We start from the raw sequence: 72,089 nt of genomic DNA, 5'->3' as shown, positions 1-72,089 counted from the left end.
GCCAGTTAAGGATCACTTATGCAGGAACATACAATTATCTTGGAGGCTAGCTATCAGCTAATGAAAGGTCAACCATGCAAATAGAAAACATCAGGAAAAAATCCAGCACTCTTTCATTCATCCTGTGCAAGTTAAACTCATATTTATACAGCCCATCAGCAGAGGTGATTACAAAAGTCACTAAAGCTAGGTTGATACCAACAATCTCCTATGGCCATCTCACCTTTTCTTCAAAATCTCCAAAAGTATTAGACAATCAATTGCACGTTTACTCTGTTGTTGCCCTGAAGTTTTATCAGCAAGTCACACTTTACTTAAACCATTCTTTTTACAAAATGGGGTATCCACATGCAGAGAAACATTACACCTGAGTTGTAATACTAGTGATATCACAGAACTAGCTTTGTTTGGTAAATACATGAATATAATTTTTGATAAAATGAAATCTCTTAAATGGCGTGAGCGCTGAACCTATGAAATAGGCCCTGAATTTTTATCAGCACATCGCACTTTACTTATATTGTTCTTTTTACAAAATGGGGTCCCCACTTGCAGGGAAGCATTACACCTGTGTTTTAATACTAGTGATATCACAGAACTAGCTTGGTTTGTGCCTGAAATATGCCTGTTTTATGATGAAAGTCATAGTCATAGGATTTTATTAAGTGCACATATCACCCATGGGTCTCAGAGCGCTGGCCAAAAACCCTAAAGCCAGGAGGAGAGACGCCGCTGGCCTGAAGGAGAGAGATCAGAAACGCCAGGTTTTTAGATTTCGCTGAAACTGTCTGTGGTCGGTTTCCATTTGTAGCTGCAGTGGAAGCGAATTCCAGAGAGGGGACAAGGTAAGAGAAAAATCTTCCGCCATTCCTGGCGGTGCGAATCTTGAAGGGTGTAAGGAGGTGTTTGGTTGAGGACCTAAGGATTCTGGTGGGTTGGTACCAGATAAGTTTTTTGGCAACATAGCATGGCCCGGTCCCATGAATGGTTTTATGGACAAGACAGTTGATCGTAAAATGGATATGTTTCCTGATGGGAAGCCAGTGGAGAGCACTCAGACTTGGTACTGATGGAGACCGTGAAGGTAGATTTAATACAAGTCTGGCGGCAGTGTTCTGTAGCACTTGCAGTTTGGTAAGAAACTCTTTATTAATGGAAACCATCAGGGTGTTTCCATAGTCGAGCAGACTGGTAATTAGGCTTTGGACCAGCGGCATCCTAGATGCAACTGTGATCCATTGGAAGATCTCATGAAGACTTCGCATTAGACCATAGCAAATGCCCGTCACATGATTAGCATGGTCTTTTATTGACAAGTTGTTGTTGATCTTCACTCCAAGTGTACGGACCACCGGTTTGGGAGAGGGACAGGGGCCAAGGTTGGAAGGCCACCAGTCACTGGACCATAGGGCTTGGGCTTTCCGAAAGAGGATGATCTCCGTCTTGCTGGCATTGAGCTGCAGATGATTGGTTAGCATCCAGACATTAATGTCGGTCATGCACTTTATGAATCAGAGTTTGGTGTCAGTTAGTTCTGGGCCGAGAGTGATCAGTAGTTGCGTGTCGTCTGCGTATGACATGGTATCGAACCCACGAGATCTGATCACTTTTGCTAGGGGTGCCACATATATAAATGGAAGAGTGTAGGACTTAGGATGGAACCCTGGGGGACGCCCTTCTTTATCAGTTGGCTACAAGAGAGGAGGGTGCTAATGTGAACCGTCAATGAACGGTCAGTTAAGTAACTCCTAAGCCAGTTTAAGGCAGTTCCCCTGACTCCCAACTCCCACAGATGATTCACCAGAGTCCTTTGGGAGATGGTGTCAAAAGCAGCCGATAGATCGAGTAGGACCAGCATGGCTGACTGTCTGGTGTCCAAGGTGAGTCTAATGTTACCAACAACCTCTATCAGCGAAGTTTCCATGCTGCCCAGAACCCCAATTAGGAGGAGTCCAACAAATTGTTACTCTCTAGAAAGATTAAGAGTTGCTTATTGATTAGGGACTCGAGGACCTTCCCAAAAAAACGGCAGAAGAGAGATGGGGCGATAGTTGTTGGGTTCCTTAGGGTCTGAGGTAGGTTTTTTAAAAATAGGCTTGACCGTAGATGCTTTCTATTTTGTGGGAACCGTTGAGTGACTTAAGGATAAATTAAAAAGATCAGTGAGGCTTTTCAGAAGAGCTGGTCCGATAATGGAGAGAATGTGAGGTGAGACTGGGTTGGTTGGTGAGCCTGATTTGACCTTAGAGAGCGCCGTGCAAACCTCCTCTTGTGTGAATATGGTCAATTCATTTAGAGAAATTAAAGTGGGTATGTGATCGCAATCAGACAGGTGGTAATGATGTTCGCATATCTGTTTAGGAAAGAGTCTGTGGATAGTGTTAGTTTTTTCCTCAAAGAAGGTGGCCAGTGTGTCCACCCAATCCTGTGAAGCAGGATATTCAGACTGGCAAGAGGCAGAACTGGTAAATTCCTTTAATATTTTATGGAGTTCTTTGTGTGTGTTGGCGGCCTTATTTATTCTGTCACTAATGTGTTTTTTTCTGGCTGTTTTAATATTGTCAAGGTAGTGTCTGTGTACAGATTTATATGCCTGCTTGTCCTCAGTGCTTTTTGAATTCCTCCATTTTCATTCGGCTTTTCTACTTGCCCGTTTGTCAGATTTTGAGGCTTCAGTGAACCAAGGTGACATTTTGTGCTTGTGTTTGACTTTGGTCAGGGGGGCGATAATGTCGAGGGCCTGGGTGATTGCCTTCTCAAAGGTTTCACCTGCAAGATTGATGTTGTCGGTGTTGATAGAGGGAGGGGGGGCTAAAGTGGGAAGAAAAGGTAGCTAGGCTAACTTTCTTCCAGGGTCTGCTCCATTTCTGTTCTCCGCAGGCATTACTATGAGTGGAGACATACTGTAACAAGAATTTTAGTAAGTGATGGTCTGACCAAAGGACTGGGATGGGGGATCCACTTTGAGATGAGGAGTGTTGGTAAACAGGATTTCAAGGGTATGACCTGCTGAATGGGTGGGCCCGGTTTCCAGTTGACAAAGACCCAGGATATTGAGACTGGAAATTAGTAGACAGTTGTTTGTGTCATTTAGAAGTTCAGCATGAAACTTGAAGTATACATCATGTGGAATGTGTGCCATATGTATCCTATTGACAGTATGTTTTCTATTTTAACACAATTGCAACTATGTATTATTTTATCTATTTTATTTGTGCTGCATTTACTGAAATGATTTTCATTAATTGAATTATTAAACGTATTCATTCATTCATTTGTTTGTTCATTCACTGCCAGTGGGAATACGCTGCCTAACCTGCATTACTTCTCTTTTAAATTAAATATGTGCTTTATAACAATCACTGCCAAAAAAACAATGCTTTGCAAACACTGGAAAACACAGTTTTTGTCTATTTTTGTTTGGTTAGCAGCTGAATAAACATCAATAAGTACTGATATCATAAGCTTTGGAAAAAACAGAAAAAAAACACCACTGTAATTCCTAAAAAACTAAACACCGATAACAGGACAGCTTATCCATGTGGCAGAAGCTCACTGACATGGAGAGATGCACTGTGGGAATATCAAGAGGCAGTATGAGAAGAAGCATGTGTAGAGGAAATGCGCTATGAGGCAACTTTCGGCGGCTATGCCTGATGGCAGACCTGAGTCACATTTCGGACTCATCCTATACATCAGTGCATGGTTGATATTATCCACCATCCCCATACTGCACGGCCTGCCAAATGCTTCAGTTCTGAAATGATGAGACTGTGAAAGAATTAAAACGAGTCTCTTTGAAGTTACCTCAAAGGCAGTGAAAGGTGGCACTGCTGTAGAGTTAAGATTTTCTTTTCAACCTGATGGTGAGGGCAAAAATGGAGAGCCCGATAGAGACCAGTCTCAGCAAATGCTTTTTAGTACTGCCTGTCCTGAGCCCCGGCACGACCCGGCCCACTTAAACCCCTGGTGGTGGGACCCTGGAGGAGATTCTTGAGATTCAGGGTGTGTATATGCAGGATCACCCGTGGGAAGGAGTGAAACATAGGTAAGATGTGTTCCCACTAAAACGTGTTCTTGTGCACCTGCTCAGTGCCGTGCACAGGGAGCCTGAAAGCCAGCACACAGAGAAAAGAAAAAACACAGCAGTTAGCACCCTCCGCTGGGGACTGTCATTCACCTCCCCAGGAGAATGCTGAAGCCTGCTATACATTCTCATTACCACCACTCCTGAGTAAATGTGCTGCTACAGTTCTTCTTTTTGTGACACCTTTTTGCTGCGCTAGCTCATGGATTGTTTTGTACTCACCACATGTTCGCAGTGTTTCAAAAGTATCCTGCCCAAAACCCTCTCTGAATAAACAAAAACACTGGCATTACCTCGTTTGCCTTCAAAAGGTTAAGTGGGACTTTATCTTCAGAACTAATATTTTGGAATGGTTTATAAAGTATGTCCTCAGCAGAAAATGTATTGAATATCCTGCTTGCTAAACCTTTCAGATACCAAATTGTTCTTCAGACTGAACAATTTAAAATATCTTGTGTGGAAAGTTTCTACACTTACAAACACATGCAGCAACCATTTTTGTGAGCGCAAACGGTGCGATTCGCAAAAATCAGCCCTTTGCGCCCGCGAAAAGGGCTTCTGCGATCCTCTCGCAATTTAAAAAATTGCAAATTATTGAGATTTCTTAAATTGCGATTGAATTTAAGGAATCGCAAATTGCGATTTTGCTAATGGGGGTGCAAATTACCGTCAATTTGTACTTGATGGTAATTTGCAAAAACTTTGAAAAATGCACTAAAGTGCATTTTGCAAAGTTGTAGGCTACACACACACATGCCCTTGGGGCATGTGTGTGTGCAACATGTGTGAATAGATCATTTTCAGGGGTGCAACAGGGTGTCCTTTTGCACCCTTGAAATTGCATGCGCAATTTGCGAGTACCTATTGGTATTTGCAAATTGCGCATGCAATCTCCCATTCATTCCTATGGGTCTGTAGGCCCATAGGAATGAATGAGAAGGCATTCCTTAATTACGACTCGCAATTTGTGAGTCGCAATTAAGGAATGTTTGGGAATCGCTAATTTTATAACGATTCCTACATGCATAAGCTTTTGCAATTCCTTAATTGCGATTTCTGAATAATCGCAAATAAGGAATCGCAAAAGCCTACATTGATGCATGTACCTGTTAAAGTGTAAAAAGTCTGAAATGATGTCCTGCAAAAATCCAAATTAAAGCATATCTTTTGATATGTTGATTACTTTTCCTTGTACTTGTTTCTGGGTGAGGAACGTATGGGAAAGACATTTTCTTTGACTGGTCGGTAAAGATCTGAAACTGTACAGCATTAATTATATTAATAGACAGGCTCCTCTATTTAGGTTTCCAGTTTGGTATGAAAATAACCCTATTAATCTGTAACTTGAAATGTATTAATTGAATAAGCTCTACTTCTTAAAAATATATGGGTTTATTCACAATCCCTTTGCACTACCGGTGTGTCACCTTTTCTGACGCTCCAGCGGCGCAGAGTGCAGACCAATATCTACGAGGCCATACAAAGACTTTTCATGGCCTCATAGATATAGTGTAAGGCAATGCAGCGCAAATTGCAGTGTTGCCTTACACTGCGTCAGGGAAAAGTACCCTGGGCGTTGTGGTGGGTGTTCCCATGCAAAACCTATGGGTTTTGACATATTCCCAGATTTACAAGGATCTGTAAACCTGGTAATGCGTCAAAACTGTACGACTCCCCAAGGGAGGTGTAACGAGGATAAATATGTTTATTTCTCCTTGTTTTTTCCTCTTTTCAGAATGCAGCACACATAAAAAGAGGAAAACGCCTACATGAATTGTTTTGTACAGGAAGGTGTCTCTTCCTGCACAAAAACAATCCTGGCAACATCGCAAACACCCTTGCACCATGGTGCAGGGGTGCCTGTGTTGGTGCTAGGCACCATATTGTGCACTGGCTGAAAGGACAGGAATGCACAGTATCTTGTAAATATGGTGCATTCCTGACATTTTGATCTGGCGTAGGGCTGCGTAGCAAAAACACTTGCTGTGCTGCCCTACGCCAAATCATTGTAAATGAGGCCCATTGTTTTTGTTTTATTATTAAATAATAGAGACATGCATCAAGTTAAGCTGTCATTTTGCACTTATGTATGTTAACAAGGAATGCCTGAGTTATGTGTGTTGATGGAAATGTCATAAAACCACAGATAAAACATACTTCCTGATCACTTCTTATAACACTCCCGTTTATTCAAGGTGTTTTAGAGCATTAAAAGGATGGATAAGGAGCTAAGGGGAGTTGTTGCATTCAATGGATATCTATTTTAAGGATGCATCAACAGCATTGGTTGAATGAAAATGTGTGCTTATTTAAAGATTTATTAGCATTCACCACCATGCGTAAGAAATGAAAACAATAGAACCATGAGGATGGTTTGAAAAGAGTGTGTAGAACATTGGGTTACAGGTTGAGGGGGGATGAAACCCTACTGTAGCAGCAACCACAATTCTTGTAAGGGTGGAACACAAGCAAACCCCATATAAACCTGTGCTTAATCCCCTTGTAGCTGGGCATAAAAGTAGTCAGGCTTAACTTAGAGGCAATGTGTAAAGTATTTAGGCAGCACTTCAAACAGTAATAAAGTAAAAACACCACACAAGAAAAATTGAGTACAATGTAATACATTATTTGCGACCAAAATGTCAAAAATCCAATCTTTAGAACCGTAAATATGCAATTTTAAAGAATTAATTGAAAACAGTGCTTAGAAGTACAAAGCGCCAACTAGGTTATCTGGTTGTGCCGGACTGGGACAAAGTTACAATTTTAGGCCAACGATGATGGAGCGTGGGCCAGATACAGGATAAGCTTGCCGAAGAAAGAACCTTAAATCCTGTGTGGAGGTTGTGTCGTGCAGTGGCAGTTTAGATGAGCTGCCGGCTGCCATGCACGGTCTTTAGTCGAGGATGCATTACAATGGTGTTTCCGAGAAGCTGCGAGGCTGAGATGCAAGGTCCTGCCTCAAGGAGGTGTCACATAGTGGTGGTTTAGAAAATATGCAGGGTCCTGCATTAAGGATCCGTCATGCAGTGGCGATTCCAATGTGGAGCTACGAGGCGATGCATCTCCGATGAGTTATAGGGCTGCGATGCGTAGCCCAGCATCAAGGAGGTGTCACTTAGCAGCAGTACCGAAGAGCTGCAAGGTCCTGCATTAGGAATGTGTCATGCAGCGGCGGTTTCGATGTGGAGCTGGTAGGCAATGAGTTACACTGTGTTGGTTCGGCTAGGAAAACAGTTGAGCTGGCAGAGCACCTTCAGGCGCGCTTCCAAGGGTCCAGGACTGGGATGGAACCACTTGGAGGTAGGACTCACAGCAGACAGAGTCCAGGTGTAGGGTTGAAGGAAGTTAGAGCCTTTTCTGTCCCTGTAGCTCTGATCAAGAGGCCAGCCAACTTGCGCTTGGAGTCACTCTGGTGGTCCTGGGTTCAAGATGCAGGTCCGGTCCTCAAGCAGAGGGGCAGCAGGGCATCAGGGCAATAGTGTTGCAGTCCTTCGTGTAGAGCAGCACAGTAGTCCTTCTGAGTCTTCCACAGGTCCAGAGGTGTACCTCAAAGGCAGAACCGCAGTTCTACGTAAATAAAAAAAAAAGAAAATAGAAACATAAATAATTTTCTCTACCTATTACCACTTTAATTAAGTGGTAATACATAGGGAAAATGATCAAACCTAATACTTACCTATATCTAAGGCCCTAACACAGAACACAGGGAAAGTGATCTTAAACATTTGTAAATGCAGTCAGTAGCTAATCACATAATGCCTTCTCATAGCTTTGTACCACGGTAGTTTCACAAAATACAGTGAAATACCTCAAAATCTTGCAAAACTACAGCAATAACATATATCACTACATTTATATGCTATATGAAACAAAAAAAATATTTACCTTGCTTACCTGCAACACCAAAACAGATAACCTGCGCACTATAATCTACAATCCTGCCAAATTTCATGGAAATCCGACTGGGCATTTGGCTGCTTTAGCGCTGGTGGCGCCCAGTGCGACATTGTTTGTTGACTCCCCCCAATAACAACCTATGTTACGGATTCTGTCACTACCATCCTTTAACAGTGCCCCTGAAGTCTCCATAAACACTCTCTCTGAGATGCTTTTAATTCGTTTTATAGCGCCGTCGCCACTCACAATAGTGTAGGGTGTCAGAGCACTTTACATCACACACAATACACAGAGGCAATCAATCATTGGTGTGTAGATTAGTGTATAGGAAATGTTACATAAGACAGAGGACTACAAGGTACAGGTGTCACATCATCCATTCTGGTAGACAGTATAGTTTAATACTGCCTGGACTGGAGAAGCTCAAACTCTGAGTTTAACACTTAACAGCATGTTTGGGGGTTCTTTTGAAATAATCAGAATTGATTTCTATCCAAATTAACCCTTTTTCCAATATTAGGATAATGAAAGACAGAATAAAATTATTACGCTCTAATCTATGCCTTGCAGTTTGTATGCAGCTCTTTGGAGACAGTTAACAGCTCACTGTTCTATGTTAGGATTATAATTTATAAACTGCAAGTCACAAAAGGATCTCTCCATAAAAACAGTAACCCACTGACCTATTTGTATAATATGTGTTTTGTGATCTGAATGGTACATGTTGTTTGCAGCAGGCATATTAACCCTCTGCGCTACCTTATCACAAGTCAAAACCTCCACAAGACAAACCTCAGATCTCTCCCTAAGAAGAACATTAATCACTGGAGTTATTTTGACATTTATATTGTTGCATGTAATTTTCTGGAGGCCAGGAATGCGGCAGCAGGTGCTTTAAAAATGCACAATACTTCCAATTAGGATGCCGCACCCAAAGTCAGCGCCCAGTGCAGTCGCACCAGTCGCACCACCCTAGAGCCGGCCCTGGCTACATGCGAGTACAAATCGAAAAATGCATTGGTACCTAAATGCGTTTTGGAACCCCCCCACTTTTATCTTTGCTCCCCCTTGACCAGTCACTGCAAACCTTTTGATCCTCTGCCAATGTAGAAAAAGCAATAGGTCTGGAAAGTTTTGTGGAGATTCGTCAAAGGGGCGTACAATTATTAATGGTGAAAATCAGAGGAAGTCCTTCCTCTGGTAACCCTAACTATAACTACAGAGTGCTACTGTCATCAGTGATGTCATCAATTATTTTATTTTTGAGATGGTTTCAGTGATGTCATAAATGAAGTAAAAAAAACATGGCATGAGTAATGTCATATGTGAGGTCATAAGTATTGCATGGCGGGGGAACAAGTTATAGCCGGCACTGCTAACTATAACTCCTGAATTTCTGTTTTTTTTTTTTTTTTTTTGTCCTCATGTGCCGCTTTCCACCCAATCTATCTGTGTAACGCCCAAGGGTGTAAGTTATCTTATATTCAAGGAGGTCTGCTTAACAAAGAGCTGGAGAAACGACGATACAAGATCCTCGCACCAACTTCGTATCGCAGCATTCTCCAAAAGATAAAAAGCAACTTAATCATAGGACTGGAAATCTCCACCAACACAATATTTCAATATTAAAGACAAACTTCCCCCAACCCATCACCCATAATGATCAAAAAATAGCAGCCAGAATCTGTGCTTCTTTTTTAGAGGAACTACCATGTCCAATTTACCAATGTCTCTCATAGCTCTGATCCACATGAGATCTGTGGGGGAGTCAGGAGAAACCCAAAGTTTACAGATTTCCCTTCGGGCCAACAGTATGGAATAAAACACCAATTTTGTTCTATCGTCCAAGCCCTTACCTTGTAGATCCAGTCTACCTGTGATGATGTTCTCAGGGCTTACCTCAATCTTTTGCTTGAGCATAACTGTCAAACATTTACTTACAGCGTCCCAAAAGATCTTGATCGCCGGACATGTTACAAACATGTGAATATCATCTTCATTTGGGCTATTACACTTGGGGCATCTTACATTACCACCTTCTTTGAATTTTGCCAGCCGCTTTGGCGTCCAATATGCCCTGTGGAGAGTGAACAAGTGGTTTCTTCTTAAATTCGCAGGTTTAACCAATTTATATAATATCGACATAGTTACTTGCCATTGGTCTTCTGTCGCGATCCTTGGCAAGCTCTCTCCCCATAGTTCCTCCGGCAGAAGAAAAGGACCATCTTCCAGATCAATTATAGCCCAGTACCATGTTGCCACTTCTTTTTTAAAAGGGGCTACCAATGCCAATTTTGCCTCAAAGTCATTGTATCGACCTATAAGATGATTTTTCCCAGTTGCCCAGCTTTGAATTTGAAAGTATTTGAATTTAGAAAAGTTGGGACCCCAACTTAAGTCGCATTCAAACCATGGCAACAAACAGCCGTCGACAAATAACTCCCCCCATTTCTGAGGGCCCTCTAATTTTAGAGTCGTTGCCAGAGCATCATTGGTCCAACTTGGAGCTCCCGGAGTTTCCCAAATTGGTGCGTTCGCACTAAAATATGGAATTTTTGTAGCCCTTCTAACGCGATACCAAACCGTCGCAAGGTCTCTCAGGACTTTTAATCTTACTTTCTTGAAAAATTTTGGGTCTGAAAACTTATACATAAAACCCGATGGCTTGACTCCCTCAATACCTAACAAGGTTAATAGTAGTTCCCCAATCGCTGAATTTCCTGGCATTCTCAAAAGCATTCTATAGTTTTTGAGCAAAAAGGCCCAGGAATATATTTGAAAGTCCGGAGCTGCCAATCCCCCTTTAACATGTTTCCTCCTTATCTTTTTCCAAGATAGCCTAGACCCCCTGGAAGACCAAATAAATGATCCGATCTCACTTTGCAGCTTCATTAAGCCCTTTTTTTCAAACATCAAAGGGATGGAGTCGAATAAAAATGTTATCTTAGGAAGCACTATCATCTTAATCAGATTTACTCTCCCAAAAATAGTGAGAGGGAGATGCCTCCAACCCTTCATTAAACTCAAAATATCCTTCAGGTTTTTGGCCAGGTTAGTTGTCGCAATTTGTGAGATATCCTGTGTAATCTGTACCCCCAGATATCTAATCTGTTTTTTTGGTATTCTACAGTCTGTCTCAATGTTCCACGACATAAATTCCGTCTTGTCAGCATTCAAACGATACCCCGAGACTAAACCAAACTGATTTGTAATTATTTCTAACTTAGGTAGAGTTTGATTTAGATCTGAAGTTAAAATGACAATATCATCGGCATAGAGCCCAATCTTTTTAACCCAACTTTGAAAACTAAAAGGGGGGATGTCCTCAGTCTCCCTAATTCTACATGCCAGCGGTTCAATGTATAAATCAAACAAGAGTGGGGACAGAGGGCACCCTTGCCTTGTCCCTCTCATTACCTTAATACTTTTAGTTAGAGCTCCGTTAACTAGTACCCTTGAAGTAGGGAATTGATAAAGGGACAGTAAAGAAGAACTAAACTTTTTCCCCAATTTAAGGTGTATAATTACTGCTTTAAGAAATAACAAGTTAACGCGGTCAAACGCCTTCGCGGCGTCCAAGGCGACAACCGCTAGAGGAAGTTTTCGGTCAATAGCAATATCAATACTTGTTATGAGGGAGAAGGTTAGATCTTTAAGAAACCTGCCCTTAATGAACCCCTTTTGATCCTCATGTACTATTCCTGGGATCACCTTCGCCAACCTATCTGCTAAAATCTTAGCATATAATTTATAGTCTGAATTCAATAATGAGATTGGTCTATATGAATCCAAATACCTTGGTGACTTCCCAGGTTTAGGAATTACAATGATGTTGGCCTGATTCCAGGAGGCTGGGAGCTCTACATTACCCAAAAGGACCTCATTGAATACCTTTAATAATAACTGTATCAAACTACCAGCCAACATCTTGTACACCTCGACCGGAAGGCCATCTGGGCCCGGTGCTTTGCCCTTCTTAGCTGATCCAATAACCAAATCTAATTCCCCTTGTGTAATCTCTTGATCTAACATATTTTGTAAGTCATCAGTCACAGGTCGCAGACAAATTAACCATTCCTCTATCTTCTTCCTATCTGGAACCATATCCTCCCTATAGACCTCCATATAATAATTAAAGAAGGCATCCACTATGTCCTTAGTTTCTGTAACCATAACACCTGATGGTTCCAATTTCACTTCCTTAATTATGTTCCTTGTCCTATCTGTCCTAGCTTTCCAGGCAAGTAATTTACCTGACCCCTCCCCATACTGAAAGTTGGCTAATCTAGAAGCAAGCCATTTCTCTTTTACCCGATTGTTGACAACTAAATTTAACTTTTCTTTCAAAATCGCCAATTTCTGAGTATTCTCCTCTTGTTGTGAACTATCCCTGTAACTATTAATTATCTCTGCCTCTATTTGCCTGATTTCTTGTTCTAAACTTTCAACCTCAAAAAAATATTCCCTTCTTTTACTAGCGCCTATAGCGCCTAGTCTCCCTCGCAAAAAAGCCTTAGTTGTTTCCCAAACAATGTCTAGTCTAGCTGTACCTAAATTTTGCTCGATAAAAATTTCAAGCTCATGTTGAAGAGACTGCATTGCCTCATCATCGTATAAAACTGTACGGTCCAATCTCCATACTGATTCTGATTCACAAACTCCAGTGGCAAGCTCTAGAATAACCGCCGAATGATCGGAAAGGTGTATACCAACATGCATACTTTCTTTTACTTTACCCTGTAATCTCGCATCAATTAGAAAATAATCAATTCTCGACCTGTGGCGGTATTTTTTATTTAGAAAAGTAAATCCCAACTTCTGACCTGCCCTAAGTCGCCAAATGTCACACAAACCAAATTGTTCCATCAATCCTTTTAAGTTGGAGGCCATTTTGCTATTTACATGAGCTCTGCTGCTTGCCGAGCGATCTAATCTGGGGTTTAATACCGTATTAAAGTCTCCGGCAAAAACTATATAGCCCGTAAGAGACAGCATCTCCTTAGCTAACTCTTCTAATGGAGTCACATCATCTTGGTTTGGGCCATAATACCCAATTACGTTGTATAGTAGACCGGCAATCTTGATATTCACTATCAACCACCTACCCTTAGTGTCTGCTTTTTTCCCTTCAATCTGGCAAACTAATCCCTTCCTAACCAACACTAAAATGCCCCTTGTTACAAAAGTCTGTGGTGTATAAAACATACACTCTAGCCATCGAAGAGCACCAATAAACTTTATACTTTCTGCCTCTGTTAAATGAGATTCTTGAAGAATAATAATATTTGCCGGAGAGTCTTGTAGATATCTCAAAATCCTGTCTCTTCTAGGTTTAACCCTTAAGCCATTTACATTCCATGACATCCATGTAATGTGGTCTCTACCCATAGTTAACCTCACCTCTGATTGCTACCACCAACACCCATATGCTAAAACTAAAGCAACTTAAGCAACTCATGAGAACTATTTTAATGCTTAATACCCTCCCACACCCTGCTCCCCCCCCAACCCTCCCAACCCCATTCCCTCTACACCCTGAACCCTCACCTGGGAAAACCCACCCTCTAACATTGGGCCCAACCTAGGCCTAACGAGTGCCAAGACGGTGGGCGTGCTGGATTTGTTATCTAATTAAACACGGTCAAAAATCTGTATCTGCATTCTTTTATAAACCTCCTGAGTGGTCACTGGCTTGACAAATTTCCAAAAAATTATCAGCATCTTCCACATCTCTAAATATGTGCATCTTATTATTCCACATAACTTTCAGAAACGCCGGAAATTTTAACTGAACTGTAGCTCCTAATTTCCTGAAAGATTCAATCCTCTTCCCCAACTCCCATTGTCTGTTTGCTGTTGCTGCTGACAAATCTGATCTTATCTCAATTCTTGCCCCGTCAATATTCAGATGACCCTTCTTCAAAGCAATCGCTAAGATTTTTTCTTTTAGCCCATAGGTCAGGAAATTAATTAATATTTTCCTGGGTTTCGAGCGATTGGGGTTTAATCTAAAAGGATCACGATGCACCCTCTGTATATCCTGCAATATCTCTTCCTCAGTCTCGCTCAACTGTAGCTCCGTTTTCAATAAATGAACAATAAACCCCTTTAAATCAGCCCCCTCCTTCCCCTCAGGAAGCCTCAAGATTTTTAAATTATTCCTTCGCTGCAAATTTTCCAATCTTTCCAGCCGCTCCTCATAGACTTTCTCTCTAACTTTAACGTGCATAATCTCCTTACTATTCTCCTCCAATTTATCGTGCATAACCTTAACCTCAGTCTCAAGAGTAGCTGTGCGAAGATTCAATTCATCAAACTTAGCTTCCAGTAGACCGACCGCCTCTCTAATCCCATCTTGCTTAACTTTAGACTCCTCAAAGCCCTTATGCATGTCTAAATCGAGCTTTTTTAATAGGGCTATAACCACTGTATCTGTACGGGCCTCCTCTGACATAATGACACTTGAAGGGTTATCCTGTGAAACGGGGGGGACAACTGTGATGTCTGAATCCCCCAACCTAGGAATATCTATTGGCTCACGGGGCTCCTCATCTGTTCCCACATCCAAATTACCTGCCTCCATCTCCAAAGAATTATATCTATTAGGAGAGAGGAAGTCAGACCAATCGTCTAAACTACCCTTAGACCCCGCTGAGTTTGAGTTAAATTTTATTTCTTCTAAACCTGGCGGGTCTGCTAAGCTCTGTCCTCTCGTAAGTATTAGAGTTCTGGGGACTGGTTTGAAATATGCATTCAAGGAAGGGTTAAAAGTTGTCTTCTTGCCTAGTGCCACCGCTTTATGAGTTTGCCGGGGGTGCTTTTTTATATTGCTAGAAACTTTACCAATTGACTGTGGTTGTAAATCACCGCCTTCCCCTCCCTTTAACTGAATTACGCTTCTAAGCGCATAACGCTTGCTAATTTTTTGTTTCTGTAATGGCTTTAATTTTGATTTACAAGCAGTGACGTTTCCCCCACCTTTTTGCTCGTTGTTGCCTGATAGAGTGTCAGCTGGAGACTTCGTGGGGGAGGGGGGGTTTGCAGCTTGTTCGCTAGCTTGTTCGCCAGCTGCTCCCCTTCCCAGCGCTCCACCCGCGCTAAACTGGAGCCTCGAAACTGCCCGTCTCCCCCTACCTCACTCGAAAACAGCTCGGTTCCAACGTCCGGACCCAGCTCCTCGACTCGCTCCGCTCACCACTGTGGAGCAGTCCTGCAACACCGCCTCCGGGAGCCCCGCCTCCGTGGCAGCCGGGATCTCAGGGGCGTGTTGCTCGTCCGTGGCGTCCGTAGCGTTCGCACTCGCCATACACTACGGGTTAGTTTCCCCTGTAACTCCAAAAATGTACTACAAAAGTCACCATCACCCTGCATTGTTTGCTTTTTCACATAAGTCCTCCTTAAAGGGGAAAACATGGCGGCCAGCTAGGAGACTGGTCGGGAGTGCTGTAGGTGGCGTGCTGGACGAGGAGTGAATTGAGTAGTCTGAGCGGCGCTGGCGGTGCTAGCTGGAATATTTTGAGTTTCGGATGAGACCCTTTAACTATCGTAACTAGTGTCCTTTAATCTGAATTTCTGTTTTTTTTGTCCAAAACATTAATGTTGTCACTGAGAAATTCACCTAACTATAATGTTAATTTATGCTTTGTTTTTTTTTCAATAAATATATATTAATTTTTACATAAGCCAAGTCACTATGTAGTTATAGTAGTTAGGTCAGATTTTTTTTGTTTCTTTAAAGATGTTGGCTCCACTTTTACAAATTTGCACACTGAAAACAACTTTTTTTTTTAAATGTCATCCACCTTGGCTCCTTCATGGAAAGTTTTGTGTCGATCCAACAAGCAGGGGCCAAGAAAAGCGTGATTTCCGATGTTAATTCCTATAGGAAACTTTAGTTTCTGATACAAAAAAGAATATGAACAGAATTACATCAAATTTGGCAAAAAGTTAGATCTTTAATCAACTCAGAAATTGCGCTTTTTGTGATTTGGTGTTAATTTGTTCAGCAGTTTTCTAGAAATTAGTGTTTAAAAAGAGGTTCAGGTTGGGCATGAAGGTGAGGTTAACCTTCAGAAAAAAGTGACATATATATCACACGGAGCTGGTTGCCACTGTGTAGTTACAGTACGTAGATCAGAATTTCCATTTGAAGAACATTTTTTTTTTATCAATGTCGGTGCCATTTGATAAATCAGCACACTGCACAAAACTTTAAAAAAAATTCTTACACCATGGCTCGTTCATAGAAAGTTGTGCACCGATCGATCAAGCAAGGGGAAAGAAAAGTATTATTTCTGATGTTAATTCCTAAAGGAAACTTTGGTTTCTGATACAGAAGAAGTAGCTCAATGGAATTACACCAAATTTGCCAAAAAGGTACAACTTTACTCAGAAAGTGTGCTTTTGGGATATGATATAAATTGTTCTGCAGTTGTCTAGAAATTAGCGTTTAAAGAGAGGTATAGGTTGGGCATGAATGGGGTTAATTTTCAGAAAAAGTTTGAGATATCTGAACAGTTGGTCCCTCAGAAGTACCACAGTGCTTCTATGGTACAGAAGATTTAAAAAAAATAGATGCTTCTGATTTGTTCAGGGAGCTTTTCTTTCCTTTGGCCAATCTGATTTGCTGCAACATCAGAGAAAATTGTTTTGGGTGTCATTACAGGTTGTGAGGAGTCAGTCTAGAGTCCTGAAAAAGATTTCAAAAGAGTCCATAAGTGGGCACACCCTGATCCCCAGGCCCATGTGATGGAGGATCCTTAGGGACCACATCCCAGTATTCAACATAAAAAATCCAATTTTGTTGCAGGTACCGCAAACTTCTCGAGCGATCCAGCGCATATTTATTTATTTGAACAGTTTTAAAAAGCGCAAACAAGGGGTATCAGAGAGCTGTACAGAATTGGTGAAAGCAAGTGTACAAACACAATGGGAAAGTAGGTGAAGTTACAACAAAGGGGGAAATAGATCAGATTAAGAGTTGGGGGTATCAGCAGTGCCCTAGAGCACAAAGAGCATAACAGCATACAATAAAACGCACCAGTGAAGTGCAACAAGAATCAGAGTATTAACAAAACAAGAGCAAGATCACAAGTTGATGCTGTTAAGGTGCCCTTGAGCACTAGAGCAAAATATCATAAAAGCATACAATTAAACGCATCCGTGTAGTACAACAAGAATCAGAGTATTAATAAAAACAAGAGCATGTTCACATGTTGATGCTGTTAAAGTTCGTTCAAGATTAGCCATTTTACAAGTTTCTTAAAGGATGCAGTGGAAGGGTTAGATCTGATCTCAGAGAGCAGGGAGTTCCAGATTCTCGGAGCAAGACAAGTGAAAGCAGGATTGTAAGTTCTTTTCTTTTTGAATCTTGGAGGTAGGAGTAGGGTGGACGTACTTCTAAGGTTCCGGCTAGAGCCCGAAAGTTCAAGCTTATTTGCCAGGTAAATTGAGGTGTTGTAGTGTATGGCTTTATGAGTCAGGCAAGCTATCTTGAGTCGGATTCTGGAATCGATAGATAGCCAATTTAGTTGCAAAAGGTCGGGGGAGATGTTGTCATACTTTCTAGAGCCCGTGATAGGTCTAACCGATGCGTTCAGGGTAGCTCTGAGTGGGGCCAAGCTAGCTTTGGGAAGTCCAGCAAGAGTCACCAGACCATATTCCAATCTAGAGATAACCAAGGATTGAAGCTCTGGCCTGAGGTCTTCTGGGTGGAGGAAAGGTTTGTTTTTCTTAAGGGTGTCAAGTTGGAATTTGGCTCCCCTAATAGTAGCACTGATGTGCGCTTGCATGTTTAAGTGTTTATCCAAGGTGATACCTAAAGATTTGCCAGAGTCTACAACATGAAGGGTGCAGTTCAGAGCAGTGAGTTGCTTAAGCCAGTCAAGGGTAGGAGCCAAGTGATTGGGTGGGGAGATCAAAAGAAATTCCGTTTTGAGAGTATTTAACAGCAGATGGTTCTGAGCTAACCATTGTTGGGTTTGTGCAAGTACAGCATTTAATGTTTTTATGTCCTCTTGAGAGGAGATCTTCAGATACAGTTGCGTGTCATTCACATACATGTGGTACTGAATGTTTGCAAGGTTCAGAATGACAAAAAGTGGTTCCATAAAAAGGTTGAAGCGAGTGGGTGAGAGCACGGATCCTTGGGGGACTCCTATCCTGACAGGGGTACTGGATGCAAGGGAATGTTTAACTTTGATGCTTTGCGTGTGGTTATACAGGAACGAGGCAAACCAATTTAAGACTGGGCCCGAGTGACCCACCTGTGTTGAAGAAGATCTATCAGGTTTTCATGGTATCAAAGGCTGAAGACAAGTCCAAATGATCAGGAGACAAGGGACATTTTGGTCAAGGGCTCTCAAGGCGTCATCAACAATGTGCATTAGTGCCGTTTTAGTACAGTGCCTTGATCTGAAACCTGACTGATGGGGGTGCAAGGTCCTGCATTAGGAATGTGTCATGCAGCGGCGGTTTCGATGTGGAGCTGGTAGGCAATGAGTTACACTGTGTTGGTTCGGCTAGGAAAACAGTTGAGCTGGCAGAGCACCTTCAGGCGCGCTTCCAAGGGTCAAGGACTGGGATGGAACCACTTGGAGGTAGGACTCACAGCAGACAGAGTCCAGGTGTAGGGTTGAAGGAAGTTAGAGCCTTTTCTGTCCCTGTAGCTCTGATCAAGAGGCCAGCCAACTTGCGCTTGGAGTCACTCTGGTGGTCCTGGGTTCAAGATGCAGGTCCGGTCCTCAAGCAGAGGGGCAGCAGGGCATCAGGGCAATAGTGTTGCAGTCCTTCGTGTAGAGCAGCACAGTAGTCCTTCTGAGTCTTCCACAGGTCCAGAGGTGTACTTCAAAGGCAGAACCGCAGTTCTACGTAAATAAAAAAAAAAGAAAATAGAAACATAAATAATTTTCTCTACCTATTACCACTTTAATTAAGTGGTAATACATAGGGAAAATGATCAAACCTAATACTTACCTATATCTAAGGCCCTAACACAGAACACAGGGAAAGTGATCTTAAACATTTCTAAATGCAGTCAGTAGCTAATCACATAATGCCTTCTCATAGCTTTGTACCACGGTAGTTTCACAAAATACAGTGAAATACCTCAAAATCTTGCAAAACTACAGCAATAACATATATCACTACATTTATATGCTATATGAAACAAAAAAAATATTTACCTTGCTTACCTGCAACACCAAAACAGATAACCTGCGCACTATAATCTACAATCCTGCCAAATTTCATGGAAATCCGACTGGGCATTTGGCTGCTTTAGCGCTGGTGGCGCCCAGTGCGACATTGTTTGTTGACTCCCCCCAATAACAACCTATGTTACGGATTCTGTCACTACCACCCTTTAACAGTGCCCCTGAAGTCTCCATAAACACTCTCTCTGAGATGCGTTTAATTCGTTTTATAGCGCCGTCGCCACTCACAATAGTGTAGGGTGTCAGAGCACTTTACATCACACACAATACACAGAGGCAATCAATCATTGGTGTGTAGATTAGTGTATAGGAAATGTTACATAAGACAGAGGACTACAAGGTACAGGTGTCACATCATCCATTCTGGTAGACAGTATAGTTTAATACTGCCTGGACTGGAGAAGCTCAAACTCTGAGTTTAACACTTAACAGCATGTTTGGGGGTTCTTTTGAAATAATCAGAATTGATTTCTATCCAAATTAACCCTTTTTCCAATATTAGGATAATGAAAGACAGAATAAAATTATTACGCTCTAATCTATGCCTTGCAGTTTGTATGCAACTCTTTGGAGACAGTTAACAGCTCACTGTTCTATGTTAGGATTATAATTTATAAACTGCAAGTCACAAAAGGATCTCTCCATAAAAACAGTAACCCACTGACCTATTTGTATAATATGTGTTTTGTGATCTGAATGGTACATGTTGTTTGCAGCAGGCATATTAACCCTCTGCGCTACCTTATCACAAGTCAAAACCTCCACAAGACAAACCTCAGATCTCTCCCTAAGAAGAACATTAATCACTGGAGTTATTTTGACATTTATATTGTTGCATGTAATTTTCTGGAGGCCAGGAATGCGGCAGCAGGTGCTTTAAAATGCACAATACTTCCAATTAGGATGCCGCACCCAAAGTCAGCGCCCAGTGCAGTCGCACCAGTCGCACCACCCTAGAGCCGGCCCTGGCTACATGCGAGTACAAATCGAAAAATGCATTGGTACCTAAATGCGTTTTGGAACCCCCCCACTTTTATCTTTGCTCCCCCTTGACCAGTCACTGCAAACCTTTTGATCCTCTGCCAATGTAGAAAAAGCAATAGGTCTGGAAAGTTTTGTGGAGATTCGTCAAAGGGGCGTACAATTATTAATGGTGAAAATCAGAGGAAGTCCTTCCTCTGGTAACCCTAACTATAACTACAGAGTGCTACTGTCATCAGTGATGTCATCAATTATTTTATTTTTGAGATGGTTTCAGTGATGTCATAAATGAAGTAAAAAAAACATGGCATGAGTAATGTCATATGTGAGGTCATAAGTATTGCATGGCGGGGGAACAAGTTATAGCCGGCACTGCTAACTATAACTCCTGAATTTCTGTTTTTTTTGTCCAAAACATTAATGTTGTCACTGAGAAATTCACCTAACTATAATGTTACTTTATGCTTTGTTTTTTTTTCAATAAATATATATTAATTTTTACATAAGCCAAGTCACTATGTAGTTATAGTAGTGAGGTCAGATTTTTTTTGTTTCTTTAAAGATGTTGGCTCCACTTTTACAAATTTGCACACTGAAAACAACTTTTTTTTTTAAATGTCATCCACCTTGGCTCCTTCATGGAAAGTTTTGTGTCGATCCAACAAGCAGGGGCCAAGAAAAGCGTGATTTCCGATGTTAATTCCTATAGGAAACTTTAGTTTCTGATACAAAAAAGAATATGAACAGAATTACATCAAATTTGGCAAAAAGTTAGATCTTTAATCAACTCAGAAATTGCGCTTTTTGTGATTTGGTGTTAATTTGTTCAGCAGTTTTCTAGAAATTAGTGTTTAAAAAGAGGTTCAGGTTGGGCATGAAGGTGAGGTTAACCTTCAGAAAAAGTGACATATATATCACACGGAGCTGGTTGCCACTGTGTAGTTACAGTACGTAGATCAGAATTTCCATTTGAAGAACATTTTTTTTTTTATCAATGTCGGTGCCATTTGATAAATCAGCACACTGCACAAAACTTTAAAAAAAATTCTTACACCATGGCTCGTTCATATTAAGTTGTGCACCGATCGATCAAGCAAGGGGAAAGAAAAGTATTATTTCTGATGTTAATTCCTAAAGGAAACTTTGGTTTCTGATACAGAAGAAGTAGCTCAATGGAATTACACCAAATTTGCCAAAAAGGTACAACTTTACTCAGAAAGTGTGCTTTTGGGATATGATATAAATTGTTCTGCAGTTGTCTAGAAATTAGCGTTTAAAGAGAGGTATAGGTTGGGCATGAATGGGGTTAATTTTCAGAAAAAGTTTGAGATATCTGAACAGTTGGTCCCTCAGAAGTACCACAGTGCTTCTATGGTACAGAAGATTTAAAAAAAATAGATGCTTCTGATTTGTTCAGGGAGCTTTTCTTTCCTTTGGCCAATCTGATTTGCTGCAACATCAGAGAAAATTGTTTTGGGTGTCATTACAGGTTGTGAGGAGTCAGTCTAGAGTCCTGAAAAAGATTTCAAAAGAGTCCATAAGTGGGCACACCCTGATCCCCAGGCCCATGTGATGGAGGATCCTTAGGGACCACATCCCAGTAATCAACATAAAAAATCCAATTTTGTTGCAGGTACCGCAAACTTCTCGAGCGATCCAGCGCATATTTATTTATTTGAACAGTTTGAAAAAGCGCAAACAAGGGGTATCAGAGAGCTGTACAGAATTGGTGAAAGCAAGTGTACAAACACAATGGGAAAGTAGGTGAAGTTACAACAAAGGGGGAAATAGATCAGATTAAGAGTTGGGGGTATCAGCAGTGCCCTAGAGCACAAAGAGCATAACAGCATACAATAAAACGCACCAGTGAAGTGCAACAAGAATCAGAGTATTAACAAAACAAGAGCAAGATCACAAGTTGATGCTGTTAAGGTGCCCTTGAGCACTAGAGCAAAATATCATAAAAGCATACAATTAAACGCATCCGTGTAGTACAACAAGAATCAGAGTATTAATAAAAACAAGAGCATGTTCACAGGTTGATGCTGTTAAAGTTCGTTCAAGATTAGCCATTTTACAAGTTTCTTAAAGGATGCAGTGGAAGGGTTAGATCTGATCTCAGAGAGCAGGGAGTTCCAGATTCTCGGAGCAAGACAAGTGAAAGCAGGATTGTAAGTTCTTTTCTTTTTGAATCTTGGAGGTAGGAGTAGGGTGGACGTACTTCTAAGGTTCCGGCTAGAGCCCGAAAGTTCAAGCTTATTTGCCAGGTAAATTGAGGTGTTGTAGTGTATGGCTTTATGAGTCAGGCAAGCTATCTTGAGTCGGATTCTGGCATCGATAGATAGCCAATTTAGTTGCAAAAGGTCGGGGGAGATGTTGTCATACTTTCTAGAGCCCGTGATAGGTCTAACCGATGCGTTCAGGGTAGCTCTGAGTGGGGCCAAGCTAGCTTTGGGAAGTCCAGCAAGAGTCACCAGACCATATTCCAATCTAGAGATAACCAAGGATTGAACCTCTGGCCTGAGGTCTTCTGGGTGGAGGAAAGGTTTGTTTTTCTTAAGGGTGTCAAGTTGGAAGTTGGCTCCCCTAATAGTAGCACTGATGTGCGCTTGCATGTTTAAGTGTTTATCCAAGGTGATACCTAAAGATTTGCCAGAGTCTACAACATGAGGGGTGCAGTTCAGAGCAGTGAGTTGCTTAAGCCAGTCAAGGGTAGGAGCCAAGTGATTGGGTGGGGAGATCAAAAGAAATTCCGTTTTGAGAGTATTTAACAGCAGATGGTTCTGAGCTAACCATTGTTGGGTTTGTGCAAGTACAGCATTTAATGTTTTTATGTCCTCTTGAGAGGAGATCTTCAGATACAGTTGCGTGTCATTCACATACATGTGGTACTGAATGTTTGCAAGGTTCAGAATGACAAAAAGTGGTTCCATAAAAAGGTTGAAGCGAGTGGGTGAGAGCACGGATCCTTGGGGGACTCCTATCCTGACAGGGGTACTGGATGCAAGGGAATGTTTAACTTTGATGCTTTGCGTGTGGTTATACAGGAACGAGGCAAACCAATTTAAGACTGGGCCCGAGTGACCCACCTGTGTTGAAGAAGATCTATCAGGTTTTCATGGTATCAAAGGCTGAAGACAAGTCCAAATGATCAGGAGACAAGGGACATTTTGGTCAAGGGCTCTCAAAGCGTCATCAACAATGTGCATTAGTGAGAGGAGCCAAGATGGCGACCGGGACGGCAGCGTAGACTCCCGGCTCCGTGAACCTCCGCATCCCGCACGGATATCCTGCACGAGATCCTCAACCTGTGCTACGCGGTTGTGTTTCTGAAGGAGAGTGGCACCCGACTGTGTGACTCCGAGGTTTCTGGCTGCTGTATCGCCGGAGAAACGAGCATTTGAACTTTGCGGCCTGTGCGGCCCTGGAGCCGGGACCTCGAGTGGACGCCGTGGCCGGGTGGCAGTTCAACAACAGCGGCCTGTTGTGACTGGGCGGAGGCGGTCCACCGGAGCGGTGCCAAACTCGGCCTACATTTCGTCGTGGTCGTTTCTACTGTCAAGTGTAGCGGTCCGAGTGCATGCCCGTGGGTGCAATTCTCAGATCCTCCGGTGGCTGCCCCTGCCTTTGATGGTGAGCTGCCCGGCTGCCGCCCGTATCCTGCCCTGATCCTTGCGGGCCGCCCCCGGCTTTTTATGGGAGCGGGTCCGTAGTGGGGACGACTGTTGCCCGTGACCACGCAACGGATAACTTTTCGCCTGCCCCCGGAACCCGGTCACCAGCGACGTGGCCATCGGGACGCTTGTCCCAGGGTCCCGGCCCCGGTGGGGGTCGGGCATACTTGGCGGCCATCTTGTTGCGATGAAGCCTACCATCCTGTCCGCTGGGTCGCAGCGGGATTGTGAGAGTGCGACTTTTGGGAGTGTGGCGGCGCGATCGCAGAGAGCTGTGCTGGGGTACGGCGACCTCCTCGAGGCCCTTGGTGCTCTTCACTCCTCCTTGATTCATGGTGTCGGGGTCTTGGGGAGTAAGCTCGACGGTGTGGCGTCGGCGTTGGGGCAAAGGTGGCCCACCTGTCCGCACGTACATAGGGCCTACCCACACTGCGCACAGGGGGACACTTTGGCGGCCACCCCTGAGGTTAGTGCACGGCTGGACACTCAGGCCAGTATGCTACAGTGTGTTCGTCCAGCTGAGGGCCTGATCTGTCCCGGAGGCGTCGGACCTGAGTGGGGTGTGGTAGCCTCGTCCCGTACGTGCCCTCCTGCGACCCAGGGACAACTCCAGCAACTATTGTCTGCTTTGGCTGCTTCTGCCTTCCTGGACCTTGAGTGCAGTGCATATCCTGGGGCAGCACTGGGAAGCCTGTTTCTCCACGCTGCGGACTGTGTTGATGCTCAGAGACTTCCACCCCACCTGTGTGCGTCGCTTCTCGGACGTTTTTGGACAATTCTCTACCTTGGAACGTTGGATATGGTGCTGGGTCGAGGGGTAGGCATGGGCAGAATTCCAAAGAGTGGTTAGGGATAAGGCTGATCCTTCAGGGGTGGTCATCTAGTGGACGGGCGGGCTCAGGGGTTGCGTGCTCTCCTGGCATAGCTAACAGCATAATAGGTGCATAGTGCTCCCCATCTTGCTTTGAGAAGATCGCTTTTGTGCTGTTTATTGTTCACTTTGGGGGAAACTTACCGTGCGGGAGGGAGAAGCCGGGGGTATGTTTTGAAGGCCCTCCTCCAGTTTATTAATACTTTCTCCACCCCCCCGTCTGGTGGGGTTCTTTTCCTACTTCTTTTTCCCTCTTCTCCTATATTTCGGGTCTGGTTCCAGGGCGACAGGCACACTGCTGGGGGGGGGCCGTACTCATCTGCAGAGGTGCAGGGTGGGGGGTTGGGGGAGGGGATTCTTTCGTCTTTTATCTCTTTTTCCATGGCCTCCTTTTTCTTCTCTGATTCTTTTTGTTTTTTCTTTTTCTGGGATCAGTGTGATACACCTCCTTTGCTATGACTCGTTGCCGCTCCATGTGTACCACAATTTCCGGGGTGCTCTCCGGGAGTTCTGGCGGGGGACTGCAGGCGCAACTGCTTATGATATTCTTCCTCATCCTGATGTTCTTGTGTTTGCGCCATTGACCTAATAGATTGCTGTAAATCGTTTACTTCTATTACTCTGCGTACCTGTAATTGCTGTTTGAAAATTGTCTGGCACCTGATCCTTCTGCCTTGTTTCATTATAAAACGAAAACCTTTTTCTCCTGGTGCCCTACCTACGCTGTTCACAGTATTAGCATCACGATTCTGCTCCCCGATGTGCCGCCTGTGTTTATACTTGCCTTTTTTTTTTGCTCTGATTGCTTAGCGGCCGGCCCCGGGGGGTTGTAGGCCCATACTTGTTCTCTATTGAACTGTCAATAAAGGTTTTCAAAAAAAAAAAAAAAAAAACAATGTGCATTAGTGCCGTTTTAGTACAGTGCCTTGATCTGAAACCTGACTGATGGGGGTGCAAGGTCCTGCATTAGGAATGTGTCATGCAGCCGCGGTTTCGATGTGGAGCTGGTAGGCAATGAGTTACACTGTGTTGGTTCGGCTAGGAAAACAGTTGAGCTGGCAGAGCACCTTCAGGCGCGCTTCCAAGGGTCCAGGACTGGGATGGAACCACTTGGAGGTAGGACTCACAGCAGACAGAGTCCAGGTGTAGGGTTGAAGGAAGTTAGAGCCTTTTCTGTCCCTGTAGCTCTGATCAAGAGGCCAGCTAACTTGCGCTTGGAGTCACTCTGGTGGTCCTGGGTTCAAGATGCAGGTCCGGTCCTCAAGCAGAGGGGCAGCAGGGCATCAGGGCAATAGTGTTGCAGTCCTTCGTGTAGAGCAGCACAGTAGTCCTTCTGAGTCTTCCACAGGTCCAGAGGTGTACTTCAAAGGCAGAACCGCAGTTCTACGTAAATAAAAAAAAAAGAAAATAGAAACATAAATAATTTTCTCTACCTATTACCACTTTAATTAAGTGGTAATACATAGGGAAAATTATCAAACCTAATACTTACCTATATCTAAGGCCCTAACACAGAACACAGGGAAAGTGATCTTAAACATTTGTAAATGCAGTCAGTAGCTAATCACATAATGCCTTCTCATAGCTTTGTACCACGGTAGTTTCACAAAATACAGTGAAATACCTCAAAATCTTGCAAAACTACAGCAATAACATATATCACTACATTTATATGCTATATGAAACAAAAAAAATATTTACCTTGCTTACCTGCAACACCAAAACAGATAACCTGCGCACTATAATCTACAATCCTGCCAAATTTCATGGAAATCCGACTGGGCATTTGGCTGCTTTAGCGCTGGTGGCGCCCAGTGCGACATTGTTTGTTGACTCCCCCCAATAACAACCTATGTTACGGATTCTGTCACTACCACCCTTTAACAGTGCCCCTGAAGTCTCCATAAACACTCTCTCTGAGATGTGTTTAATTCGTTTTATAGCGCCGTCGCCACTCACAATAGTGTAGGGTGTCAGAGCACTTTACATCACACACAATACACAGAGGCAATCAATCATTGGTGTGTAGATTAGTGTATAGGAAATGTTACATAAGACAGAGGACTACAAGGTACAGGTGTCACATCATCCATTCTGGTAGACAGTATAGTTTAATACTGCCTGGACTGGAGAAGCTCAAACTCTGAGTTTAACACTTAACAGCATGTTTGGGGATTCTTTTGAAATAATCAGAATTGATTTCTATCCAAAGTAACCCTTTTTCCAATATTAGGATAATGAAAGACAGAATAAAATTATTACGCTCTAATCTATGCCTTGCAGTTTGTATGCAGCTCTTTGGAGACAGTTAACAGCTCACTGTTCTATGTTAGGATTATAATTTATAAACTGCAAGTCACAAAAGGATCTCTCCATAAAAACAGTAACCCACTGACCTATTTGTATAATATGTGTTTTGTGATCTGAATGGTACATGTTGTTTGCAGCAGGCATATTAACCCTCTGCGCTACCTTATCACAAGTCAAAACCTCCACAAGACAAACCTCAGATCTCTCCCTAAGAAGAACATTAATCACTGGAGTTATTTTGACATTTATATTGTTGCATGTAATTTTCTGGAGGCCAGGAATGCGGCAGCAGGTGCTTTAAAAATGCACAATACTTCCAATTAGGATGCCGCACCCAAAGTCAGCGCCCAGTGCAGTCGCACCAGTCGCACCACCCTAGAGCCGGCCCTGGCTACATGCGAGTACAAATCGAAAAATGCATTGGTACCTAAATGCGTTTTGGAACCCCCCCACTTTTATCTTTGCTCCCCCTTGACCAGTCACTGCAAACCTTTTGATCCTCTGCCAATGTAGAAAAAGCAATAGGTCTGGAAAGATTTGTGGAGATTCGTCAAAGGGGTGTACAATTATTAATGGTGAAAATCAGAGGAAGTCCTTCCTCTGGTAACCCTAACTATAACTACAGAGTGCTACTGTCATCAGTGATGTCATCAATTATTTTATTTTTGAGATGGTTTCAGTGATGTCATAAATGGAGTAAAAAAAACATGGCATGAGTAATGTCATATGTGAGGTCATAAGTATTGCATGGCGGGGGAACAAGTTATAGCCGGCACTGCTAACTATAACTCCTGAATTTCTGTTTTTTTTGTCCAAAACATTAATGTTGTCACTGAGAAATTCACCTAACTATAATGTTACTTTATGCTTTGTTTTTTTTCCAATAAATATATATTAATTTTTACATAAGCCAAGTCACTATGTAGTTATAGTAGTTAGGTCAGATTTTTTTTGTTTCTTTAAAGATGTTGGCTCCACTTTTACAAATTTGCACACTGAAAACAACTTTTTTTTTTAAATGTCATCCACCTTGGCTCCTTCATGGAAAGTTTTGTGTCGATCCAACAAGCAGGGGCCAAGAAAAGCGTGATTTCCGATGTTAATTCCTATAGGAAACTTTAGTTTCTGATACAAAAAAGGATATGAACAGAATTACATCAAATTTGGCAAAAAGTTAGATCTTTAATCAACTCAGAAATTGCGCTTTTTGTGATTTGGTGTTAATTTGTTCAGCAGTTTTCTAGAAATTAGTGTTTAAAAAGAGGTTCAGGATGGGCATGAAGGTGAGGTTAACCTTCAGAAAAAGTGACATATATATCACACGGAGCTGGTTGCCACTGTGTAGTTACAGTACGTAGATCAGAATTTCCATTTGAAGAACATTTTTTTTTTATCAATGTCGGTGCCATTTGATAAATCAGCACACTGCACAAAACTTTTAAAAAAATTCTTACACCATGGCTCGTTCATAGAAAGTTGTGCACCGATCGATCAAGCAATGGGAAAGAAAAGTATTATTTCGGATGTTAATTCCTAAAGGAAACTTTGGTTTCTGATACAGAAGAAGTAGCTCAATGGAATTACACCAAATTTGCCAAAAAGGTACAACTTTACTCAGAAAGTGTGCTTTTGGGATATGATATAAATTGTTCTGCAGTTGTCTAGAAATTAGCGTTTAAAGAGAGGTATAGGTTGGGCATGAATGGGGTTAATTTTCAGAAAAAGTTTGAGATATCTGAACAGTTGGTCCCTCAGAAGTACCACAGTGCTTCTATGGTACAGAAGATTTAAAAAAAATAGATGCTTCTGATTTGTTCAGGGAGCTTTTCTTTCCTTTGGCCAATCTGATTTGCTGCAACATCAGAGAAAATTGTTTTGGGTGTCATTACAGGTTGTGAGGAGTCAGTCTAGAGTCCTGAAAAAGATTTCAAAAGAGTCCATAAGTGGGCACACCCTGATCCCCAGGCCCATGTGATGGAGGATCTTTAGGGACCACATCCCAGTAATTAACATAAAAAATCCAATTTTGTTGCAGGTACCGCAAACTTCTCGAGCGATCCAGCGCATATTTATTTATTTGAACAGTTTTAAAAAGCGCAAACAAGGGGTATCAGAGAGCTGTACAGAATTGGTGAAAGCAAGTGTACAAACACAATGGGAAAGTAGGTGAAGTTACAACAAAGGGGGAAATAGATCAGATTAAGAGTTGGGGGTATCAGCAGTGCCCTAGAGCACAAAGAGCATAACAGCATACAATAAAACGCACCAGTAAAGTGCAACAAGAATCAGAGTATTAACAAAACAAGAGCAAGATCACAAGTTGATGCTGTTAAGGTGCCCTTGAGCACTAGAGCAAAATATCATAAAAGCATACAATTAAACGCATCCGTGTAGTACAACAAGAATCAGAGTATTAATAAAAACAAGAGCATGATCACAGGTTGATGCTGTTAAAGTTCGTTCAAGAGTAGCCATTTTACAAGTTTCTTAAAGGATGCAGTGGAAGGGTTAGATCTGATCTCAGAGAGCAGGGAGTTCCAGATTCTCGGAGCAAGACAAGTGAAAGCAGGATTGTAAGTTCTTTTCTTTTTGAATCTTGGAGGTAGGAGTAGGGTGGACGTACTTCTAAGGTTCCGGCTAGAGCCCGAAAGTTCAAGCTTATTTGCCAGGTAAATTGAGGTGTTGTAGTGTATGGCTTTATGAGTCAGGCAAGCTATCTTGAGTCGGATTCTGGCATCGATAGATAGCCAATTTAGTTGCAAAAGGTCGGGGGAGATGTTGTCATACTTTCTAGAGCCCGTGATAGGTCTAACCGATGCGTTCAGGGTAGCTCTGAGTGGGGCCAAGCTAGCTTTGGGAAGTCCAGCAAGAGTCACCAGACCATATTCCAATCTAGAGATAACCAAGGAATGAACCTCTGGCCTGAGGTCTTCTGGGTGGAGGAAAGGTTTGTTTTTCTTAAGGGTGTCAAGTTGGAATTTGGCTCCCCTAATAGTAGCACTGATGTGCGCTTGCATGTTTAAGTGTTTATCCAAGGTGATACCTAAAGATTTGCCAGAGTCTACAACATGAGGGGTGCAGTTCAGAGCAGTGAGTTGCTTAAGCCAGTCAAGGGTAGGAGCCAAGTGATTGGGTGGGGAGATCAAAAGAAATTCCGTTTTGAGAGTATTTAACAGCAGATGGTTCTGAGCTAACCATTGTTGGGTTTGTGCAAGTACAGCATTTAATGTTTTTATGTCCTCTTGAGAGGAGATCTTCAGATACAGTTGCGTGTCATTCACATACATGTGGTACTGAATGTTTGCAAGGTTCAGAATGACAAAAAGTGGTTCCATAAAAAGGTTGAAGCGAGTGGGTGAGAGCACGGATCCTTGGGGGACTCCTATCCTGACAGGGGTACTGGATGCAAGGGAATGTTTAACTTTGATGCTTTGCGTGTGGTTATACAGGAACGAGGCAAACCAATTTAAGACTGGGCCCGAGTGACCCACCTGTGTTGAAGAAGATCTATCAGGTTTTCATGGTATCAAAGGCTGAAGACAAGTCCAAATGATCAGGAGACAAGGGACATTTTGGTCAAGGGCTCTCAAGGCGTCATCAACAATGTGCATTAGTGCCGTTTTAGTACAGTGCCTTGATCTGAAACCTGACTGATGGGGGTCAAGGAGTTGATATTTCTCAATGTGGTTGTAGAGCTGGGAGTGGATGCATTTTTCAAAGTAATTTAGTTAGTATCATAATGCTGGTTATAGGTCGGAAGTTGTTCGTATCTGATAGGTCCACATTGGGCTTCTTAGGAATGGGAGTAACTTGCCCAATCTTTAGGTAGTCCAGAATCTTTCCCTGTAAGAGTGATTCTTGAATGATCCTGGACCAAAGAGTGAGAATGACTGAATTGAGTTCTTTAAAAAGATTAGCGGGTAAAGGATCACAGAAATGGTTGGAGGGTTTAAGAGACGCTATGTTGTGTAGGAGCTCTGTGACATCTGGGAGGAGAAAGGAATTCCAAGAGGCATTGTTTTTGTGAGAGCAGCCCAAGAGCGAGGACATTGTCGAGGATTCTGCCTGCTCAGCTGATCCTGCGTAAGGTTTCTTAGGCCTCAGAGTTGGGGTGATAGGTAATAGCTCTAGCTCGATTTTACTTGTTTTTTCAGAGAAGTGAGCTGTGAAATCATCACCACTAGGGAGCAGGGATACCGGAGTAGAGATCGGGTTAGAAGACTGGTTAGTCTGTTAATTGATGATTTCAAAGAGTTTTTTGGGTCTATTTTTGGCTCCATCCAGCTGAGTTCTGAAGTGGTCAATTTTAGCCAGACGGATGTGTTTGTTGTAGGTACTTCTCGCTTTTCTAAGTTCAGTGAGATTTGTGGTGGAGGGTGTGTTTCTCCAGAGTCTCTCAGAGAGTCTAAGATTGCGCCATTCATCATTTAGGGAACCATTAAACCAAGGTTTGTATTGTTTGACAGGAATCCTTTTGAGTTGCTTCAGTGCAATAGAATCAAGAATGTTAGACACCGTCTCGGGGAAATGGGAGGGTAGGTTTCTCAATGTCACATCCTTTTATATCCCCCCTAAGCTTTACTCCACCACCTTGAATGACTTGGGTACGCATTTGTTGGGATTGCCTGAAGGAGATATGCTTTTGGGAGGCAACTGTAATGCAGCTTTGGATGGGTCGTTGGATCGTCTCCCCCTCGGTTGGGTGACTCACCTGGGAAGATATTGTCTGACTTCCTGAGGGCTCTTGGTATCATAGACGTTTGGCGAATCTGTAATCCCGCTGAGAAGCAATATACCTTTCATTCTGGCATGCATGGTAGTCTGTCCCGTACTGATTATCTTTTCTGTAAGGCTGTTCAGCTCCCCATGTTCGATAAATTGTCCTTCCTTCCCAGGGGTATCTCTGATCACCCGCCAATTGTGGCTTGCTATGGTGGCACACCCCCCGCCAGTCATGAAGACATGGTTCTTAATCCCTGGTATCTTAAAATTCCAGAAATATGTACCAGATTGACTGAGGCCACCAAACATTATTTTGCAGAAAATGACGGCTTGGTCGAGTCGGATGTGATATTGTGGGAAGCATTTAAAACTGTGGTAAGAGGGTGTGGGGTGGCGACTGTGGTGGTCACAAGAAGGAAAAGCGTAGTCAACTTGAGACCATTGAAAGTGAGATTACGACCCTTGAGCAAGACCTGGTTTCTGAGATGTCATCAGAGAGCTCGCACAAATTGGCTATCAAGCAAAAGGAATACAGGGATATTGCGGACGAATCAGCTAAAATTTACTATAGGGCCACTCAGCACAGGGTCTATGACATTGGCCATAAAGCCCGCAAGTTGCTGGCCTGGCTTGGTAGGAGGGATCTAGCTAATAGATGGGTGGCAGAAATTGTAGATGATTGTGCCATTTGTCATCACGATAGAACTGGTATTGTAGGCGCCTTTGCCACTTATTTCCCGTGTCTACTTCAACTCTAGAGGAGGCTGTTGAGGAATATATGATGTTACATCGTGGTCTTCACACCGCGATATCTTTACAATGCAGGCATTACAACGCAAGTCGTTACAACGACTTGCGCTGGAGGGCGCTGGACTTAGGAATAGTATGATTTACTATTCCAACTCCAGCCTTCTTACAGTAGGGAAGGTGTTGGAACAGTAAATCATACTATTCCTTAGCTTAGAGCACCATCCAGCGCAAGTCATTGTAATGACCATGTTGGAAAGGTATAGCGGTGTGAAGACCGCGATGTAACCGATGTTTCCCCTGCTGAGTTGCTTGGAGATCACAGAGCTGGACGGGGCACTAACGGCCGAAGAAATCTCTAAGGCCATCTCCTCCATGCAGTCCGGGAAAGCCATGGGCCCTAGCGGGCTACCGATTCAACTATATAAAACCATGGCTCCACTCATAGCCCCTTATCTACTGCGCATGTACAATGCGAGTGTGCAAGAGGGTGGTCTCCCGGCTACGTAGCGGTTGGCCAATATAGTCGTCATCCATAAACAAGGAAGACCTCCTGACCAATGTTCTTCCTACCAGCTCATCTCTCTTCTGGACCCTGAGGTCAAAATCTTGGCTAAGATCCTGGCTCTTGGCCTCTCACCCCTTCTTCAGAAATTGATCCATCCGGAACAGAATGGCTTTATGCTGACCAAAAACACAGCACTTAATTTGCGCAGTCTCTTTGGGGTGCTGGGGCGAGCTACCACCATACAGGAGGACTCGGTTATTATGTCCTTGGACACCAAAATGGCATTTGACAGGATTGAATGGCCTTTCCTCTTTGCCATGCTGGAGAGGTACGGTTTTGGTGGCCGATTTCTGTCTTGGGTGCGTCTCCTCTACTCGAAACCCCTGGCAAGAATTGCGGTGAATGGGAGTAGATCGGCAGTCTTTGGGTTGGGGCGGAGCACGAGACAAGGATGCCCATTATCTCCTTTGTTATTTGCCTTAGCGCTTGAGCCTCTGGCTATATGGCTCAGGGGGGATCCCACGATTCGAGGACTGAACTGGTCGCCGGAGTGGATGGACAAAGTGTCCCTCTACGCTGATGAAATTTTGCTTTATTTGGCCAGGCCCAGATTTTCGATCAATACAGTACTCCATATATTCACCCTTTTTCAAAAATACTGCGGATACTATTAACTGGGATAAGTCCCTTATATATATCCTGAGTGGACACCCCCCCCCTGCTCCCGTCGGGTTGTGGGGCCAAGATTGTGACCGATGGTTTCCAAATCCATGGTATATATATTATGACAGATACGGCGGTCTTCTATCAACGTAATTTGCTACCCTCCCCTTCAGTTTCTTAAAGCCGATGTACAACATTGGAGGACTCTTCCTCTTACAATCTTGGGGAGGGCGTTGCAGCACACACCACACCTAGTCCCGCCTCAGTATTTTACCTCCATCGAGTCCGAAGTTCGCAACCTGTTGTGGAACAACGGAACACCCCGAATCACATTCCCCAAGCTAACCAGGAGCTGGTATGATGGCGGCATTGCGCTGCCGGCCATCAGATCATAACATTGGGCTTCAAAACTTATTGTCCTTAATCATTGAATGCATCCACCCATTACCGACCCTGCATATAGAATGGACAGGCACAATATGCTACCTGGTACTTATTTGAGGGCACTGTATGGAGGATCAAAGCTAGAACCCAAATTCACCCTGACCTCGACGACTGTCTCCATCTGGCACTCAGCAAATTCGGCCCTCGGCTGGAGGGGTAGACTTTCAAAAGCGACTCCATTATTCGATTCTTGACGCTTGGGTCTACTTTGGCGGCAGCCCAGGTTTGATAAATGGGATTTGATTGGCTTGTCCAAGGTGGGCGGCCTATGGGTCGGGGGTGGAATAGTGCCTTTCAGTGACCTGCAGCAGAAATATCAATTGCACGAGAGGGAAACTTTCCGCTACCTTCAGGTGCGAAGTGCACTGACTAAGGCGTTTCCTAGGGGCGATGAGCTGCTGGTGTCTTCCCCTTTGGAGGACAGGCTATTGGACGACTTTCTTCCAGATTAGGCCATCTCTCTAACTTACAGCAAAATCCTTAATAACTCGCCTGACCCCCTTGACAAAGTCCGCATAAATTGGTGCGCGGCTGTGGGTGAGATTGATGATGAGGATTGGAGGGAGGTCCTTGCATCGCTTTGTGAGGTTGCGATTCGCTCCCGGTTCAGATTAATTCAGCTTAAACTACTGCATAGGGTCTACTACATGAGCTCCGTATTGGTTAAAATGGGTCTTCTGAATTCTCCATTATGTCCCTGTGGCTACGGCCATGTCGGTACTTATTTGCATCAATGGTGGAACTGTTCAACTCTTCAGAAGTACTGGGGGGAGATCATCTCTGCTTTATCCCTGACTTGCTGTAAGGATGTCAAGGCTACTCCAAGACTATGTCTCTTGAATATTTGGGACACCACTGACCTGTCTAGACATGAGTGACTGTGGGTCTTCCTGGGGTGCATGGTGGCTAAACGTAACATCGCTAGAACGTGGACGGGTGGGGTTGAATTGAAATGCTCGGATTGGGAGTCCGATATGGACTGGTGTATGCAGGCCGAGAGAGTGGTGTATGAAAGCAGGGGTTGCCCGGGTAAATGGATGAAAATGTGGGCCCCCTGGAACGAGAGTAGAGGTTGGCTGTGCACCCCCTTTAGTGACACCTCTCCGTTCACTGTTGTTAACGAATTACTGTAGTCTTGTGTTCCCCGAAATCAGTTACAAATAGGAAACTTTGATTTATGCTCCAGTATAATGTGCCCCTTAGGGATGTTTATGACTATTTGTTGGCCACTTTTGATATCATTCTTATTGTGTATTCTAATGACTGCTTTTTAGTATTTGTGTTGATGTGTGTGATATTATTTGGTTTGTTTTTCTTTAATAAAACATTTTTTTAAAAAAAGGAATGTTAGACACCGTGTTAATGTAGTGATCAGCGAGATCGTCAAGCTTGGTCATGTTGGTGGGGGCTGTAGTCTATTTTTGGTGATTGAAGGTATCATATTGATGTTAAGGTCTCTCATATTGCGCATCAGTTGTTTCTCTTTAAGGCGTTGTCCCTGTCTACCCAAGCCCTTATCCAAGATGAGGAAGGGAATTTGATAATGATCAGACCAGTCACAGGGTAAGATGTTGCCTATTTGTATGCTGTTGTCTTTGGCAATTGTAAGGTCGAGAGTGGCGTCCCTATTGTGTGTAGGACCTTAACAGAGCTGTGAGAGGTTAAGGTCAGAAAGGAACGTCCTAAAGGAACAGACAATAGGAACATTTGCATCATTTCAATGAAGGTTAAAGTCTCTGAGGAAGATGTGGCAGAGTTGATCCGAGCTCGAGCTAATGACCTCCATGATTTGCTCTATGAAGACCAGATTGTCACCCGGAGGATGATAGACCGAGTGCAATACACAGACCTTCTTGCCTTTATTCCAGAATTCGGTGACCAGCTGTTCACAGGAGGATAACACAGCACATAGAGATTGTTTTACTGTGAGGTTGGAGCGATGAATGCAAGCAATGCCCCCCACCGGTTTTAACAAGTCGATCGCTTCTGAGAATGGCGTAGTCAGGGGGGATTAAGATGTCAAGAACTGGGGAGGAGGAATCATTGAGCCAGGTTTCAGTGATAATCAGTAGGTCCAGGTGAGTTCTGAAATATCAGCTGCATGTTTCACAGCTGTTCTACAGTTGAGTAGCATCGATTTGACGTTCAGATTGGAAGTGACCACTTCTTGAAGAGAGGTGGTTATGTGAAGTAGGTTTTCTTTGTTCACTGATCTGTACTTAAGATTTGGTTCCCTGTCAGGGTCCGTGGTGATGGATGTTGAGAGTAGGGTAGGAGGAGGAGACCGCCCTCGAGTCAGTGTAAGAGAAACGTAGGGCGAGAATGTTCTCTTCAGATAGCTGAGGTAGGGGTCTGTGGGGCCTAGAGTGATGATTAGGTAAAGGACTAGAGTTCCAGCTGGAACTAAGAGGGGAGTGGAAAGAGGGATGGTTGTTAGCTGAGTAGATCATATTATATGTGTTGTATTTATCTTTCCTCTGAGAGGGGGGTGTAATTCAAAGCTTCTCCATCTTCAAGGAGAACTGTAGTATGCTTTGCACCAACTCTTTGACCATCGAGAGATCATTCTTGAGGTCAGCAATCTTCTCCTCAAGGCAGGGACTATTCAGACCCTTATTCGCTGAACCAGAAAGAGATGCTAGGACTGATTCAGCAGCGAGTGGGGAAAAAGAGGGTTGAGTAGGACCATTAGCACATTTATAGGGGGAGATAAAGTCATGCTTGAGACAGGAATCAGAGCCCGGGGTGAGAATAGGGGTAGGCAGAATGGAATTAGGAGAGGTAGAGGGTGAAGCATGTAAGGTGTGTGAGGGTGAGTGCCAGTTATTGGTCAACGGACTGGAGACAGCAATTAGGTTCCGGGCCCTTGAATGGAAGATCCAGAGCCTAAGGGAAGAATACCAGTGCAAACCTGGCTGTTAGAGTTGGTGTGGTGCCCAGCACCACAGCTGCTGGAGCGAGCAGTGGATGATGCAGGGGACAGATTAGGGGGAGGGGGTGGTAAAGGAGGAGCAGCGCTGGGGACAGCCGCTAGGTGGGTGGTCCTCATGTCAGATAAAACATTGCCCACGAGAGGCAGAATGGGGTTGTCCGGGTTAAGGGTGTGGGGAGTAAACATATCCTCTGTGAAGTTGGGATAGATCTGTGGAGCACATGGTAATAGATTGGAACGAAGGATATGGGGAGGAGGGGCCTTCTGTCACCTCCGGAGCAGAAATTGTGGGTGGAAAGGTCTGATGGCGTGTGGACGGGTTGGAGTTAATTAATGGGTTCTTAATCCTCAAGAAGGCATAGTCAAATTGCTTAAGGTTCAGATCTGAGGCTTGAATACGATGTTTCCATTATTGTAAAGGGAGACAGTCAGATTAGCCTTAAAGGATGGTAGCGTGGTTAAACGGAAGCTGTGCGGAGTTTTGGTCAGCTGTTTGGAGCGAAGCATAGAAGTGAGGGACTGTCTCCACTTTGCTTTTCTGTTAGTGTAGAAGATGAGGTCTGTCACTATACTGCCCTTACTGGAGAAATATTTGTCTGATATAAGCGTTTCAGGCCAACGTTTGAGGAGATTGTGTTTGAAGGTCTTCTTTGCATTTATCGACAAGTTGGGGGGGTAGATAATCTTAAAAGAGTTTGTTTGAGCTAATGGTTTAGAGGCGTGATAAGCATTTTGGGCCATGATGAGTGTAGCGCGCAGAAGGAAGAGGTAAAGGGAAAAGACAGGTTCAGGGTAGAAATATAAGAGAGTGGGGTAGGAACTGTAGACCCCTTAAGAGGGGGCCCTAGTAAGAAGAAGGGGAGAGATAGTCAGCTCGTAGATGCACATTTAAAACACAACATTGGGGGTGAAACAGTAAGCGGAGGAGAGGTAGACTTGGTAAGGGGAGCACATTAACTGAGAGGAGAGTAAAGCTAAGGAAGGTAGTCCCCAAAATGAGCGTAGGGAGTAGTGGAGGAAGAGTAGTCATGTACCTATTCCTTCAGTGAGGCATCCAAAGAGTACCCTAACAACCAAAGCAATAGTCTAGCAGAAATAAGGAGGGACTGGGTGCAAAAAGAAGAGGACCTTAGAGCTGACTGAGGTCTTCGTGGTATATATTTGGCAATCAAGAAGGTGAGTATTGGTGCCTTGACGATAAAGGAGTGGCGAGCCATAAAACAGAACCAAAACTGTGGCTGCATAGGAGGGAGCTAAGGAGGACGAATCTCTGATTGCAGGTTAGATGAAGTAGAAAGATGAGCGAGGTACTATTTCACTGATTAAAATTAAATCAGGCTTGAGTGCACATCGTGGCCATTTTACGTAGGTCCCAAATGTACCTAACTCAAGGACAGGATACCACCATCTCGTCCATTTTAGGTAAGTCAAGGTTCAAGGTATCCTCGAGACCATTTTGAGTAGTGGCCATTTTGATTAATGGCCTAAAAGTACAAAGTTCAGGCATAGAGCCATGGAGGCCATATTATGTGCCAGAGAGGAATCAAAGTCAGACCCGAAATGGTGGACAGAATAGTAGGAACGGCTGAAGAGACATGTGAGGCCCCCTTCTGAGGCTCAGAACAACAATCGCAGCAGACTAGAAGAGGCAGTGTCCCCACAACTCGGAGTGAGCCACCATTGCTACAGGGAAGGGTTAAGCAAACACACTCACCTGGTCCTGGGCCAAACGCCAGGCAGAGGTATCGCTCCTCCGCACCTGGACAAAGGCAGCTAGTGAGGAGAAAGGCGGAGAACGACACTCTTCCACAGCCGGAGTAATGGCCTCGGCGTCAAACAGTCCAGAGCAAAACTGACCAAGCACTCTTCTCATGGCGATGGCGCCTGTATTGATGTCGCAGGCCGGTGGGGCATGCCCTCCGATCCAGGTAGCGCGTCGACTCTCCTAGGCAGAGTGGGAATCAAATGATCAGCCCATACGGAGCACCAGCGAGCCGGAGCTAGGCATGCTCTGCACGCCGCATGGATAAAGGGCGTTGCCACCCACCTCCCCAATCCTTAATCAAGGCTGCGGCACAGGCGGATGCACCCAAGGCAGCAAAGAGGTCAGCAGACCGGGGCGACAGATGCCCAATCCTGGAAGCAAAAGCTGGCCTCAGCCTGTATGTTGCGCGGAAGCAGAGTGCTGAGCCCCAACCAGCAGCACCAGGAGTCAACATGCATCCATGAAATCTCCCCTCTTCTGGACCGAAGACTGGCTGACTCTTCGCTGGGGCACCTTGAGATCTCGCGGTGAACAAGCCAGACTGAGGTCCCAGGCAGAAGAACCGAACGCCCCTGACAGTGGACGTCGAGAGGGGATGAGGTCGATTCCTTGCTGTCTCGGAGCAGTAACCCCAGTCCGTGGGAGCCAAGGCGGACAGGGTGAGAGTGTCGAGGTGGAAGAGGTGAGTCTTCCTAGAGATTCCCACTGCAGGTGAGCAACTTTCAAGTAGTAGGTCTGTCGTTGTGGTGAGCCGTACCTCTGTGATATAGGGTAATGCAGGATGGATGGCTGGGTTAACAGGGGGATAGTTACCGATTTTGGTGCTCCCCAACCTGGGAGCTCTGAGGCTGAGCTCCTACCTGGTGGCCATCTTGATAACACTGTCTAGTACTGCTGTACTCCCACAATACTCCAAAACACCTGCATTCCCGCAGTATGCGGTAGTATTGCAGTACTCAAACTAATAATTAAAAAATGCAATGTGCAGCAGGGTGCATGGCTTACTCCTGGTGAACACCAGTGTGATTGTCATGCTTTATTTCTACAGATGTTGTGGGAATGGTGCGGCAGTGTTCTGTATGAGCACTTACATCCATTTTCATGAGTTTGGAAAGGTTATGGTATGGTATGGTATGTTATGTTATGGTATGTTATGTTATGTGAATTCGATTTGTAGTGCACTCTAATCACCCATGAGGGTATTCAGGCACTGAACAGGTGTACAGGTGTGAAGCCTTTCCAGAATTATTCAAAGAGCCAGGCCTTCAACTTCCCGTGAAACTCAACTAGCGAGGCGGAGTCTCCAATGTGTTATGGGCGGTTGTTTCATGTTTTGGGTGAGATGTGGGAGAAGGACCGACCTCCTGTTTTCCTTTTGTGCATGTAAGGTTGTGTGCTACTGATAATGAGGCTGGGTATCGGGGTCTGGATGGTTTGTGAAAGTGTATGCTGCTGTTGAGGTATTCGGGTCCAATGTTGTGTGGGGCTCTGTAGTTGTGCATGAGGAGTATGAACTGGCTGTATTTGTGGATGGGGAGCAAGTGGAGCTCCCTGAGGTGAGGTGAGATGCAACTGCATTGAAGTAAGTTGATTATGAATCTAGCAGTGGCATTCTGGTTTGTCTGTGGTCTATTCAGGAGCTGATTGGCGATTCCATTGTACAGTGAACTTCAGTAGTAAAGTCTGCTTGTGATGAGTGATTGCATGACGTTTGTCCCGGTGTTCTGTGGTAGCCACATGAAGATTTCCTAGGGCATCTGCAGGATATGGAAGCAGGTGGGGCTCACTGCATTGACTTGTGCCCTCATATTGAGCTTGTCATCAAGGATGGTCCCCAGATTTCTTCCATGGTCGGTGGGCACTGGTGAGAGTCTTATCTCTATCTGTGTCCAGGTGGTGTCCCACGGGGATGTCCTGTTTCCAAAGATCACTAATTCTGTCCTGTCAGAGTTGAGTTTCAGGAAGTTGGTTCTCATCCAGTTTGCTACCAAGGTCATGGAGCTGGTGAAGTTGGTCCTGATGATAGGTATTTTGTCTTTCAGGGAGAGGATGAGTTGAGTGTCGTCTTGTTGAAGATTGCAATAATCTCTTAGCATGAGCTGAAAGGCATTTTGTACTTGGCAGCCATTTTAGTTAGATATGTGCTGGACATTTGCTGTTTCCCTCTCCCAGAGTCTTGCACATGCGCAAATGTGCTTAGCTAGTAGAGTGCACCTGTTCCTAGTATAGAACTGTCAGGCTGTTCTAACTGATGTCAGCAACTTATTACTCCTCCTACTTGTTGACTGTGCAGTTTCTGTATGACCATCTATGTGCATACCTCTTCTCATGTGTACTTGTACCGCCTTTTTCAGCCCCTGTGTGGGAATAAAAGGACCATGCTTCTTCTGTTCAGTGTGCTACTTCACTCAACACCGAAGGGTGCTGTGTGAATGTAGTTCCACCTCATGAGGTTTATTAAACTTTGTATTTTCTATTCCAGTTTCTGTGCCAACTTCTTCCTATTGGTCTGAGGACTCTGTGCAGAGAAGGGCGAACCCCTTGCACTGGTAGGGCTAGCTGAGGTCACCATCAACAAATTGGCGCCCAACTACTGGGGCTCATCGGTGACTCGGATGCCCAAAGGATTGGTCGAGGCGAAGGATTGGAATCTCTCTCTGGACGCGATTGCTGCCTGATGAGACCCGAGTCTTGGCAACCACGGCATTTTTTCTTTCTTTCTGATCTGACCATCCAGGTGGTGCCGGTCCTCGACTGAGATCTCTTCTGTTGATTCGCCGTGCAGTGACTGAAGTAACCACAGGATTCACAACAGGTGGATTCCAGGTAGATTTATTCCATCAGAGAAGACAACTTAAACAACCACACAGGACAGACTCTAACTGCTAATGAACTGTCAACCCATCATGGAACCTAGAACCCTAGTGATACAATAACACTCCATCATAGAACATAACCACAGATAACATGGACACTACACACCTTCCCCCCCAAAAAAAACAAAAAAACACAAAAAAAAAAACTAAAACATAACAAAATCATTCATTTTAACAGGTGGTTTCCTCACCCGAGAACTTTTCCTTGGAACTGGTGGAATGGGTACCTCAACAGGAGAACTAGCAAGTTGGTTCTCAACAGGGACTACATTAGATGTTGCAGAGGAACATTGAGTCAAACAAGGTTCAACAGCATTTCCAACATTATCCAAATTGGCAAAATTTGAAGAAGGAAACACCCCTTCAAACTCAGAATTAGAACCATTCAATGTATCCAGAAAATTTTGAAAGTCCCCATTCTCCTCAGTATCCAAAGACTTCTTTACTGGAGAGACAGGTGACTCATCACAAACATTTTTGGATCTGAATATGGATATCCGTCTGAAATTCCATATTTTGCCACCATGTACCCTAACAGCTCTGCTGAAAACTTCAATTACTTTCACCGGGTCAGACCATTTAGACCATCGTTTGTCAATGCCACCCAATTTAACACGAACAAAATCACCCACTTTGATTTTACAATCTTTTGAAGAATTGTTGTTCTTCGCATTAAGCATCTTATCTTGGTATTTTTTAATCCGCTCTCTAACCATTTTGAGATCCACCATGGAATCAGGACACTTGTTATTCTTCAACCAACATGGCATGAGCTTTGAGGACGGCTTCCTTCCTCTTAACATCTCAAATGGAGAACAACCTGTAACAGAATGAGGGGACATCCGATATGTGTGCAAAGTGGCCCGTAAAGCCTTCCTCCAATCAATATTACTTTTAATAGCTAGCTGTATAGATTCCTTCACAACCCTATTGAAACGCTCAACCTGACCATTAGCCATTGGATTATAGTTAGAAACCCTTTTATGCGTGACCCCACATTTATTTAGAAACATTTCAAATTCATGACTAATAAATTGTGGCCCATTATCAGAAACCAATTCAGATGGAATACCTTCTCTACTAAAGATGTTGTCCAAAAATTCTATGACATGGTTAGAGGTTATTTTGTCTACCACCTTGACTTCTGGCCATTTCGAAAAATAATCCACTAAAACCACCGCAAAGACCTGTTTAGCAGAAGAAAAATTCAAAGGCCCAATAATATCAATCCCTAATTTGCTCCAGGGACACAAGGAATACTCAATAGGTGAGATCCCCACAGATAAAGGCTTGACCGATTTGTCACTCTTAGAACATTGAATACAATCTCTAACCCACCTGTCCACCATACCATCGATGCTTGGCCACCAATAAAATTCTCTCAAACGACGTTTGGTGGAAGACATTCCTAAATGTCCTTCATGTGACAACTTTACTAACTGTTCTCTAACACTTTGAGGTGGAACAATCTTATCACCTCTAATTACGAATCCATGCAAAAACATAAGTTCATCATTTACTTTCCAAAACGAACTCAACTCACCACTCAACTTCCTTTCTTCCGGCCATCCTCCTTGTAAGTACTTTACAACATTTTGTAAAACGTCATCTTCCAACATTGCCTTAAACCAAATCTCCTCCGAGATGGCACTCGAACTTACACTCTCCCTCACATCTTCCATAGTATAAGCTACGTCACATTCCTCAGAGGTAATACTTACACCAGAACTCTCATCTAAAGACAACCGAGACATGCAATCCGCATGAACATTCAAACGGCCAGGAATATATACAACTGAACACTGATATTCCTGCAGTTTAGCAGCTAACCTGGCTAAACGAGCAGTCAAAGTTCTACCACCACCAGCCGCTAACATGTTTATCAGAGGTTTATGGTCAGTCCTTAATTGAAACTTTGTCCCCCATAAAAATTGCCTAAAATGCTGCGCAGCCCAGGTACACGCAAGTAATTCCTTTTCAATGGTAGAGTAATTAACCTCCGCTCCTTTTAAAGTTCTTGAGGCATACGAAACAACATACTCCTCCCCAAATTTCTTTTGTAAAAGCACAGCGCCTAAACCAGTGTTACTAGCGTCTACTGCTACCATACATTCCCCACCAATAGTAAAAGGTCTCAAAAACGGAGCCACACAAATCTCATTTTTAAGTGTTTCAAAAGCTAACTTTTGCTCACTTCCCCAGATAAATTTAGCGTTTTTCTTCAGTAAATTGCGCAACGGAAACACTTTTGAGGCATAATTCTTAACAAACTTACTGTAAAATTCCGTTAAACCTAAGAATGACAACAATTGATCTTTAGAAGTAGGAGACGGAGCCTTAGTAATACTAGCTACATGATCCATTTTTGGTTTGATACCCTCTCTTGAAATCTCGTGGCCTAAATATTCCACATTATCTTTTCTGAATTTGCATTTGGAAAGCTTAAGCGTTAAACCTTTGCACTGTATGTTATTCAACAGCTTTTTTAGATTGGAATCATGGTCTTCAAAGTCTTTCCCAAAAATCAGAATATCATCCTGAAAGGCTATGGCACCAGGGCAACCTTCCAGGACATCCTTCATGATTCTCTGAAAGACCGAAGCGGCACTAGCCAAACCAAATGGCATCCTCTTATATTGAAACATGCCCTCCGGAGTAATGAAAGCTGTCAAGCATTTGGATTGTTCATGTAACACAATCTGGTGGTATGCACTCGCCAAATCAACTGTGGAAAACACACACGCACCAGATAAAGTTGATATCAACTCATGAATGTTGGGTAAAGGATGTCTATCAATCCAAATCTCCTTATTTAAGCTACGGAGATCAACACACAGCCTAAGATCTCCGTTGCCTTTAAGGGAAAGAACCACCGGAGAAACCCATGGGGATGATTCTATAGGTTCTATAACATTCCTTGAAACTAGATCCTTCAACATGTCTTTCAACTTGTCACGATATGCTAAGGGAACATTACGGACCCTATGTCTCACAGGAATAGCAGAGTCCTTTAGTATAATTTTGTGTTTAAAGTTTGCATATTCCCCAAGTTGATCACTGAACACTTTAGGAAACATTTATTTAATGTCATCCACACAATCCCCACTAAGAATACTGTATACCGGTGGAGTTGCATTGGGATCTAATTTTATGCCCAATTCTTGTTGATGGGGCCACCCAAGTATAGATACCCCTTTGGTTGCTACATATAGTTTCCCTTTGGTAGACTTCCCTTTAAAAGACAAATCTGTCCAAAAATAACCTTCCAGTGCAATTTTGTGCCCTGAATAACTACCAGGTTTAATGTCTGGAGGTAATAATTCTCTGTTCTCCCATAGTTTTATGAAAAGATCCCTACCTATAATGGAGTACCACGCACACGAATCTATCATCATCATGACTTCTTTTCCATCTATTAGTATGGATCCAGATGGAAACCCTTTACAATTGTTTTCAGAAACACAAGCAATGCAATTAAATTCATTAAACTCTGTAGCAATCTCCTCTTCATCACAGGTAATACAATTGACTTTTTGTTGAGACCTACACATTTTTCCAAAATGACCTGGCTTTTTACATTTAATACAAATTTTAGTCCATGCTGGACATCCCTTATAGTTACCAACATGTTCAAAACTGCCACACCTATAGCAGATCACAGGATTCCTCCTGTTGCTAAATTTATTGTCCTTGAAACTTGGATCTCTTCTAATAAAAACTGAAGGAGTTTTCTTCTGAAAAACCTGAGGCTTCACAACTGAAACTTCAGCTACAGGATCTTGTGCTTTAACGTTGACAATTGAAGGTTGACCTCTGATCTCACTTACAAACTTTTCTGATTGTTCTATGCCTTTAGCGATATTAACCACGGCATTCAAAGAAGATTCAGTACCCAACCATAACCTCTCTTGTATCTTTTTACTTTTAGTTTTCATCATTATCTGGTCTCTAAGCACTTGCTCGTAATTGATGGTATCAAATGCACAAGAACCAGCAAGAGAACGTAAGGCTGACACATAGTTTTCAATGGATTCATCCTCCTTTTGAGCACGGGAATAAAATTTAAATCTTTCCATCACAATGTTTATTTTCTTCCCGAATCTGGTGCTCATCTTTTTAACTGCTACTTCAAACACATTTACACCTTCAGTGCTCTCGAGAGGAGGTAAATTATCAAATTCTTTGATCCCTTGACCACCTAAACAATGTCTTAACAAATCCAATTTCCTTTTTGGGGAACAACCTTCCTCCTCTAAAACCTCAACATAAGCTAAAAACATAGGATACCATAAATCCCATTCCATTTTAGGATCTCCAGCTGCAGGCAAGAAATGTGGTGGCGCCGAAATGTTAGACATACTAAAAAAACTTTTAGTTGCCTTACACAAAAAAAAAATATAGGCGTAATAAAATTGCTTAGAGTCTTGTTTTTTTTTTTTTTTTTTTAAATAAATTTGATTAAAGAAAGAGAAGAAAAAAAAATGAAGAATAAAAATTTGAATGAAAATGAGAAACGTGACTTCTTTCTTTTTTTTAAAAAATAAAGCAACTTGTATAAGACAGGTAATGTTGCTTGCCACACGAATAAAGTTGTCAAAATTAATCACTGTATCCGAAACTAGACCAATCCAAGATGGCGGCTAAAACGCGTGACATCATCACGCTCCCAGCATGCTTTGCTGACTTGGAATCTTCCGTGAGAAGGAAAGCGCGTAATCCAGATAATGTAAAAGATGGTTCCAGACAAGAACGCTGCGGCTAGAGCTAGCTCGAGCGGGTGAGTGTGGCTTTATATTTTTTTAAACATAAGAACGTAACCGCTACAATCTCCGCAGCATATACACGCCAGTATTTCCGTCAAAAATTTCCCAATTTGGTGAAACACACTGCCGCAGGCGCGATCAAAGCGCAGGACGATTCCACACACTGCCACAGGCGCGATCAAGGCGCAAGACGATTTCACACACTGCCGCAGGCGCAATCAAAGCGCAAAACAGTTTCACACCGTGCAGACCACAAAGAAAATGTGATAGGCACAAGTATCAACTACTCCACAACGCCACTTCAAAAACGATCAAACAGCCGCAGGTGCAATCAGAAGCACATAGCATTAATACCTTGAAAGCGTCTTCACTAGTGAACGCTGTCCTCCTCTGATCCCACCCTCGTCGCCAGTGTGAAGTAACCACAGGATTCACAACAGGTGGATTCCAGGTAGATTTATTCCATCAGAGAAGACAACTTAAACAACCACACAGGACAGACTCTAACTGCTAATGAACTGTCAACCCATCATGGAACCTAGAACCCTAGTGATACAATAACACTCCATAATAGAACATAACCACAGATAACATGGACACTACAGTGACCATTTGGTCGATTTTAGAACTTGGCAGTTGGAACCTGGACACCAAGTGATTGGTAAGTGTCCTTCTGTGGCACTTGCTGTTGGTTTTGATGCCTGGGATTGGTAAGGTAGTTTAGTAACACTTACTGTGGCTTTTGGATTTTGGAATTGGTGTTGGCCAACTTGGTTTGTTTTGAGATTTATATATGGATTGCAATCTATATAGGCAGGTAATGAGGAGAATTTTCTCTATTTGAATTGATTTGAACGGCACATCGTACTAAAGGTACCTTAAGTGCTACTTTGATTATAATACTGCATATTCTGCACTATTTTTGGCATGCCTGTTTTTAGCACACTTCATAGGATGTGTTGCTTGGGAGTGGTACCAATTTGAGACTAGATGAAGCACAACCGGCCCCCCGGAGGGGACGCCTAATAGGGATATGTATATTAAGTATGGTCTTTCTTCTCTAATGTACAGCGCATTATGGAATAAATACACTCGTAAGGATCCTGAGTTGCGTTGGCCTATGTATGGGTCATTTGATTTACGAAAGATTGAGTATGTGGAACAATGTATGTTTAAGCGAAAGACTAGGCAAAAGATGTTTGATTGTGTACGAATGTGGGAGAAAGAAGTGCGTGAACGAATGAAGCGTGAGCAAGCCTTGATTGAAAAAGAACAGCGAAAGAACATTTATGTGAAAGCATTAGAGCTGAAGAACAAAGCAGTTAATTGTAAGCAAATGCGTGATGGTCTTTTTGTTTTCCCCCAGGTGAATTTATGAATGTGTTGCTTTCTTGGATGTACCATTTTTAAACTTGTATATAATTAGCCGGCTCCCCTAGAGAAGATACTTAACTAGGTTTAGGTATAAAAAAGTATTTCTTCTTTGGTGACTAGTACCCCAAGGAACTAAATATGTACATAGAAAGGATCCTGGTCTGTGCACTTAGTAACATTCATAAGTGGTGATATGCAGAGCGTTTTTTTTCTTGGTGTTCTGCCAGCCAAATCTAGTGAATATGACTTACAACTAGCATTTACAAATGGTTTGGTTTAAGTACAGTCTGTGGGCTGTCTTTTGTTTCTGTCCTAAGTGTTGATCTGTGGGTTAAATGTGTGTTTAAATGTCTGTGGTTTGTCATTAGTGGTACTTGTAAGTAGCGATTGCGTTCTTGGTGCAAGAATGGCTAGCCTTAAGTGCCCTGTATTATGTGTATGACACCGTTTTGAAAATGTCTGGAATGAGCTCAATGTTTTTTTTTGTCATCATTCTGTTATGCCAAATATCATTAAAATAAAATACATTTTAAAAGAATCCAGCAATGAATTATATAATATATGCTAAATAGCTGCACGCTATCATTAAATTGACAGAGTAAGACACTATACATGTGTGCAAATTGCCACAATGTTAAAGATAAAATTAGAATCCACATTTAATAGGAATAAAAAAATCTTCAAAAAACGAAATTGTGTGTTTTGCAATAGATAAATTAAGATACAAAATGTCACAGCATTTATCCTTCTGTATTAGGTATTAAAAGGCATTCACATTATCTGAGTGAATTGACCCAAAATACACATTACAGAACAACAGATTTGTGCTGGCTGGAAAGGCTGACTTGAAAGGCGTGTGCATTCGACGCCTTTACGTGTCAAGCAGCTGTGTCAGCACATAGGTATTTCTGACTCCGGCCACAGAGAACAGCTGAAGTCAAACACGGTGTAAAATCCTGCATTTCAGACTGCTGTTTTAAAAGTTAGAAATATAGTTTCATTATTTTTGATAAACAGAGGACAGATTGACAGTAGGGATTTATTTTCTTAATCCCTTTTTAAATAAGGATAAGAGTGGTTTTTGATGTTAAATACAAATGACTGTCCTTCATTTAAAAGTGGCGCAGACTTTCAAGTTCGGTTTCTGTTCTTAGGGCTATGATTAAATGCGTTTAAATATGATAGGCAAGGGATGCAGCTTGCTTTTCATATGTGGACTCATCAAAATAATTGGATTTATAAAAACAATTTTTTTATTTTGATTATATAAAAATATGTTATTTAAAATAGGTGCATTAAATTCTTTTTTTAATATTTATAATGCCTAATAATGATGCTGTGACCTCCTAGCATCCAAATTGAATTTAAGCCATGCTATACAGCAATAGGGGGTCACTTACATGTGAAATGTCACTTTACCCAGGCGTACAAAACTCATTTTTATAAGGGTATACATTATACATTTCTGATGCCACATCTCTGGGATATGTAGAGGACATTCTGGGGATGACTATTATGCAAAAACATTGTAGGATATTCATTTTTAAGTGCCCCAAACATCAAAGTAGAAATTGAGTAAAATTCACTATTTAAATGAGGTTATTCCAATCAGAGCAGCTTTTAAACTGCCTCAGTCTACAGTAAATGCACATATGTAAGCATAGAATGAATAGCTGACATCTATACTGCTAGACAAGCACTCGGCACACTGCTTACAAATATAAATATGTTCAAAAAAACTGGCAGAAGTTATTAAGCTTACCTCTGAATTGCTGGTAGACAGGAATGGAGTGGGTTTTGTTGCTGAGCTCTCCAGGGTTACTTTGAATTTGTAAAACTGCATGAAAACCTTTCACTCAAGATAGAACAGCTGCGAATAGGTTAAAGGTCGAAGTTCTACATTTAGAAGCAGGGCTCAGCGCAACATTTGCTTTGACATTTCGACATTTGAAAGACGAAATGGCAGGGCAGGGACAGAAAGAGGTTTTGCTTGCTTTTTTTTGCTAAAGCAAGTTTTTGTTCACTCATATGAACAGATTGAATAATAATGGTATATGTCAGCTTTTATTAAGACAATGGCTCTGTCATATGTATAGCACTAATGCTTTCAGGGCTGAATTAAGGAAGAAATGGGATTTAGTTTGAATTCATGTGCCCTCGTGTCACACTTGTACATTTGCTAAAGGAATATGTTCTTTAGCTAGCTCAATGTGCTATTTAGCTCCTCAGAGTTTGTTTATGCCCATTTGCTACAAATTGGGGTTGATAGTGTTGACAGAATGAAACCTGTTACACGTTTCCTACTGTCACAAATGGGGGGAGGAGGCTAGCTCATCTACAAATGAAGGGTAGGCAAATTAATGTTTTCTCTCTCTTTTTCCTAATTTCTTTTGAGCCTGTCTAAACTGTCTGTGAAATAGCCATGAGACATTTAATTGGCTATTCAGTAATACTGTTCTAAACATTATTAGCATTAATAAAATGAATAAATAAATTTGCTATGTTACTGCCCATCCTGTCTGGGAACTAGCTGTGGGTAGATTTTGTTCTAATATAACACCACTATTGTTTGTTATTCTCATGCTACATACCGTTTTTCAAGGGCATTGCTAGTTTTTATTAGCTAGTCTATGTAAATAAACTGACAGTCCTTACTAGAGCTGATGTTTCATAGTTTGGATTGGGAAAAATAGAATGCAGAGAAGATGCCCATGTGATCCTTAGCAAACATTTTTGAGGAAAATATTGTTTTATAGGAGTCTGTTTGTCACAAGATGTTCTGCTGGAGAAAATGTACCCATTATGTTGAAGTTTTTAGTTCTTTATGTAATAGGAATCCCTGTTAAAGTAGCAGTTTTAGATTTTCCTGTTGCTCCTATAACATGAGAGCATGGTCCTAAGCATACAATGTAGGTGCTTTTATTAAGAGAAATCATTTTAGAAGTGTCTGCAGTCCTGTACAAGTAATGCAAAGTCTATGAGTAAAAGTGTAGAACATTTCCTTTTTTCTTGAGGGTCTTTAGATGATTAAGATAGGAATATACAGATGTAAGGATTTGGAGTATGTCTGTATTGTTTTTCTCTTTTCCTCAGAATTTAGTAAATGAACACAGACTTCCTTGGCTGCTTGGGATTGGGTGACGTATTACTCTTGTCAGTTCACCAAAGAGTTCCTTTTATACTTGCCAATAGGTCGAAGCTGTTGTTTTTTTTACTCTCACATAGATGAAAGTGGTTCTTGGGTGCCTTGCTAATATATGGGGCGTCCCTAGACTAGGAAGTATTCTGAGACTATCCTCTCTGTTGATAGATTATTTCTGTGCCTTGTCTAAAGACCTTTTGTTCTGTCCACCAATAGATATTTGCTGCCTTACAACCATTGCCAGAGGGGCGCGGACATCAGATCCAGCTTGGAGAGTCAGCACCAATCCCGCTTGAAGTCAAAGTGAAGGTAACCAGCACAGGCATTGCTGGCAACCAGGACCTCAGTGAAGGTAGAAGGCCGGAAGCACTGGGATGTGAAGTGTGTACCCCTGCCACTGTCTTGGGCGAAAGACTGGGTCACAAATCAGAAAGGAGAAATCGTGGATCAAGTTTTTGATGCCCAGCCGAGAGTCACAGACCGACCAGGAAGGCGAGAAAGTTTTTGCTTGAGGTAACCCCCTTTGAAACAAGGGTTGCTTCAGAGATCCTAGCATCAGGCCTCTGAATCCTGGTCCCAAAGTGGCTGTAAAGTTTTCACCTTTGTTGGTCAAGAGATACCTGGGCACACTGAATGCAATCTATGGCCCCAACGAAAGAGCAGTGTGCCAGCAGAGCAATACAGGAGTTAGGGAAGAACTTGAGTTCAGGGTACAGGTGCTGTGTCTCTGGTGCCTGTTAGATTGAAATGAAGAAAAGTGGTGCACTGCCTGGGACACTGGACAGGATCGCTGAGAGCATATGCCCTGGTGGGTGATTGCCCTATCCTGAAAGAAGAAACTTTTCCCTTGAAACTGGGCCGTGATTCCTGAGTTGCGAGTTGTGCAGCTCCACCGTGGGAACAACAAGAGCCTGCCTTTGAGGCTCAAACGGACACAGGGAGAAGGCTCTCCTGTGGTTGGTTGTACAGCGGCTTTAATTTCCCAAGGACTTCTTTTTCTTTTTTGTTGAAAATGTACCCCATTGGTCGTCCCATTTTTGAGGAGGAGCAACCCTTTGCAGCTCTTCGTCCTAATTCTCATGGTCCTGTGTGGTCCTCCTGGTCCTCTGGATCCAGAATCATTTTTGTAATAATATGTCTGACTGCTTTCATAATTGTATTAGGAATAATGTTTATTCTGCGAGAGAAAAGTTCATCTGAGCAATTGACAGATGTTACTTTACCCTTTCCTTGATGGATACTCTAGCCCTCATAAAGGAAACACTGGAAAAGTCTAGTGAAAATGTTTTTATTAGATATGTGCTGTTGGCTATTTTGAAGTTGAAATTGATGGTCACTGAAATGCATAGGAGCCTTGAAAATGTTTTTACTGGATGATTCTAGGATTTGCTTAGGACTAGAAAGCTAATAGTTCTGTTTCTGATAATAGTAATTACTCTCTCCTGCTATCTGTATGACCCAATGCTCTGTTCCCTTTGTACTCCTGCGTATACCTTATACATACCAGCTTAACAATATTTAGAATGAGAAATGCCCACCAAGCAATTAATTAGGATATTGATTAATTTATGAAAAAAAATTAATATGCATATTTCCTACTGGATTATGGGAATGTCTTTAGATCATGCTAAAAGGACCATCTGTTGAAGATTGCATTAATCTCTTAGCATGAGCTGAAAGCCATTTTGTACTTGGCAGCCATTTTAGTTAGCTATGTGCTGGACATTTGCTGTTTCCCTCTCCCAGTCTTGCACATGCGCAAATGTGCTTAGCTAGTAGAGTGCACCTGTTCCTAGTATAGAACTGTCAGGCTGTTCTAACTGATGTCAGCAACTTATTACTCCTCCTACTTGTTGACTGTGCAGTTTCTGGATGACCATCTATGTGCATAACTCTTCTCATGTGTACTTGTACCGCCTTTTTCAGCCCCTGTGTGGGTATAAAAGGACCATGCTTCTTCTGTTCAGTGTGCTACTTCACTCAACACCGAAGGGTGCTGTGTGAATGTAGTTCCCCCTCATGAGGTTTATTAAACTTTGTATTTTCTATTCCAGTTTCTGTGCCAACTTCTTCCTATTGGTCTGAGGACTCTGTGCAGAGAAGGGCGAACCCCTTGCACTGGTAGGCCTAGCTGAGGTCACCATCAACAGTCTGCGTAGGAGATGATGGTGATTCCTTGAGATCTGATGATATTGATGCCATGTAGACATTGAACAGGGTCGGGTTGAGGGATTCTCCCTGGTGGACTCCACATTTTAGGTTCTTGGCATTTAATGTGAAAGGAGGAAGTCTGACTTTTTGGGCTTGTCCCATAAGGAAGGAGCAGATCCATTTGAGTGCTGGTCCTTGAATGCCAGTATCATCGAGTCTTCTGATGAGTGTGTGGTGGTAGACCATGTTGAAAGCTCTAGAGTGGTCGAGCAGGATGAGGGCCGCTGTTTCTCCTCAGTCTAGGATGCTCTGGAAGTCGCTTGTGGCTGCAATGAGGGCTGTTTCTGTGCTGTGGTCCTCTCTGGTGCCTGATTCGGTACTGTCCAGTAGTTGGTAGAGCTCGAGATGGCTTGTGATTTGTTTGCTAATGGTCTTTTCAGCCACTTTTGCTGGGTAGGGAAGCAAACAAATAGGATGGAAATTTTCCAGCTGGCTGGGGTCAGCTGATGGTTTTTTAAGAAGAGAGTTGTGTGCTTCCAAGCATCCAGGAAGGTAGGGGGGGTGATGGAGTTTTTGAGGATGTGGGTGAGTGTTCTGCTGACCAGTGATGCATTAAGGTTACAGATGTGGTGGGGGGCAGGAGACCGTTTTTTTGAAGATCGCTATATCTTTACTATGGTGAGGGTCTTTCATGTCGTGAGGTGATTGTCTTGGTTGGAGATGGGCAGGAAGGCAATGGGTTTGCTTGGGTATGGTTGGGGTGCAAAGTTGGTCTAGATGTTCGGATTTTGTTCTTGGGTAGGTCTTCGCAAAGTTCTTGTGAAGAGGTGATGTGGATGGAGGCCATAGGTGTAGTGAGATCCTTGATGATCAAGAAGATTTCTTTGCTGCTGTTGGAGCTTCCTTCGTGGAAAGTGGAAGGGAAACTGTCTTTGCATATCATTTGCATTGGACTGTGTTTAGATGTGTGAATGTTATTCTTTGTTGAATTTGATTCTGAGCCTAGACATATGTTTGTTCTTCACTCTTGAAAATTTCAATTAGAGTGACTTTTTTGGCTTGGTATATGGTATTGTGATATTCCACTGCTAGGGAGATGGCTTTTGTACTGATGCTAACACATTAATTGTGTGCTTTTTTTGTGTCAACTTCCCATGACATTGCATCCGAGCTAAACTTCACTGACAAGGCCCTGAAACCACCCTTCTGGAGGGGGCCTTGCCTGGCTGATTGGATTGAACTGTTCCAATGAGAAGCAGGGTCAGTATTGATTTGGATAAGGTAGCCTCAATCTAGAGAGACACCGTGGGTGATACCCAGAGTGATTGTTAGAGGTTTTAACATTTTGCAAGTATTCCATCAGCCTGTGTGTGTCTGCTGTGTCTATAGAACACACAGGCAGAAGTAGTGTTTGAAGGAGTCATTTGTCTCTGTAGGGAACATAAGGGTGCCAGAAACGTATATGAAGTGCATCCAGATATGTAGCCATTCACGTAAGGCACAAGGCTGCTTATGCTGTGTGTAATAACAAGTTCATCAATTCCACTTACTTGCAAAAGTGATAGTAAAGTGAAAATATCAACAATAACATCAGTAATATCATTAGTGTGTCTAATTTGGTAAACTGATTTTGTGAGTGCATTCATCAATCATGACATCGATTATCTCAACAGATGATCAGTAATGTCATGGTAGACATTATTGGAGATGTCATATGTGGTCATATCATTGATGTAACTAATGATGTTATTTGTGACATCAACGGATATGTTATACGTTATGTCATGAGCAGAGTACTGGGGTGAAATAAAAAAATTCTGTGGAATACAATACATTCCTCACTTCTTTACTACGTCCATTTTGATAGAAGGGTTAAGTAATGCTTTATAGAGATTTTAATACATGATACATTCTCATATTTCATAATGATATATTTGCTTGTGATGATAGAACTAGTTCTTTGTTATGACACATTACAGTATCTATTCACACACAATAACTATCTGTCATAGGAAAGTACTCCAGGCATGGTTCTCAGTTCTAAAATAAATGTAGAGTACTACAAATAGTGATATAGTTTAGTTTAGCAACTTTAGTTATTCTCATTGATGAAAAAAATAAAAAAACAAAGGCAAGACATCAAATACAAATGATGTAATTATATCCTCTACTTTGGTGCGCATTTAGAAATCTGCGGGGAATCCAGACTCAAGCACAAATTGTGTTTGCGACGATTTTGGATTCCAAGCCTGGCACAAATAGCGCATGAACCTGTGATTTTTCACCATGCAATCATTTCGGACCAAATGTACGACCGTTTTTTGCAGTTGCAAATGGGAAATCGGCACATTTCAACTGCAAAATAGGTCTGCCCTATGTACAAACCCTATTTTGCGAGTCGGTAATCTATTACCGACTCACAAAATAGGGTTTGTGACTCGCTATTAGGAAGGGGCGTTCCAAGGGCGCCCCTTCCTAATAGCGAGTCATACTTGAATGTACGAATGTTTTGCTACCGCAATTTAAGTCGCAAAACACTTGCAGTTTACCACCCATTTCAAAAGGGTGGTAAGCCACTCGCTAACGTGAAGGGTTCCCCAGGGAACCCCTGCCCCTTTGTGACTGGCAGACCACGGCCCTCTGCTAAACAATAAAACAGAAACATTTCATTTTTCTTTTCTTCTGTTTTTTAAGTGCATCCCATTTTCCTTTAAGGAAAACGGGCTGCATTTTTTAAAAGAAATGCTTTATTTACAAAGCAGTGACAGACATGGTGGTCTGTTGATCCCAGCAGGCCAAAATCCCTGGGAGTGCTAGGGCCCGATTCACAGAACTAACTTAAGACAAACTCCTAAACGTACTACTTTTGGTATTCACGGAAGGCATTTAGTAGTAGTAAAGTTAGGATTTTGTCTTAAGTCTGTCTTAAGTCTGTCCTAAGTTTGTCTTAAGTTTGTCTTAAGTCTGTCTTAAGTCTGTCTTAAGTTTGTCTTATGTATGTCTTAAGTCTGTCTTAAGTCTGTCTTAAGTCTGTCCTACTACTTTTGGTATTCACAGAAGGCATTAAGTAGTAGTAAAGTTAGGATTTTATTTTAAGTTTGACTTAAGTTTGACTTAAGACAGACTTAAGGCAGACTTAAGACAGACTGAGAGTCTTAAGACAAACTTAAGACAAACTTAGGACAGACTTAAAACAGACTTAAGACAGACTTAAGACAGATTTAAGACAAATTTAGGACAGACTTAAGACAGACTTAAGACAGACTAAAGAAAGACTTAAGACAAAATCCTAACTTTACTAGTACTAAAGGCCTTCTGTGAATACCAAAAGTAGTAAGTTTAGGATTTTGTCTTGTTAGTTCTGTGAATCGGGCCCCTAGACATTTTCAGTGGGGTCGCAAATTGCACCTCCCTCATGAATATTAATGAGGCAGGCAATTTACCCCCCCATTAGGAATCGCAAACAGTGTCTGAGACACTGTTGTAAATTCCAATTTGCAAGTCGCAAATTGCGAGTAGCAAAACAACGCAATTTGTGACTCACAAAAGAATGGTCGTACATCTGACCCTTCATGCATTACCTGAGGAATTTGCATAAGGAAAACAGGTCCGAAAGAGGAATCACATATTATTTTACCGAATGAAACAAAAGAATGCACCTCATTCCCCATTCCAACTGCTCAGTTTCAGAATCTGCATCTAAAAGGGTCTGGGGTAACACCTTGAGTAAGTTTTACCACCTGGTAATTCTGACCAAGTTGGAGGGAGGCTTTAATGCTTGTTGACTTTCTTAATAGCTTCTTTCATATTACTCCTTTGTTGCACATCATTTACTTACAAGCCTCAGCTTAGTGAATAATCTTGCATTTTTCTTTGCTTGCCTATTTTTTGTTTCTTCTTGCAGACTTTGAAAAGTGAACCATCTAAATAACACAGTTAGACCATGCAATATCGTATTCTAATCTCTGCAGAGAGGAATTGGGAAAGTAGTTTTAAAGTCCATCATGCTATGCACGTTTGGGGTTGCACGAAGCCTTTATTGTTAATGAAAATGGATACAACATTATTGTTTCATTTTTATTGTAAATGCCAGAGAACGAGAGAACGAGTGCTTTTAAAGCAATTGAAGAATGATAAAAAAAAATGGGAATCATGGATCTTCGCTTTTCACTTTTTAAATATTTCCTGGCAAGAATAAGTAGCTGACAGCAACGTGATCGGCTTTATGTCCACATGGCAGACGTGATGTTAAATATTTCCCTAGAAATGTTTGCTAAGTGCCGCCTCTACGTGAGAGTCTAATGCGCAGGCTGTCAATACATCCAGTTAACACATCGTTGCAGTGTTTTGTTTTATTAAATGTGCTATGACAATGACAGTGTTGGCTTGTTGTCAATCGTTCAATACACATTAGAGTAAGTAACGCCAAGCAGTGGAACAGATGTCATTAGGAGCAGAGAGGAATAGCAAATGTATCTGCAAAAATGAAGCAGAGGGTATAGGAATAAAGTGTGACCCAGAGGGTGGGCCGCCTTTGATGGGGACTGCTCGGTGCAGATCAAATTGATGCAAATAAAGCTTTGTGACACATGTAGTGGATCAATACTGTACGGTATATTCCCTGTCAAAGAACCCCAAACTCTGCGGGGAAAACAGCATTTGCAAGCATGTAATAATGCACTACTGCCTGCGGGGACATATGATCTTTGGAAGGTTTGTGGCATACACGCCTCCTCTGAATAGCAATTAATTCAGTGTGAAATGTGGGATATAGCCATTTTCAAATGAATTAAGTGAAAAGTCATAGGTTGTTAAAAGGCTCTCATGAAAAATGTTAGTACTTTCCTAGGGTCATATTATCAAGACAGGCAATAAAATTATCGCCGCTAAAACGGCGATAATGGGCTTGATAATATGCTCTATGGAATTCCAATTGAAGCCCATGTTAAATGTGAAGGACATCTAACCTGAGCTTCAATTGGAATTCCATAGAGCATATAATCAAGCTCATTATCGCCGTTTTAGCGGCAGTTTCCTGCCGCTAAAGCGGCGATAATTTTATCGCCTGTCTGGATAATATGCCCCCTGGTTTGTCAAGTAAACCTGACCCTCTCAAAGAGCTGTGGCAGTTTGATACCCCCCTCCGCAAGTCAGAAAGTCAATGCTGCAGGCGTAAATAGTGTTGTTTGCATACTGAAGCATTGGCACTTAATGGACCCCCCCACCCTCCCAAGCCTCGGTGGACAGTATGTTTCATTCATAAGGGCAGTCCCCATATTTCCGGCATTCACATAAAATGCAGGGGCGAGCATATCTCCTCCGCTCACTTGGGGATGCTCCATGTTGGCATCTTAAAAGGATGTATAGGTCCAACCACCCAATCATCTAAAATAATCATTAACGTCTATTTTAACGCCAATGGCTCAGTCAGGGTTCTAGAAAACCTGGACCAGTTAATTCACCTCTTTCAAAAAGTTAAAACCCAGCACCCAGGCTTGGAAACCATCTTGGTGTTGGTGTGGGACTTTAACATGCATCAACTTGGTGAGGACGATGCAAGGCTTAGGGGTTTCAATGACTCAGTGAGGTTCAGCACCTTTCTGAAGTCCTTTAACCTCAAGTCTGCGCACAAGATAGTCAAGAAGAACAACCGTGGATCACTTACCCACCTTCCTTTAACAAACAAACTACAATTGACTGTCTTTTTGAGCCAGGATCTTAGCAAATGCTTCACAGAATATGAGGCGATCCAACGGTAGCCACTTATTTGCACTAACTCCAAGGTCATTGTCTGCACCCTTAGGAACTGCATACTCCTTTCTTTGTTACTTGTATCAGGGCCCGTATGCTGGACCTTTAAACCCCTTTTTGTGTCTCTCCTTGTTGTGAACACACACACAGGGTCAGCATTGTACCAGAAGTAGGCATCATTATCAAATGGATTTTCACAATACGCCAAACATTTTAACCAGTGCTGGCATTTTAACTAGGAGTTGCATCATCATGGTGCCATTATGCTCACAGAATGCCATGAGTTGCTACCATTATCTCAGAGCCAGAATTTTTACATTAACAGGGACCATCCTGGCATGGATAACTGCAGTGTGCCAATAATTAATAGTCCATGGACAGCAACTTTCTACGAGGCAGGGATGAGTTGTCTGATATGAGCTGGCTGGGAAAGATTTAAAAACACCTATATTGTATAAGGGGAAAGTCACATCCATGAGTTTTACACAAAGGACTCGCTGACCACTTACAGACTTCCAACATGGAAATGCACCATATTTGTTTCTTCCCCCTTTCACATAAATCATCCTTTGGGCTTCAATTTTGCTTTCCTTCTTTTTAGTCCCATTTAGCACTTATATGCAGACTTGGAGATATGCAAGGGCAATCATATTATAACATCAGAGTCTCTTCTTTTCTATTCCCTCCTTCACTTATTTCCTGTCCCAGGTTGCCCTCTCAAGATCCTACGAACATCTAGTTCACCCAAATATTGTTTTAAATATCATATGTAAGAACATCATATAGTATTTTATTTAATATAATTGTTAAAAATATCGCTGTGCATATCAATGTATGTAATATTGTTTTTTCTATAATGTTTATTGAATTGTTAACATATTATTTTGTTCACTTAAAATGGTTATATGTTTTAGGAGCTGGATGCTGGCTTAATAGAGGTATAGGATGGGTAGGTAAAGAAGTTTTTTTTGTAATTTGTTTATTTTTTACATTTTTAATACAACATTATTTTTCATTAAAGTGTTAACTTATATTATTTGTTTTGATTTTTTTATGTGTAATGTAGTATTGTTTTACGTAGTTTTTTTTAATGTTTTCAATGCGGGATGTAGGTTTTGCAGAGGGTAATGATGGGGAGTGATTTATGATATATAGTGTAACATGTTTTAAAGTTGTTATTGAAAAATACATTAAAAAAAATATTATTTGAAAAATGTTTTAGTAGTTTTATGTTTATACATGTACTTTAGTATTATATAATACAAATGTTTGTATATCTGCATTTAAAATGTATTAAATTATTTAATTATAACAATATTATTTTTTAAGGGAGCGGGAATTATAAATCTACCTCCTCAAAATCCAACATTTTCTGCAGTGTTGCCTAGAGTGAAGCGGGAATAGTAAATCTACCCTCTTAAAGTTCAACACATTCCCCAGTGTGGCTTAGATTGGAGTCGGAATAGTATATCATCCTCTCAAAATCCAACACTTTCCACGGTGTGGCTCAGATTACAGTGGGAATAGTTAATATAACCCCCTCAAAGTCAAACAATTTCTGCATCATTGTTAAGGCTGGAGCAGGGATAGTAAATGTGTAATTGAATTGTATTTCATATCATGAGACATTGTTTTGATAAGTTAAGTTTATTTTTTTGCAAAAGTAACACCATTTTTAATACTATTTTATATTTTTATATATTTTTGCTATGTTTTAATTGTTGTGTGTTTTTATTAAATTTTAACAAATATTTAAAAAAATTATTAATTGTTTCCAACATTAGTCACGTATTTTTTTACATTTTCCAAACATATTGGTAATGGTAAATGTCATAATTTTTTACATGTATTTTTATTTGTCACATATTGTATTTTTTGCAATATATTTTCAAACAACGAAGACGTACTCTGAACAAACATATATTTTTGTTATTATTTCCTGATAGATTTTTATATATTAATAAGTGCAACATTAGTAATACCTTTAATTTATTAAGCACTTTTTAAATATATTTTCACTGTTTTAATTGGTTAATTTTTATAAATATATATAAAGCACAACTGTGTACATTTTTAAATGCTTTAGATGGTACAAACTTAAATATAAACAAGAAGTTTTCTTTTGTTCTCTAGGGAGTGTTTGTCTTTTCTTACGTTAGTTTAGACACTTTGTATGTCACTTTCTTCAATTTCTTTTAATCTTTCTACCTCATTTTTGCTCATTCCTTCAGTATTTCGTTTTTTTAGCAGGTGATTTGTTTGGGTCATGGATTTTTCCCTGTTTCTGGATACCTATTTTCTTATATAGTAACCAATATTATTTTTAATTGCCTTTACTTTTTGTTTTTTTCTGGATCATTGTTTGGCATTTTATTTTACATGTTTTGTATGGTTCCCATAGATTATTATTATTTGCACTTGATTGTTTATTTTATCGTTTGCATTGTTTGGGCTAATTTTCATCTATTTTTATAAATTATTATTTTGAGATTTTTTCAAGGTTGTGCACCCCAGATACAAAAATATGTTATATTTTTATCTTTTATGGGTAGGAAATATTTATGTGTTTTAAAGTTCTTTTTGAGATTATATTGTTTTATAATATGTAGTGCATTATATTTTATTTTTGTCTTTGTATCAGGATTTGTGATTTGAAAAGTTATTGTGAGGTTTAATATTTATTTATTTAAGCAGTTTTTACTTTTAAGTCTGACTGGATTTTGTTTAAAGGTAAGCATATACTTTTGACTGATTAACCCCTTGAGTGCTATGGGCGTGCTGGACATGTCCTCAGCGCCGGTGCTCGGGTGCTGAGGGCATGTTCAGCATGTCCTAGCAACCACCCACTGGGGAAGCACTGACGCTCCATCCAGACGCCCCCAGCCACATGCACCAACAACGGATACCCAGGTGCGATGATGACGTCAACACACTCAAGGCATGCTTTTGTCATCAACAGTAGTCAGGGGTGTGCCCGAAGCCATTTGCTTCCAGCGCGTGTGGCGAGGAGGACGTTTTGGTAAGGTCACTTGCCTGATGGGGGTGGGGAAATTGGGCACCAGGAGAGACACCAAGGGGAAGGAAAGAGTTTTTCCTTTCCCCCAGTGTCTCTCTTGAGTGTATTCCAGCTGCAGTATCAAAGCTGGGACCACTATCGTGTAGCAGGAATGCACCTGCTAGACCACCAGGGATTGTTTTTGCATCAACGAGCGGTTCCTTGGGCAAGGGTCGCTCCCCAATGGAAGACCTTAATCTGGATTCCTTACCCCCTCCCCTGGAGTCAAATTGGACATTTTTTAGGCTGATCTTCTCCCCAGGGGGTGCTAACTCACTCGACACCAGGGATGTCTATTTTGTCCATTGTTACTAGGGGGAGACCCATTGGGCAAGGGTAACTCCCTAACAAGTGCAGTTATTTGTTTCTGCCCACCTGGAGGCAGTTCGGCTGGCTTTAGGCTGATCTGCAACTCCTGGCGGGGGACCCACTAGACAACATAGATGCCTATTTTTTACATTGTTTCTAGAAAGTGACTCCTGGGGCAAGGCTCACTCCCCAAAGCAGAAATCTTTTGTTTTAAACCCCCCGGGGGCAGATTGCTTGGTTTTAGGCTCTGCTTCCCTGGAGAATTGGAAACCCACTAGATACCAAGGATGTCTATATTTTACATTATGTTTCTGGAAAGTGACCCCTTTGGGTAAAGGGATGCTCCCAAACTTGCCACAGCAGTTTTTCACAAAGGCTACCATTTATATGTGTATAATTTCTCCACAGGTGTGGAATCATTTTACAAATTGTTCTGAGTGGGCGCTGTGGCATGTGGCAAAATCCACTCTAATCGTAAATGTTATCCTAAAGAGCTTGTGTGTATGAAAATTCAGAGGGGACAGAGCTGTCTTCACAGACGGACGCTCCCTCCCACTGCTGCTACCTACCTGCCTCCGCTGCCTGACGCCTGTTTGCCGCTCCTCACCACCTACCTGACGCCGCTGCCTGCATCTCGTCTCCGCCTCCCAGGTAACGCCTGCTGCTTCCTGGTCGCTACCCACGCCGCTACCTTCACTCCTCACGCCCGCTGACCACCGCCACTTACCTGGTCACTCCTTGGGCTCCGTCGCTTCCCGCCGGTTTTCACGCCGTTTTTTCTCGGCGCCGCTGCCCCAGGCGCACACTCCCACTCCCGCCTCCTCCTTCAGTCCCGCCCCCCTCCCTGCCCATTGACCACCCCGCTTCCGCCTCCCGCTGACCCTCCCTCCCGGCTCCTTATTTAAGGGGACCCCGCGGGCTGGTCAGTGCGACCCCCTGTGCCTTCACAGACGGACGCTCCCTCCCACTGCTGCTACCTACCTGCCTCCGCTGCCTGACGCCTGTTTGCCGCTCCTCACCACCTACCTGACGCCGCTGCCTGCATCTCGCCTCCGCCTCCCAGGTAACGCCTGCTGCTTCCTGGTCTCTACCCACGCCGCTACCTTCACTCCTCACGCCCGCTGACCACCGCCACTTACCTGGTCACTCCTTGGGCTCCGTCGCTTCCCGCCGGTTTTCCCGCCGTTTTTTCTCGGCGCCGCTGCCCCAGGCGCACACTCCCACTCCCGCCTCCTCCTTCAGTCCCGCCCTCCCTCCCTGCCCATTGGCCACCCCGCTCCCGCCTCCCGCTGACCCTCCCTCCCGGCTCCTTATTTAAGGGGACCCCGCGGGCTGGTCAGTGCGACCCCCTGTGCCTTCACAGACGGACGCTCCCTCCCACTGCTGCTACCTACCTGCCTCCGCTGCCTGACGCCTGTTTGCCGTTCCTCACCACCTACCTGACGCCGCTGCCTGCATCTCGCCTCCGCCTCCCAGGTAACGCCTGCTGCTTCCTGGTCGCTACCCACGCTGCTACCTTCACTCCTCACGCCTGCTGACCACCGCCACTTACCTGGTCACTCCTTGGGCTCCGTCGCTTCCCGCCGGTTTTCCTGCCGTTTTTTCTCGGCGCCGCTGCCCCAGGTGCACACTCCCACTCCCGCCTCCTCCTTCAGTCCCTCCCCCCCTCCCTGCCCATTGGCCACCCCGCTCCCGCCTCCCGCTGACCCTCCCTCCCGGCTCCTTATTTATGACGCCCCCTCCGTGACCGCGCAGCGGACGCTCGCAGCGGGAGCGCCTTATGTGCGCCGAAGGTGCGCCAAAGGTAAGCCCGTCTGCGCCCGTCCGCGCCTGGACCGCGCCCAGCACCAGACCCCCTGGTCCCCGCGCCCGCCAGCCCCCCCGCAGGATCTACGACTTCGCTACGCTCATCGCACTCAAAACCGCCCGAGCCCCCGGATGCTACCGAGCGTCCCCGCGACGCACCCATGGACCCTTCGCCTGCCGATCCTGCAACTTCTCTTGCCTCCAAACAAGCACCACGCCCACCAAGACGGACAACAGCAACCACCTCAAGTGCATCCTGCTCAACACCCGCTCCGTCCACAGACACGCCGTGGAACTCTGGAACCTCCTCGACACCGCATCTCCAGACGTCGCCTTCCTCACGGAAACCTGGATGAACGACTCTTCAGCCCCCGACATCGCCATAGCCATCCCGGACGGCTACAAGATCATCAGGAAGGATCGCGTCAACCAGACCGGAGGAGGCATCGCCATCGTACACAAGAGCACCATTCGCATCTCGACTGACTCCATCGACGTATTCAACGCCGCCGAATACCTGCACTTCCAGATCCACACCGACCCCAAGACTACCCTCAGAGGCACCCTCATCTACAGACCCCCGGGACCACGCGCACAGTTCTGCGAAGACATCGCCGACTTCATCAGCCCTCACGCCCTCCCCTCCGCCGACTACATCCTCCTCGGGGACCTCAACTTCCACCTGGAGAACAACAATGACCGCAACACCACCGCCCTGCTGGATAACCTCGCCAACCTCGGACTTCAGCAACTGGTCAACACCCCCACCCACTTCGCCGGCCACACGCTCGACCCACTCTTCTCGTCCAGCAAGCACGTCACCTTCAGCCACTCCACCGGACTTCACTGGACCGACCACAGCTGCGTCCATTTCAGCTTCAGAAAGAACACGGTCCACCATCACCCGAAGCAGGCTCCCCACAGAAACTGGAGCAAGATCACCGCCGACCAGCTCGCCACCTCCCTCAGCCAGAGCCCACCTGTCAGGACCACGGACCCTAACACAGCTGCCCTCGACCTCACGCAGTGGCTGACCTCCTGTGCCGACGACCTCGCGCCACTGAAGAACCCCCTCACCAGGCCCAGAAGCAAGAAGGCCCCCTGGTTCACTGACGAACTTAAGGACTCCAAGAAGGCCTGCCGCACCCTCGAGAAGGCCTGGCTCCTCAACAAGACCGTCGACAACAGAACAGCACTCAAACTCGCCACTCGCAGACATCACCAGCTCATCCGCACCACCAAGAAGAAATCTCTGCGGGAACGACTGGACAAGAACGCCCATGACAGCAAGGAGCTCTTCAACATCGTCAAGGAGTTCTCCAACCCCAGCACCGGCAACAACGACATCACTCCCTCACAGGACCTCTGCGACTCCCTCGCCTCGTACTTCCACCGCAAGATCGCCAACATCCACAACAGCTTCGACATTTCACCCCCGCACCCATCGGTCGTACCTTCGCACCCCGCCGCCACCCTCCAGACATGGACCGAGGTGACCCCCGAAGACAGGTCACGCATGATGAACACCATCCACTCCGGATCTCCGACCGACCCGTGCCCCCATCATGTCTTCAACAAGGCAGCCTCTACCATCGCACCCCACCTCCGAGACATCATCAACACCTCCTTCAACACAGCAACCTTCCCGGAGAGCTGGAAGCACGCCGAACTCAGCGCTCTGCTGAAGAAACCAACAGCGGACCCGACCGACCTCAAGAACTTCCGCCCCATCTCGCTCCTTCCTTTCCCCGCCAAAGTCATCGAGAAGGTCGTCAACAAGCAACTGGCAGCCTTCCTCGAGACGAACGGATCCCTCGACCCATCACAGTCCGGATTCAGAGCCAACCACAGCACCGAGACCGCCCTCATCGCAGCCACCGACGACATCCGAGCCCTGCTCGACAACGGCGAAACAGCGGCACACATCCTCCTAGACCTCTCCGCAGCATTTGACACTGTCTGCCACAGCACACTAGTCCAACGCCTCAACGACACCGGCATCCAAGGGAAGGCTCTGGAATGGATCATCTTATACCTCTCCGGCAGAACACAGAGAGTACGCCTCCCTCCGTTCCGCTCCGAGGCCACCGAAGTCATCTGCGGCGTCCCGCAAGGATCGTCGCTCAGCCCCACTCTCTTCAACATCTGCATGAAACCCCTCGCTGCCATCGCACGCCAACACAACCTCAACATCATTTCCTACGCCGATGACACCCAGCTAATTCTCTCCCTCTACAGAGACCCCGACACCGCCAAAGCCAGCCTGCACGAAGGGATGACAGACGTCGCTGAATGGATGAACATCAGCCGCCTGAAACTGAACACGGACAAGACAGAAGTCCTCATCCTGGGACCATCACCCTCCGCATGGGACGACTCCTGGTGGCCCCCGGCACTAGGCACTGCACCTGAACCGACGGACCACGCACGCAACTTGGGCGTCATACTGGACTCCTCCCTATCGATGACCAGACAAGTCAACGCCGTCTCCTCAGCTTGCTTCCACAACCTCCGCATGCTCCGAAAGATCTTCCGATGGATCCCGACCGAGACCAGGAAGACGGTCACCCACGCTCTCGTCACCAGCAGACTAGACTACGGAAACACCCTCTACGCCGGTACTACAGCCAAGCTTCAGAAAAGACTTCAGCGTATCCAGAACGCCTCCGCCCGACTCATCCTGGACGTCCCCCGACGCAGCCACATCTCGTGCCACCTGAGAGACCTGCACTGGCTCCCTGTCAACAAGAGGATCACGTTCAGACTCCTCACCCACGCACACAAGTCCCTCCACGACCTAGGCCCAGGGTACCTCAACAGCCGCCTCACCTTCTACACGCCCACCCGCCGGCTACGTTCCGCTAACCTCGCCCTCGCCGTCGTCCCTCGCATCCAGAGAGCCACCGCTGGAGGAAGGTCATTCTCCTACCTGGCAGCTAAGACTTGGAACTCCCTACCCATCCACCTGCGGATGACCCAGGACCACCTGGCCTTCAGGAAACAGCTCAAGACCTGGCTGTTCGAGCAGTAGCAGACCCCCTTCCCCAAGCGCCTTGAGACCCTTACGGGTGAGTAGTGCGTGATATAAGTTCCATGATTGATTGATTGATTGATTGATTACCTTGTGTAGTAATGAACTACTCACGTTGAAATTTTCAGACAGAAGGGATATTAACATGCTCATAACTATTTATGATGAAAGTACTACGCCTGTGATTGTTTGTCTGTATTGCCAGATACCTGGTTGGCAAATATTTGATGAGTATAGTTACACCTATTGTGTATGCAGTCATAGCTGATATTTCATCTTCTACCAATAGGCTAGTTTTTCTAATAAAAGTACTGTTTTTAGTTTGATGTTGTATTCTTTTGTCTATGCTTTGTGTGTGTAATCTGTTAATTGTGGAAGTGTTTTAGAAATGAAAGTTGTGAGGAGCTTTATAGTGATATCTGAGTGGCATTTGGCTGGCGGTCTGTGTGTGAACTGGTGTTTACCTGGCAGAGTGTGTGGACTAACATTTGGCTGGCAGTGTGTGTGAACTAGCATTTGGCTGGTAGTGTGTGTATAGTGACCAGCAGCAAGTCACTACACACACACTGCCAGCCAAATGCCAGTCCGCATATACCACGCAAATGCCAGTACACACACTCCACCAAGCAAAAGGTGGTGTGATTGGCGTCAGTCCTGTGGGTGCATAAAAGTGATGGGCCCTTGAATAGCGATATTTGTTGATGTGAGTGTTGTAAAGTGTTGGGGCCACTTCTGGTGGTGTGAATGGTTTTGTGTATGCGATGCATGAAAGGTGTGTGAATGACCTGTAAAGGGATTGGTGCCTTGCCATTGCTTTACAATTCATGAGCTGCGAGTCACTGGTTCAGTATTACAAAATTATATTTATCTTATTAACAGTGAGAGGTTTTCATTTTCCTGAAATGTTTTTTTTAATAAAATTAACATTTGAATGTTTTAGTTGCTCACCTGGTGCCAAATCCAACCAGTGTGAGTGTGTGTACTTGAGTAGTAGATTGTTGTGCAGTAATAGTTGTTTTTTCTGTCTTTCTCTGCCAGAGTGTATATTTTCTCTATGGAAAATCTACCAGCCTCAGATATTTTCATAAACTAGACACCATAGGGACTCCAGGGTGGTGTGTCTGGCGTGGATCCCACAAGAGTTTGTTCCTAATATACACTTGCAATCCTCAAACATAGGATGAAAACATGTTTTCTTCATATTCTTATGACTCAAAGGTGCCGATTCCGATCCGGGTCAGGAAGTTCTCTGACCGAGCCGGATCCGGAGTGTTTTCCAACCGAGCTGGAGTCCTGCAGTCCGACCGAGCGAGTACGATGCGGCCGTATGCTGCCAGACTCGGTTCGGTCGGACTCCCATAGAAGTCAATGGGAGCAGGTGGAACGACGCGTACATGGGCTCCCATTGACTGACTGGGTAAGTCTCGTGCAAGGGCGCCCCCTGCAGTCGGTACGCATCAGTGCCATCTGCAATGTACATGCCTGTGTTGGGGGGACCCTTGGGTCTCCCCCTGTGTCCGAGTCGTAGGGCTGCGGGTGACAGGGGGTCCGACGCGGACCCCCACAGGCAACCACCCGGATGTTTTGTGAGCCGGACACTCCTGCTCGCACAGGCTGTCCGACGCGTGCATCGTACTGGCTCGGTTGTAAATTGCATCCATGGCACCCCACGGTTAGCTTCCGACCGAGTCGTACGGAGCGGTTCGGAGCCAGAAACGACTCGGTCGGTGAATTTCACATAGCTCGCATCATACTTGCTCGCTCGTACAGCTGTATGAGTCGGGCGGAAAACACACGTATGGCTCATAGTTTTTATGGCCTGATCGCGTTCGGTGCCCTTCCGACCCTGATCGGAATCGGCTCCAAAGTACTAGAATCTGTGCAAATTTCCTGTAACACAGAGGGCAGGGTCCACAATGCTGTGTGACAACATCAACAAAAAGGGTGGCAGCAGTTTTTGGGCCTGGGCTCGGTGGCCAGCCAGGCAAACCTATCTAACCCAGTTTGATAGTTTTCCCTGGTTGACCTTCGAACCCCAGCCGATAAAAAGCTGCACCCCATTGCCAAATCAGAAACTTTTTGTGGCAGACAATATTGATGTCACCACATTGTATTTTGTGGCCAAGTGAGGAACCATTTTGATAGGGAAACTTGTGAGAATGGTAGGTGGTAGGAAATGTGTTGCTCCCTGAGATTACAAAACTTTCCATCACAGAAATGTGAGAATAATGTCTTTTTTGTTGTCAAAGTTTAATCTTTGCAAGGCCTTCTGGGTAAACAAACCTGGTGAAAGCTGTGCATGTCACCCCATAATAGAATTCCCCAGGTATCTAGTTTTAAAAAATGTACAGGTTTGCTAGGTTTCTCTAGGTGTCAGCTGAGCTAGGTCCCTGTTCCATGATTGCTTTTCAATAAAGCAATCTGTTTTTTTGTAAAGCCTTCCATTACAAAAAGAGAGTTTCAGGTTCAGAGGTCTTTCTCCAATGCATTTTGCCACTCTCCAATTTATGGACAGATTACATTGTTCTCCACACTCGCAATTATACATTCTTCAATGTCCTCTTGTTCTTTTGAATTCACAATATTATCCTCTACAGGTAACCTAGACAAGAAATCTGGTTATTGCGATGTACAGAAAAATTGAATTCAAGGAACTTGGTTGACAGAAGTGCTAATTTAGCTGTAGCTTTCTTTATCTTGTTGCCTGAGAGGATATCCACCAAAGGCTTATGATCTGTTCTCAACTAAAAACGTTCTTCCCCACACATAAGATTTAAATGGTTCTATACTCCACACACATGCAATCATCTCTTTCTCAATAACTTATCTTCACATCTTTCATTCTCCTCGATGCAAACACGACTATCACCTCTCTGTCTCCACTCATCTGCAATAGAACCGCACCCATGCCATATGACATTGCATCAACCGTCACGTAGGTATCTTTCCCCTACACATATGCTTGAGGGCCCAAAGCTGCTAAAATGTTTATTATTTTATCAGCTCAAAGTTTCCTTGAAAGGTAAATGTCCAAATAAAATGTGCACCTTTCTTCAGCAAACCTCTAAAACATTCTGTAAGATCAGCAAAAAAAATTATGAATTGTGTATAAAAATTTGCACAACCCAAAAAATGATCTTAGTTGTTCCTTATCGCCTGGGTGGGGAGCATTTACGATCCCTTCTACAATGCTGGGATTAGGTTTGACACCCTCTTTAGAAAGGATGGGACCCGAATATTCAACTTCGCCCACGGCAAATATACATTTGTCTTCTCTGATTGTTACACCATTATTTTGTAACATCTCCAGTACTTGTTCAACAATCTCATTGGGTTTTTCTTGTGTGTCAGTGTGCACCACTATATCATCCTGGAAAATAACAACATTGGATACATCTTTAAACATATTGGTCATCATTTTCTGAAACACCAAAGCTGCCAAGGCCAATCCAAATGGCATGCAGCAAAATTGAAATGTACCATCAGGTGTAACAAAAGCTTCTAAATGACAAGACTGCTCATCTAAAACCACCTGATGGTAAGCTGTTCGCAAATCCAACTTCGAAAACCATTTGGATTGACATACAGCTCTGATTAAATCACCAAAATGACATTATTGAGAGACCTCAAATCTACACAGAGGCGTAGTTCACCAGACTTCTTTTTAGCTAACACAATGGGAGAAAACCACAAAGTGGCAATATCCCATCACTTTGCATCTTTGTTAACATCATAGACAATTTACTCCTGATACTATGTGGAACATTACAGAGCTTGTGTTTCACATGCGGCACATCTTATCTTATGAAAAACACAATTAATCTTTTTTTCCAATGCACATGATCCAACACTGAATTATTCGAAGAAACAGATTATTTCTGGCCTGGGTTGATGACCATGCTAAACTCTGCTTGATTCCATCAACCCAATACATTTATGTCTTTACAAGCTACATAAACGTTACCATGTATAGTTTTGTCATCAAATTTGATATCTCCCCAAACGTACCCTCCCAGATCTATTATGCTTCCTTTAAATGCAGTGGTGATCACATTGGGGGTAGCAACAACTTGTGTGACCAAGACTCCCTGTATTTTTCAATTGAGATGATAGTTATCCTAGCTCCAGAATCTATCAGTAAAGCCCTCAATTTCTATATGTACGAAGGGATCACCAAAATTCTTATCAGTTTGAATATTCCTCCACTTTTTTCTCAATGTTTTCATGCTCATGATATACTGCACAGTCTTGTATGCTCTAGACAGAAATGCGTCTGCCACCCCTGCACACTTGGCTAAAGTGACCAAACTTCTTACATTTCCAGCATTCCTGTGCTACAGCTGGGCAATTTTTATAACTCGATACATGACTGGAAGAACCACATCTGAAACACTGCAGTTTGGAAAAATTGCGACGAGAACTTATACCCTTGCCTCCTCTAGTATTAGTTTCTCCAGTCCCTTCCCCTTTTGAATTTGAATAACTAGAATCAGACATGTGAACCTTTGGTAGTAGAATTGAGGCTTGCTACTCCTGCAGATGGCGCCACAACTTCGAACTATTTGGCGTCTAGTTGTGAGCATTCAATGCTTTTTGCAATATCTATGGCCTCATCCACGGATGGTTTCTTGCAAAATAATATTTTTTGCTGAATTTCTTTTGAATAACACCTGCATACTATCTGGTCACTAATTTATTGAGAAGTGAAATTTTTAAAGTCAAAGTAACCAGCTAACATTTTAAAAGGCAGTGACATAGGAGTCAATGGATTCATTGGGTACTTAAACACGAGTAAAAAACTTGTGGCTGTGTACAACCAAATTAACGTTCCCTTGAAGTATGTACAGTTGTTTCACTGCCAATTGATACTCATCCAGATCTTCACTATCATGACCTGTGTATTCTGGCAGATGGTCAAACACATTTTGACCCTGTACACCTCGATAATAACACATAAGACTGAGTTTTCTATCTGCTTTGAATTTTAGTCCATCAATTGCCGCTAAATAGGAAT

The sequence above is a fragment of the Triturus cristatus genome, chromosome 8, assembly GCF_964204655.1.
Source record: "Triturus cristatus chromosome 8, aTriCri1.1, whole genome shotgun sequence".
NCBI lineage: Eukaryota > Metazoa > Chordata > Amphibia > Caudata > Salamandridae > Triturus > Triturus cristatus.
The sequence above is the reverse complement of the archived record's forward strand: the minus strand, read 5'-3'. Positions refer to the sequence as shown.